At 48.4% G+C, this 71,294-nt stretch overlaps 1 protein-coding gene across 4 annotated transcripts; it reads left to right on the top strand.

The window, feature by feature from the left end:
- The first annotated feature begins 11,929 nt into the window (after window positions 1–11,929).
- On the top strand, window positions 11,930–65,330 carry LOC121272686 (BRD4-interacting chromatin-remodeling complex-associated protein-like). 4 transcript variants are annotated; one of them, XM_041179407.1, is made up of 16 exons: window positions 11,931–12,006; window positions 24,249–24,390; window positions 28,796–28,841; window positions 32,323–32,365; window positions 38,810–38,875; window positions 41,282–43,330; window positions 46,659–46,904; window positions 51,516–52,301; window positions 52,912–53,155; window positions 54,238–54,383; window positions 54,799–54,927; window positions 56,102–56,163; window positions 57,910–58,058; window positions 59,887–59,981; window positions 61,548–61,650; window positions 63,702–65,330. In XM_041179407.1, exons 2-16 carry the CDS (start codon window positions 24,372–24,374, stop codon window positions 64,871–64,873), a joined length of 5,355 nt encoding a protein of 1,784 aa, XP_041035341.1. In that variant the 5' UTR covers window positions 11,931–12,006; window positions 24,249–24,371; the 3' UTR covers window positions 64,874–65,330. The 4 variants fall into 4 exon arrangements, with proteins under 4 accessions (XP_041035342.1, XP_041035341.1, XP_041035340.1 ...); XM_041179406.1 differs by having other exon boundaries at window positions 11,932–12,006; window positions 51,513–52,301; XM_041179408.1 differs by lacking the exon at window positions 54,799–54,927 and having other exon boundaries at window positions 11,930–12,006; window positions 51,513–52,301.
- Window positions 65,331–71,294: the final 5,964 nt, after the last annotated feature.

The following is a 71,294-nucleotide window of genomic DNA, read 5'->3' as shown; positions in this document are numbered from 1 at the left end:
CTCTCTGGTGGATGATGCCACTCAGCCCACTGTGCTTTGGTCGAGCTATCCGGTTAATCCCTCACCCCTGCTCTTTCCTCAGAGAGCTGCAATTTCCTTTTCCTTTTCAACTATTTATTCAATATATTCAATTTATTATTTTTCAATCCCCCTTTTTTGAAAGTTACTATTGAATCTGCTCTCACCGCCCTTTCAGGCAGCGCTTTCCAGATCACATTTTTTTTAAACAGGAGGCTGCATTCGTTGATGCACTTCCTTATGTGGACTGGTGAGAAACCCGTATCCCGCTACTTAATCATACGTAAGGGTCATACGGACTCGAAACGTTAACTCTGTTTCTCTCTCCACAGACACTGCCAGACCTGCTGAGCTTTTCCAGCATTTTCTGTTTTTGTTTCAGATTTCCAGCATCCGCAGTATTTTTGCTTCTACCCCCACTATTCAATGGCATATTCTTTACAGCTTTGTGGTCCTGTAATTGATTAAATCCCTGGTAATCAAACCTGGCATCTGGTGGATGGTCTCAAGATTTACTTTCCGCCTGGAGCTGATTTTAAATAAACGCACTAATAGGATACACCCGAATGTTGGGGATACTGTGCATGTGTGAAGAAGCCTTCACGTCGACATAAGGAGATGCAGTATCTTTTTTTTTGTAAAAACTCCTCCGCTCCCCCCCCCCCCCAAGCCCTCTGGTTCTTTTTGTCCTTTCCCTTAAATTGCATTGAATTAAATGATGTTTACATCCCAGAAACGGGCCTGGTAGCCCTGGTGTTTGAGCTCCACGTCAGCTTCTTCCCACCCCCCCACTTGACCCAACCCCATCGGCAAACTCCTTTTCAGGGAGGGTGACGATGTCACTTCCGTTGTTTGGCGCTGGCACCTTGGACGATTTTGAACGCCCTTTTCCCTAAGCGGAAGAAAACCTGGAGTGCCCGATGTGAGTCGGATGAACCGTCGGTGGGTGGTGGTGCCTCTCGCCCGGTGTGAGAAGCTGTTGGATCAGGAAGGTTCCGGATTTTATCCGACTTGCTCTCTCAGTGGTTTGACCAGTTGCTCATGTGCGTTTGTTAATCTCAGTGCCCAATGCATGGGAGTCCGGCAACTAATATTGGGAAAAGTTGACACCGGATTAGACTTGTACAAACACCATCCATGAATTAGTCTTCCACGGTTTCCTATCCAGAGCTCGCATGAAAGTTGGCCACGTCTGTGACGAATCTGGGGCTCCTGTGTAATTACTGACGCGTTCCTGGACACCCCCTGCAAATACTGACACACTCCTGTGGAAACCCCCACCCCCCAAAAATATTGATGTAGTCCAGCACACATGCCCCTGCCCTACAATGCCAGAAATACTAACACCCTTGGACTGGGCCATTCCCCCCCATGTAAATACTGAGGTGCCAAGAAATCCCCTTGCAAATACTGACATTCCCTTGGACCTACCCACCCCCTCCTCTACCCCCAAACCCCAGTCAATACTGACACTCCCGGGGACTCCAATTTAAAAACATTTGATTTAACAAAAAACAGTTTGTGAGCTTAACAAATTCCTTTTAAGAATGAATGGGAGAAGGTTTAAAAAAAAAATTGGAAAGCTTGATTGAAGGTTTGAGAGTTAAACCTTTTTATTGAGCCTAATTTTAATAAGAGGCCTTTTGCATCAATTGCTGCTGGTCATTTTTAGTTAGAAAATTATCTCAACTCTGAATCCCATCACCTTCAGAATAGCTGTCAGATTTTTGTGAATGGCAGTGTTTTGATGAGCCAGCCTCCTTGCCTGTCTACAGTGTGAAGTCTGTTTTAGGCAGTAATTACATCTGAACAAGATTGCACTGACACGGCAGCTGGTTTTAGTTAGAACTGAAGCGCCGTGGAGGAGTGAAGCTGGAAAGAAGGAATGGGTTATTTGCATGATGCAGCTTGAGAGGGGTGAGCTGGGCCGAGCTCAGGGGCTGCTGTATATATAAACGTGGTGTTGTGTGAGCCTGGCACCTGATAGTCACACATCGCACCATGTGTCTGCTCCTGCTTGCAGCCCCACTGCTTCAGCTATTTAATCTCTCTGTTCTTTACAGATGTACTTTCCTCACACGTTGTCAGCCAGCACACTCTTGAGCCTTTGCCCGGGGGGTGGGTGGGGGAGAGCTCATGTCTCCCTCACACAGCATCGTTATTTACCCCGGCAGAGTTTAGGCCGATTAACCGCAAGGCATCACAAGACGGCTCCAGAACCAAAGGCGAACACACAAGGCACAGTTTTTCCAGTAGAGGTCACAAGATCAGGATCGGGATTGTTTTCTCCTTCCATAATTTTCCCCTTATTAACTTGTGACACTGAGGCCAGTCTGCAGTTCCTCAACTGCTGCCAAACTCCTCTTTCCTACCCAAGCTTCGTTTTTATTAAAAACAGTGGAGCACATTAATACAGACTGTTACTATAGTCCCTCGCTCGAGCAAGCGAGTTTCCCTCTGTGCCAGATGTGCGAATAGGTGGAGGAAAAATCTGGATAAATTAGTTCTTTTTTTTATTGAGAAAAGTTGTTTGTCTTGGTCGGGTTTCAGTCCTTTGGAATGTCGAACTTGCTAGATTGTTGACTAACCGTAGCAAGCAACCTCTGTCAATGAGTCTTACACCAGACTCAGACATGGGGGGTGAAGAAAATCCCCAGAGAGAGAGAGATTTGGGAACCATATCTCCACAGTAACTGTTCTTCACGCACACGTTCCACACTCACCCGCCCCCCCCCCCCCCCACATCATGTTGAAATTTACTCGTGCTGTGTCCCAAAGCCCTGTCACAGAATCAGATGGTGCAGAAGAGGCCCTTCGGCCCATCGCGTCTGTCAAATGGGCACCCAGCCTGTGGGGTCCACGAGTTCTCCTGACCCTTGGTTCCTGGAAGCCGCTGTTAGTGCGAACCTTAACCCTTTTTTTTCTACTGGGGGCTGTCCATGGATGGAGACCCTCGGGAGCTCTACAGCAACAGCTGGAATTTATATAGCGCCTTTAATGTAGAAAAGCACCCCACGGTGCTTTAGGAGCGTTACCAAAGTTTGACAGTGAACCACATAAAGAGATGTCAGGGCAGGAGTACCAAAAGCTTAGTCAAAGGGGGTAGGTTGTAAGCAGTTTTTTAAGAGGAGGGAAGAAAGCTGGGAAGGCTTTGGAAGGGAATTCCAGAGCTTCGGACCCAGGTAGCTGCAGCCCACGATATAGCCATGGAAATCAGAGCATGCACAAGAGTCCAGGAATGGAGGAGCCCAGAGATAATAAAGGGTCGAAGGGCTAGAGGAGGCACCAGCTCTGTTGGTGGTGTGGCAAAGCTCCTTGAGTTAGGGCACTATGACGTACTTCTCATTAGCATGCTTGGTGCCACAAAAATGGTGAGAGTTTGCCCCTATGAGAGTGTTAATGGCAGAAAGCAACAGCTCACTCATTGCTTCAAACAGTGTGTGTGTGTGTGTGTGTGTGTGTGTGTGTGTGTGTGTGTGTGTGTGTGTGTGTGTGTGTGTGTGTGTGTGTGTGTGTGTGTGTGTGTGTGTGTGTGTGTGTGTGTGTGTGTGTGTGTGTGTGTGTGTGTGTGTGTGTGTGTGTTAGTTTGTTGGATGAGCGCAGAATAGGGCTTGTCCACATTTCCCATCTTTCCTCTCGCCCCAGAGTGGAATAGCCTGGCATTCACTGCCAAGACTCTGGTTTGAACAGTGAAGGGTTGGGCACCATGAAATAGTGAATGCCTGTTGAGAGTGTAGCCCAGTGAGTTTCAACACCTAAAGGAAAGATGGACTTGGGGTGAAAAGGTGCGCTGGGCCCATTGAATGCTGAATGGCTCTGAGCTTGGCATGAGATTGCTGAGCAGGGCTTTGCCAGGTCTTAAATACTAAATCAGCGTGTCAAGTTACAAGTGCAAAATCCATTTGGCACCAAATAACCTTGTTTCTCTTGAAGTTGGTCCAGCGCGCTTGTGTTTATAAGCATAAGGACCTTTGTTTGTGAGAGGGCGGAGACTCGGGGCCCATGGAGTTCCCAAGTGCGTTTTGACAGGACGTTGAGTGCAGTCAGGAGCCACGGGCGATGGACTGATGAAATTGAGGCAATTTGGATGCAGCACTGAAAGAAAGAATAGTTGTGTAGCTGCTCAGCACCCTTGTGACAATTGTCAGCTGCATATTTAGTAAGGCCTCAAGCAAACTCTGTGTAATACCTGTCATGTTAGAAATGGAATCCATTCATTGCTTTTTTCTTTTAAATGGTTTATGTGCGATACAGATTGTGGTGTAAAATTCTGTAGCTCAGTGGGTAGCACTCTCACCACTGAGTCAGAAGGTTGTCGGTTCAAGTCCCACTCCAGAGACTTAAGTGTAAAATCAAGGCTAACTGTCACAGTGCAGTGCCGAGGGAGTGCTGCACGGTTGGACGTACCATCTTTCAGTGGCTGTAAAAGATTCCACAGCCGCTGTGTCAAAAATTTCTGCCTGATACACTGGCCAATATTTATCCCTTAATCAAAATCACTAAAACAGATTACGCATTGCTGTTTGTGGGAGTTTGCTGTGTGTACATTGGCTACCACGACCTCTACATTACCATAGCGACAATGCTTCAGCAACACTTTGTTGGCTATAAACACCTTTTGAGACATTCTAAGGCGTGAAAGGCGCCATAGAAATGCAAGTTTTTTTTCTCTCTATTTCAAAAAGTTTGAGTGCTGTTAAAGTTGTGGATGGATTGAATTGTCTGCCATAATTTCAATCCCTATCCCTAATCCGGCCAGTGATTTTCCAGGGGTTTACAGTTAAGTAGAAGTTATGATGGTTGTAACAAGCCAGAATCATGGGCAGGTGTGCCCAGGTGTGGGTGACCACAGCCCTATCAGGTGACATTAAAAAGCAACCAAAGCTGGCTTCACAGCATTTGAAAAAATTCTCATCCTTGGTTTCAAATCCCTCCATCGCCTCGCCTCTCCCTATCTCTTTAATCTTCTCCAGCTCCACAATCCCTGCCCTACTCCAACTGTGGCCAACATCCCTCATTTAATCATCGCCATTGGGTCCTAAACTCTGGAATTCGCTCCTTAAACCTCTCCGCCTCTCTCGTCTCCTTTTAAGACACTCCTTAAAATTTGCTCTTTGACCAAGACTTTGATCACCTGACCTAATGAGTCATTATGTAGTTCAGTGCCAGATTTTGTTTGATAGCCCTCCTGTGAAACGCCTTGTGATCTTGTGATGTCTTACCACACTAAAAGGTGCTACACAAATGCAAATTGTTGTTTAAAATGGGAAGTCTGAAGAGTTTGATATTCAAAGTTAACATAAGGAATCCCAGCATATCTCCAAATATGTTACAATGCTGCAGCCTCCCCATCTCGCTCTGTGAAAGTTCCCACTGCTCCGTGATGCTGTTCGTTGGGGATTCCAACTCCTTGCAGTGCCCCTCATTACAAATAGTTTCCAAGCACAAGGACTGCGTACTCTGTGCTCGTGAGTTAGAGTTGTGTGCGGCAGAGAAGGGAGGAGGGGAAATTGTACAAAAGCAAAGCAAAACACTGCAGGCGCTGGAAATCGGAAACAAAAGCAGAAAATGCTGAAAGAACTCAGCAGGTCTAACAGCATCTGTGGAAAGGAGTTAACATTTTGAGTCCGTGTGACTGGAATTGTATGCCTGTCGGCCCCTGCGCCCGCCTGTGGGCCCCTGCGACAAAATGGGCTTTGATGTAAGCTGCGTCGTCTACCAGAGACGGTGTTTATCACCGCGCGGGGGGCGGGGGGAGGGGGGGGGGCGGCTTAGTTGGTTTTCTTTTAAACATTCAAAAACCTGTGTATCCAGCAGAAAAGTTTTATCTGTTGAAATGACATTTTCTGGCGATCACCATCTTGTCACCTTAATTCTCAACTCCTAAATTTCCTTGAGAATTGTGAAACAGGTGTGGTGTCGTGACTGTGTGCAGGGCTCCTCCAGTTTCTCAATCCCCAGCCCCTGATGCCTGAATCATGCAGCTTGGCTCTTGATCTGCCAGAATCCCTCAGTGTTTAAGACGTGTCGGTCTGACTGTGAAGCTTGGCTCGACGTACTCTTCTTGTGGTTGTTCTACCATGTAATTTGCCTTTTGTTCCCATTCTCCTGCACCAGTGAGTAACTCGTGACTGAATACAGCTCCTATAGATATTGCCAAACCCTCAGGTGTTCTCCACTCTCAGAGATAAAAGCAAAGAACTGCAGATGCTGGAAATCCAAAACAAAAACAGAAACAAATACCTGGAAAAACTCAGCAGGTCCACAGCTCCTCACACCCCGCTTCCTGTAAGGACCCGATCCCATTCTCTTAGTTCCTTTGCCTCCATCGCATCTGTTCTGATGATGCCACAATCAAAAACAGTTCCTCTGACATGTCCTCCTTCTTCCTTGACCGAGGTTTTCCACCCACGGTGGTTGACAGGGCCCTCAACTGTGTCCGGCCCATCTCCCGCGCATCCACTCTCACACCTTCCTCTCCCTCCCAGGACCATGATAGGGTCCCCCTTGTCCTCACTTATCACCCCACCAGCCTCCGCATCCAAAGGATCATCCTCCGCCATTTCCGCCAACTCCAGCATGATGCCATCACCAAACACATCTTCCCATCACCTCCACCACCCCCACCCCCCGACGGCATTCCATAGGGATCATTCCCTCTGGGACACTCTGGTCCACTCCTCCATCACCCCCTACTCCTCAACCCCCTCCCATGGCACCTTCCCATGCAACCACAGAAGATGCAACACCTGCCCCTTCACTTCCCCTCTCCTCACCGTCCAAGGGCCCAAACACTCCTTTCAAGTGAAGCAGCATTTCACTTACACTTTCCTCAACCTAGTCTACTGCATTCGTTGCTCCCAATACGGTTTCCTCTACATTGGAGAGACCAAACACAGACTGGGTGACCACTTTGCAGAACACCTTTGGTCTGTCCGCAAGCATGACCCACACCTCCCTGTCACTTGCCATTTCAACATTCCACCCTGCTCTCATGCCCACATGTCTGTCCTTGGCTTGCTGCATTGTTCCAGTGAAGCTCAACGCAAACTGGAGGAACAGCACCTCATCTTCCGACTAGGCACTTTACAGCCTTCCGGACTGAATATTGAGTTTAACAATTTTAGATCATGAACTCTCTCCTCCATCCTGACCCCCTTTCCGTTTCTTCCCCCTCCTTTTTTTTTCCAATAATTTATATAGATTTTTCTTTTCCCACCTATTTCCATTATTTTTAAAAGTATTTTCACCCATTGTTTTATCTCTACCTTTTAGCCCTTTTAGTATTCCTTCACCCCACCCCCACTAGGGCTATCTGGACCTTGCTTGTCCTGCTTTCTACCCTTAATTAGCACATTCCTTTAGATAATATCACCACCTTCAACACCTCTTTGTCCTTTTATCTGTCACATCTTTTGGTTATCTCCACCTATCACTGGCTGCTTGTCCCAACAAACCCCCCCCCAATCCCTCCTTAAACCAGCTTATATTTCACCCCTTTCCAATTTTAATTAGTTCTGTCGAAGGGTCATGAGGACTCGAAACGTCAACGGTGCTCTTCTCCACCGATGCTGCCAGACCCGCTGAGCTTTTCCAGGTACTTCTGTTTCTGTTTTTGCTCTCCACTCTCCCTCAGCCGTGACGCGAGGTGAGATGGTAAACGTCGACTGTTTGGGACCAACAAATCCTCAGCGGACATAAAGATTTACGTTTTCCAAGAGTGACTCAAACCCGTGCTCTCCTGCCCAACATGCCATCATCCACCCTCCTTAAACTTATCCAAAATTCTGCTGCCCTGTATTCTAACTGAACCCCGTTAACCTATCACTGCTGTGCTCACTGAGCTACAATTGCTCGCTGACCTCCAGTGCCTCGATTTTTAAAATCCCATTCTTTGGACCTTAAACTTCCCAATGGCTCTGCCCTTCCCTATCTCCACCCCCCCCCCCCCCCATCCTCGGAGATCTCTGCGCTTCCCCAACTCTGGCCCCTTGAACATTCCCGCTTTTAATTGCGTCACTATTGGCGGCCATGCTTCCAGCTGCCTGGGTCCTAAGCTCGGGAATTTCCTCCCTAAGTCTCTCTGCCTCGCTCTCCTCCTTTTAAGATGCCCCTTCAAATTAACCCCTTGGACCAAGCTTTCAGTCATTTGTCCAAATGTCCCCTTCGGTGGGTTGGTGTAAATTTTCTCGTCTTGGGCAATGCTGCATTTCCTTGGGAAGTTAAAAATGCCACGTAAATGCAATCCTCGCTTCCCTCCAGTCCGCCATGCTGCAGCGTTCTTGGGTCTGGCTCTCGGATCGTGCAGTTTGGGATTAACTAATCGGTCACTGTAGAGTTAGCCTTTTATTTAGATTTCATTGATTCGTAGAGAAATTGGGATGAGAATCAAGATCTTAGGTTTGAGGGGGGAGTCTATGAAGTGGTTACTCGTAGAAGGAGCTCCTTGGGTTGCTCTTGCTCCTAGCTTGGACATTCTGTGTTTTAGTCGTGACACAACGAGGCAGTTCAAGTGGCCAAAATAATTCTCCATTCACATCCTCAAAATGCCTCCACCCACCCTATAGGATAAAGTGGCTTGGATTGTGTTTAAACAACAGCAACTTATATTAAGGTATGAAACACCCCAAGCTACTTCATGGGAGCATTATCAAACAAAATATGACACTCGACCACATAAGGAGATATTGGTTCAGACGAGAAAAAGCTTGGTCAAAGAGGTAGGTTTTGTTAAGTGTCTTGTGCAGGAAAGCAAGGTAACGAGACAGAGAGGCATAGGAGGATACTTGAGGTTCAGCCGCCTCTGGTGGAGCAATTAAAACCAGGGATGCTCAAGGCCAGAATTAGAAGGGTGCAGATGCCTTGGAGGACTGTAAGGCTGGAGGAAATTACAGAGGTAGTGAGAGGCGAGGCCCTGAAGGGTTTTAAAATCAAGGGTCAGAATTTTTTAAATCAAGATGTTGCTTGACTGGGAGCCCGTATAGGTCAGCGAGCACAGGGGTGATAGGGGAATGGGACTTGGTGCGGGTTAAGACATGGGCAGCAGAGTTTTGGATGACCTCAAGTTTACGGAGGGCAGACTGTGGGAGAGGGGAGGTGTTGTGGCACAGCGGATAGCGTCCTAACTCTGGGCCAGAACCTCTGGGTTCAAGTCCCATTTCAGGACTTGATGCCCTGGAAGGTTTATAATGTGGCCAAACAGGCTGATTATCAGGTGTAAATCCTTCCAATACAGGCTGGTGGCAGGTGGTAAGAGCTGGTCAGTCATATTGTGGAAGACAATGGCAAGCCACTGCAGTACTTTGCCAAGCATAATCGCGGACCAATCCAATTGAAGTCCACGGTTGCCACTGCCCTCTTAGGGCATGGCACATACAAACTTACATATGAATTAGGAGCAGGAGTAGGCCACTTGACCCCTCGACCCTGCTCCGCCATTCAATAAGATCATGGCTGATCTGAATGTAACCTCAACCCCACATTCCTGCTTATCCCTGATAACCTTTCACACCTCTTTGTTAATCAATAATCTATCTAGCTCTGCCTTAAATATATTCAATGACTCTGCTTCCACTTCCTTTTGAGGAAGAGAGTTCCAAAGACCCATAACCATATGAAAGAAAAAAATTCTCCTCATCTGTCTTAAATGAGCGAGCCCTTATTTTTAAACGGTGGCCCCTAGTTGTAGATTCTCCCACCAGAGGAAACATCCTTTCCACGTCGATCCTGTCAAGACCCCTCAGGATCTTAAAGGTTTCAATTGGGTACCTGGAGGAGGAGGAGGAGGGTGTGGGAGATCAGCCAGGAGTAGGTTGGAATATTTGAGTCTAGAGTTAACGATGGCATGAATGAGGGTTTCAGCAGCAGATGAGCTGAGACGGGTCAAAATTGGGCAGTGCCACTGAGGTGGAGGTAGGTGGTCTTAGTGATGGCATGAGTCGGAAGTTCATCCTGGGGTCAGATGTGACACCACGGTGGTGAACAGACTGGTTTAATCTCAGGCTGTTGCCCAGGAGAGAGATGAAGTCAGTAACTAGGGAACAAAGTTTGGACTGGGGACTAAAAGCGATATTCAATAGGAGGAAATTTTTGCCCATCCAGTGCAGGTGTCGGATAAGCAGTCTGGTAATCCAGCAACTGGGGAGGAATCAGGAGATGTTTCGAGGAAATAGTCTGTTGAGTTGTTTGGGCTTCCTTGCAATCCCTTGGTGCGCTGCTGTTTGGTGACTCAGTACAATTTCGTCATTCCTTATTCCCTTGTTTCACAGTCTGCACCACAGCCAAGTAATGCAATGTATCACAGTTGTGCATTGCTTTTCACCACTGTTACTTCCTGTTTCGACACAACTGTGGAAAATGGTTTGTCGCTGATGCATTCTGCATGCCAATGTCATATTATAACTGTGTAAGGGAGGGTGTGAGTGAGTGCGTGTGAGTGAGTGTGTGCACTTCCTGCCCAACTTCCTGTTATCATTTTTTGGACAAGCTTCAATAAAGAAGAAGAAACAAACCCACATTCTTATAGCGCCTTTCATAACCACCGGCTGTCTCGGCACTTTAATCACTTCATCTTTTAAATTGCGGTCCCTGTTGTAATATTATGCACGGCAAGACCCCACAAACAATGCAATGAGCTGTGGGGGTGTGGGTGTTGGCGGTGGGACGGGCAGTGGTGCGGGGCTGGCTGGTGTGGGGAAGCTTGCTGTGCACAGATTTGCTGCAAGGTTTCCGCCATTACAACATGGGGCTACACTCCAGGAAGTAACTTCATTGGCTGTGAGGCACTTTGGGACGTGCTGAGGCCAAGAAAGGCGCTACAGGAATGGAAGCCGTGTTTTAAACCGTCAGGCTGCTGGAGCGTTGCTGACGCTTGTCAAACAGCCCTGACAACTCCGAGCAAACCCTTGAGTGCAGAGTTTTGAACTTGTTGATTCTCGCAAATGTCTCAATCTGACGGTCTGACTCCTTAAAGGATAGGCCGATTCGGGACTTGAGTTTTTAATGATTTGAGCCTTTGATGTATTTGGTTATTTGCACTTTGCTGCACGAGATTGGAAAGTTAAGTTGCAGTTCTGTGGGCAGGGTGTTTGGTCTTATCCTGTTGCACTGTCGCTATCTCCACTGAAAAGTGATTGTCGCCAGTTTCAAAGTTGTGCAGAGAAGGTTGCCAGGTGACTGGTTTGCCTGTTCGCCATCTTGCTAATGGTTGAAGTAATTTCTGGCTCTGGATGCTGTTCTGAATAATCATTTGACCAATTTATCAGACGGGGTTAATCTGTTGTCCAAGTGTCTTAAGGGACCCTGGTGATGATCATCTTGTGAAGTGTGATTCCACAGTGGAAACCCTTCTTTGTAATCGCATTGAGGTGCACTGTCCCACATAATCTCAGCATACAAATCGCACTTAGTTTGCAGGAGCTGTGGCCTTGATGAATAGGATCTTGCTTTTGTTCACTAAAGTTTGTCAGGATTAAATAATCTGCTTTTCTGTAAACTTGTTGCTGAGTTCCACCTGTGAGCCTCTGATGGTGACTGCTCCACAGGGGGACCTCAACACCCTCTGACCACTCGTCAAACTTAGATATGACACCAAAACCTGCAGGAGAGAAGCTTTTGAATCAGCGCTGCAGAAATTTCTCATGAAAAGAGGACCAGCATTTCTGTAGCACCTTTCATGACCTCAGGATGTCCCAAAGTGCTTCACGGTCAATGAATTACTTTTGAAATGTTGTTACATAGTAAAATATGGCAGCAACATGATAATGACTAGATAATCTGTTTGGCGATGTTGATTGAGGGATAGTGGAGAGAACTCTCCTGCCACTCTTTCAATTAGTGCCTTGTTATCTTTTATGTCCACATGAAAGAGGGGACGGAGTTTCGGTTTAAAGCTTCATCTGGAAGATGTTACCTTCAAGAAGACTGCGATTCTCACTAGCATCAGGACTGTCAGTTTAGTCTCAGCTCAGGTCTCTGCAGCGGACTGAGGTAAACCAAATACCACAAGTCTTGGGTTTATAAATAACATTTTCTTCTTCCTCCTCCCCTCGCCTGAACAAGTTATGTTTTTTAAGTTTGAAAACTGTAGGAAGGGAATCACCTTGTGGGTTTCTGACTGTGAACCTGGGCATAACTTTAGCAGAATGTGTTTGGTTGTGAAACTGGTTTCTTTTTAGACTGGAATGTGCAGGTGCTGTGGTTTTTTTTAAGCACGTGGTTTCTGAAAGCCTGTGGCTATGTAACTAAGTTCCAGAAGTGCTTGAGTGTCTTTCCCTCAGCAGTGACTAATATAAGATTTCTGAACAAGCACATATTCAGATCTCTCAGCGTTTTATTGTGGAATTGGCTCTGAAGTTTTTTTTTTCACCCAAGAGGGTGGTGGGAGTCTGGAACTCGCTGCCTGAATGGGCGTTGGGAGTCTGGAGCTCTCGTAACATTTAAGAAGTATTCACTTGTGTTGCCATAGCCTCCAGGGCTATGGGCCAAGCGCTGGAAAATAGGATTAGTGTTGTCAGCTCTTTGTTGATCGGCATGGACATGATGGGCTGAATGACCTCCTTGTGTATTGTAAACATCCAGGAGTCTGAGCCTATGAAGTTGTGATCACAACCCCCCTGCGGCACTGTGTGAGACTGTCACCACTCTCTTAACCCCCATCGCTCCAGCTGCACCTCCTCGCTGACAGAGATGCTTAACCAGTATTTTGAGGCATCAGCTGTGGCCTAGTGGACAGTACACTCACCTGTGAGCCAAGAAGCTTCTGGGTTTTAAGTTCCACTCGCCAAGACTTGAACCCATAATCCAGGCTGACACCCCAGTGCCGCACGGAGGGAGTGCTGCACTGTCGGAGGTGCCGTCTTTCAGATGAGGTGTTAAATCCAAGGCTTTTCCTGGCCCCCCTCAGTCAGGTGCCCGTAAAAGATTTTGAAGAACAGCTGGAGGGCGCTCACTGGCGTCCTGGATGAACGTTTAGCCCTCAGTCAACATGAGTATTGTGTGCAGCTCCGGTCACTGCACAATAGGAAAGATGTGATTGCACTGGAGAGGGGGAGGGTGAGGGTGTTGCCTGGACTGGAGCGTTTTCGTCATGAGGAAAGGTTGGTAGGCTAGATTATTTTCTTTGGAAGAGAGGAGGCTGAGGAGAGACTGAGTTGAAGTGTATGAAATTGAGGGGCCTGGGTAGAATGGATAGGAAAGCTTTATTTCTCTTGGTTGAGGTGTTCACACTCTAAATCTATGCCCTCTGGTTGAGAGGAGGTTTAGAGAGGATTCAAGGGAGGGGTAGTGGGGATCTGGAACTCACTGCCTAAAAGGATGGTAGAGGCAGAAACCCTCAACATTTAACAAGCCCTTGGGTATCCCCTTGAAGTGCTGTAGCCTACAGGGCTGCAGGCCAACAACTGGAAAGTGAGGTTAGACTGGATGGTTCCTTGTCGGCAGGCACAGACTCAATGGGCCAAATGGCCTCCTTCCATGTTGTACGTTTCTATAACTGAAAAAACAGACCACCTGGTCACTTTTATGTCTTTGCTCAGATCCAAGCCTCGTTCCCTGTGCCACCTTCGGGGTAATAGAAGGCGGTACTCTGTGTGCCAAAGGGCTCCTGAAGCCCCTCCAGGTGGTGTTTTGTGGTCTAAAAACTCTTAAGAGGGGACGGGGTGGGAAGGGAGGTTCCCCGTGTGCTTTAAGCTTTAGAAACATGCATTTAACTGGCACAAAGGTTCTTGGAAAGAACTAAATTTTGCCGCAGGTTTACACAGGTCAGTCCATACAGCAGAGAGTGGCTACATATGAACAACATACGAGCAAAGAGCAGGAGTAGGGCCACTCTACCCTCGAGCCTGCTTCGCCATTTAATAAGATCATGGCTGATCTGATAGTAACATACGAACAAGGAGCAGGAGTAGGCATGTTCAGTTCTCCAATAGTTTGCACATGGGCATCTTGGAGATACGTTTTATGAATTGTTTAAAATGCCCGCAATTCCCAAGTTGACCACCTTGCTTGTAAAATTATGTTGCTGCAGATGGAACCTTGTGTAAATGGAGGTGGAATCTCAGGGGCCCCAGAATCTCCATTGCTTCCTGAGGGAGTGAAGGGACAGGGGCTCATTGTTTGTCACAATTGCTACCCAAAGCCAATTGTTCATCCTCTGCCATTTCCGCCAACTCCAGCATGATGCCACCACCAAACACATCTTCCCTTCACCCCCACCCCGGCGGCATTCCGCGGGGATCGTTCCCTCCAGGACACCCTGGTCCACTCCTCCATCACCCCCTACACCTCAACCCCCTCCCACGGCACCTTCCCATTCAACCGCAGAAGGTGCAACACCTGCCCCTTTACTTTCCCTCTCCTCACCGTCCAAGGGCCCAAACACTCCCATCAAGTGAAGCAGCATTTCACTTGCACTTCCCTCAATTTAGTCTACTGCATTCGCTGCTCCCAATGCAGTTTCCTTTACATTGGAGAGACCAAACGCAGACTGGGTGACCGTTTTGCAGAACACCTACGGTCTGTCCGCAAGCATGACCCAGACCTCCCTGTCACTTGCCATTTCAACACTCCACCCTATTCTCAAGCCCACATGTCCGTCTTTGGCCTGCTGCATTGTTCCAGTGAAGCTCAACGCAAACTGGAGGAATCTTCCGACTAGGCAATTTACAGCCTTCCGCACTTAATATTGAATTCAACAACTTTAGATCATGAACTCTTTCCTCCATCCCCAACCCCTTTCTGATCTCCCCCTTTTTTTCCCCAATAATTTATATAGATTTTTCTTTTCCCACCTGCTTCCATTATTTTTAAATATATTTCCATCCATTGTTTTATCTCTACCTTTTAGCCTTTTTAGATTCCTTCACCCTATACCACCCCTACTAGGGCTATCTGTACCTTGCTTGTCCTGCTTTCTACCCTTAATTAGCACATTCCTCAGTTAATATCACCACCTTCAACACCTCTTTGTCCTTTTGTCTGTGACATCTTTTGCTTATCTCCACCTATCACTGGCCCTCTATCCAGCTCTACTTGTCCCACCCACCCCTTAAACCAGCTTATATTTCACCTCTTCTATTTTTACTTAGTTCTGATGAAGAGTCATACAGACTCGAAACGTTAACCGTATCCCTCTCCGCAGATGCTGCCAGACCTGCTGAGTTTTTCCAGGTATTTTTGTTTTTGTTTTGGATTTCCAGCATCCGCAGTTTTTTGCTTTTATCCAATTGTTCACCAGTTGGTTCTCCAGCCACACTGCCCCCCCCCACCCCCAGGCCCGGAGTTTCAGTCTTTTCCAGATGAGTGGTGGGAGGCATTGGAGTGGCGGAGGGAGGGAGGGGAGGCTGTGCAGAGGGGGAAGAGGCCTGCAAATTTTCAGATACTCCCTAAGACTGATTTGTGCAGACGTTCCAACCCTCCTTCAGGAAACTTGACAATTGCTGAGACCTTCTGCTGGGACCACCCCCTTCGTCTTTCGAAATCCTCCCCCAGCGCCCCTGTTAACTCCTGAAAGACTGTCTTCGCTGCCCAGAATGAAGGGCAACCATCAGTTTCTGGAAACTGGCATTGTTACTGTTCATTAACAGAAATAACACATACTGAAAGAACAGGAAATCCCCCAGACCCTGCACCCGTTGTTCTCAGACGTATTGCAGTCTGTCAGAGGGCAATGTTGTGGTCCATGAAACCATGCCTTTACAGTTCTTGATACTTGCAATGTAATGGTCTGCTGATCCATCCGCCTCCATCCCAAGAGCCCAGAATGTCTGTGCAGTCGGGACCCAGGACCCTGTGCATGCTTGGCTCCTTGTCACTTGTCACCTCTATGGTGTGCAGATCATTACTCTTGTCCGGTACTGGATGCAGCAAGCATTTGTGTTGACTGTTAGAGTTCCTCCTTATTTTTATTATTAGCAAATCTAACCAGTGGTCAACGTTTTAAGTTTTGCTCCCTGGTTTTTAAAGTTCTTGTTGCTGTGTAAAGCTCTAATAATGTGAGGAGATGCTACCTTACACGAGGGTATGGTTCCACACACCCTGACTCTCACTGGGGTACGGGTCCCACACACACTGACTCTCACTGGGGCACGGGTCCCACACACACTGACTCTCACTGGGGCACGGGTCCCACACACACTGACTCTCACTGGGGCACGGGTCCCACACACACTGACTCTCACTGGGGCACGGGTCCCACACACGCTGACTCTCACCGGGGCACGGGTCCCACACACACACAGACTCTCTCACTGGGGCACGGGTCCCACACACACTGACTCTCTCACTGGGGCACGGGTCCCACACACACAGACTCTCTCACTGGGGCACGGGTTCCACACACACTGACTCTCTCACTGGGGTATGGGTCCCACACACACTGATTGACCTCCTGTCCCTAACCACTAACCTAACCTTCAAGTGTGAATATCAATGGGTGTCACTGCTGGGCTAATCTTTGCCCTAGGGCATCCACAAGCTCACTTTGCAGAGGAACCACCAAGGAGCAAGTCTGAGTCAGATCTGCTCATTGACCTGAGTTTAACATAGGGCTGCCAACACTCCTTTGCAATGGCGCACATTTTAGAAGGGCCTCACTTTACCATGAAAGAATAGTTGTAGAGAACATGCTTCTGTCTGGTGCATGGGCTGATTGGTGTCTCTTGTGTTGAACTGCAAATTGTAGTCATTTGTCACACTTCAGTGACTGCACTCTGGAATAGGCTGCTTCTGGTATCGTGCAGTGATGCCAATTATATTACTCGAAACTTCCAACTTTAAAATTCCTTATCTTGCCTCAACATCTCGAGGTTCTTCGGGGACAGTAAATTAAGTTCGAAGTTTGGAACTGTTGCCCACAGTACGACCCCAAGCCTGGCAAAGTTAGACCCATGAGCACTTGATCTGTGTTTTGGTATTGGTTGAGAGAGGAATGTTGCTCAGATTCCTGTTATTTGTTAAATGCTGTCACAAAGTCGTTTAACTATCACTGGGTATTCGGGGCCTGAGTTTATAACCTCGTCTAAAGCAGTGGTTCCCAAACCTTTTCATCTGTGTGACCACTTGAGTGGAGAAAGCGATGATGCAGACCAAACCCCATCTGTCCTACCGCACCTGCTTTCATTCGTCACCACAAAAAAAACTCATCAGAATTAATGGGGACTTATGGAAACTATAAATATCTTTGCTGCTTTTCATTAAATATAATAAAAAATTTATGTGCATTTTAAAAAATTAAATATCATAAATTGTCCATTCGTGACAGAAACAAAACTACAGCCATTTTCATATTATAAGCATTAACATTAGACGAGAACACGAAACATTCTAATATGTTATGAAATCACCACAGTAATCTTCTTCTGAGAAACTAATACTTATTTAAATCTACGTTGAATAAAATTGACAGTAAAGTAAATCTTACTCATAAAACTACTTTGTTGTTGCTCGTGTGAATAACGACTTATGGCCCGTAGACAGGAGCTGATCTGGTTGTGTGACATGTGAGTGGAGGCGATGAGGGTTCTGGCCTTGTCTCTTGTACAGCCTCAGCTCTGGTGTTGCGCGTCAGTGCCTTTCATTTTGGCCCAGTCCTCGGGCCACCTGGAGGACCCTTCCAGGCCAATCACACTTCTGAAGTATGGCACCTCTGACGATGTGGCACTCCCACGGGACTGCACCGAAGTGGGACTTGAATTTCAGAACCTTCTGATTCAGAAATAGGAGTGATGCAGCTGAGCTGCAGTTGGCACTGTAACTACATTCATTCAGCGGAAGCCCAAAACCAGAGACTGATTATTGCACTGAAAAACACCCATTGGGTCAAGGCCCTTTTTCTCTCTTTTGGCCCCCATGTTATATGTGTTGTGAGAATCAAGGAGCTGCTTTCAGCTCCGGTTTAACAGCTTTAAAATTCTCGGCACATCCCGAAGTGTTTCACAGCCAGTGGATAACTTCTGAAATTCAGCCATTGCTCTTTTGTTTGGCCAATTTATGCACAGCAAGATCCCAAAATCAGCTGTGAGCTAAATGATCAGTTAATCTGTTTTTTTTTCGGGTTGATGATCAGGAGAATATTGACACTGGGATTCTGGAAGAGCTCCCCTGCCCTTTTGGAGCTGTGAGATCTTGTTGACCAGGCAGACCTGCCTCAGATCAAGATATCGGAATGAAAAGATGTCACCTCCAATAGCGCAGCACTCATTCAGCATTGCACTGCGTTGTCAGTCTGGGTTATATGTTCAAGTGCTGCAGTGGGGCTTGAATCCATAATCTTCTGACTCAGGAATGTGGGTGGGAATCCCACCCATTGAGTTTAACTGACACTTTAGTTCAGATTACCCAAGGTGGGAGAGTGACACGCATGTGCTGGCCTCTCCCTTTGTTCCTTACCCCAACAGATGAATTGTACAGTTACATCTTCATAGGTTCGACTGTTAGATGGTTTCAGCATTGTAATCGCAGAGTTATCTCTCTCCCACAGTCCAACCATAAAATCTCCAAATGTAAAAAACACCCTTCAATACTCACCTTCAACATTCGGACCCTGGAACCTTTTACAGCACATACTGAGTGAGGGTCTTGGGTGAAATCTGGTGTCCATTCAGCTCCTCATGCAAGACTTGTGTCCGTGCAATGCCTCATCACATTTCTCAAACATCTCAAAACGTCTCAGGTCAAATTAATTACGTTGAAGTAACGATACTGACAAACCAGGGTGCTGTTTTCCCCAAAGACAGATTCCATAAACACACCAAAGCAGAAAGAAAGCCAGAAAGAAATTGTGTAAACTGCCAATCTCACTGTTTTTATTACCAAAACTGCTCTCCTGCTGCACTACCATATGTTTGTCAGGAAACATCTGTGCCTCTACCTTTAAGAGAGAGGTAGTGGTGTGGAGAGGTTTACGGAGGGAATTCCAGAGCTTGGGAACCAGAAGGAAATTGGGAATACACAAGGTGCCTGAATTGGGAGGAATGCAGAGAACGCCTAACTGTCAGGAAAGACTTATTTCTCTGTAAACCTCCTGGGATATGCCCAGCTAGACTTGACAAGAATAGTTGGCGGCCGTACATTTATAAAAAGCAAGGAAAGGGATGCTAAGCACTTAACTGAAGAAAGTGCACGATGCAGCAGGGAAAATGAGGCATAACTCTATGTGGGGGAAGTGAAATGTTCACACAAGGCCATATGGTTGGAGGGAGGTGACCTAAGCTTGAGTATTGTCTGTGAATGCTAAGGATCATTGCACTGAGAAATTTAGAGCTTACAGTGGACATAGATGGTGTGATAGTTTTTAAAAAGGACATCTGTTCAGCCAATCAATGTTATATCCATCAATTAGCCTTTCATTTGGATAGAATTGTACACAGCAGAAGGAGGTGGTATATAAGGAGGGTCACACTCGGGGTCTTTAATGGGTTCTCTATTGCTGTTCCTTCACTGTCGCTGGGTCAAAATCCTGGGGGAAAAAAAAACCCTCCCTAACAGCACTGTGGATGTACCTACACCACATGGACCGCCGCGGTTTATGAAGGCAGCTCACCACCACCTTCTCGAGGGCAATCAGGGCAATAAATGCTGGCCTAGCCAGCGACACTTGCATCCCATTCAAAGAGGCAGGTATCCAATTAATCCCACTTCCTTGCTCGTTCCCCACAGCACTGCAAATTTTCCTTTTAAAATACTTACCCAAATTCCTTTAGAAAGTTCCCATTGAGTTGACTTCCACTGCACTTTCAGGCAGCACGTCCTGGATCGTAAAAATTCGCTACGTTAAAAAAAAAATCTCATCGTCTCCTCTTTGGTCCCTTTGCACATTACCCTAAATTGTGTTCTTTGATTACTGACCCTCCTGCCAGTAGAAACACTTTCTCTTTAGTCACTCTCAGGACCCTCCATAGTTTTGAATGCTTCTATTAACTCTACCTTTAACCATGAAGAACAACCCCAACTTCTCTAGTCTGTCCATGTCACTGAAGTTCACTTTTAAATAGGGTGGGGGAGGGGAGATTAATAAAGTTTTTGAAAGGGAAGGCTTTCCCGTGACGCAGTTGGTAGCACACTCACCTCTTCGGTCACAGGGTTGCAGGTTCAAGACCCGCTCCAGGAATTGAGCACAAAAAAAAATCCACAGCCGCTCCCAGAGCAGCACTGAGGGGGTGCTGCACTCTTGGAGATGCCATCTTTCAGTTGAGACGTCATAGCCAAGGCCCCATCTGCCTTCTCAGGTGGGTGCAAAACAACTTATTTCGAAGAGCAACATAGGACTTCGAAGCAAGAGTTGGCCATTCATCCCTTTGAGCCTGCTCCACCATTCAATAAGACCATGGCTGATCTGGTTATATCTCAGCTCCACTTTGCCATCTGTCCCCATAACCCTTGGCCCCCTCATCTATCAAAAATCTATCTAACTCTGCCTTGAGCAAATGTAATGACCCTCTGCGAGAGAATTCCACATACCAATGACTCTTTGAGAGAGAGAGAGAATTTCTCCTCATCTCCGTCCAAACCGTTAGACCTCTTATTCTTAAACTGTATCCCTTGGTTCTAGTCTCTCCCACAAGAGGAAACATCACCCGCGCGCTCCCCCCAACCCATTATCCAACCTATCAAACACACTCAGGATTTTATATGTTTCAACCAGATCACCTTTCAATCTTCTAAACTCCACAATGCTGTTAGGAAGGGAGCTCCAGGATTTTGACCCAGCGACAGTGAAGGAACGGTAATATGAGCGGGGTTGCTTTGTCCTGGATGGTGTTGAGCTTCTTGAGTGTTGTAGGAGCTGCACTCATCCAGGCAAGTGGGGAGTATTCCATCACACTCCTGACTTGTGCCTTGCAGGTGTGTGTGTGTAGGGGTGTGTGTGTGTAGGGGTGTGTGTGTTTGTTTCTGAGTATGTTCCCATGCGTGTGTGTCTGTCTCTACATACGCATGTTTCTCTGTGTGCCTGGGTCTATGTGTGTTTCTATGTGCAAGGTGGAGTTCTCTCTGGTGTCCTGGGGCCAACATTTATCCCCAAACAACACCACTAAAGACTGCTGTTTGTGGGAGCTTGCTGTGCAAAAATGGCTGCCGTGTTTCATACAGTACAACAGTGTCTACACAGGACAAAAACAAAAATACCTGGAAGAACTCAGCAGGTCTGGCAGCATCTTCGGAGAGGAACACAGTTAACATTTCGAGTCCAAATGACTCTTCAACAGAACAGTTCTGTTGGAGGGTCATTCGGACTCGAAACATTAACTTTGCTCTTCTCCGCCGATGCTGCCAGACCTGCTGAGTTCTTCCAGGTATTTTTGTTTTTGTTTTGGATTTCCAGCATCCGCAGTTTTTTGCTTTTCTCTTAGTGTCTACGCAGGATTTGCTTCAATGGCTGTGAAGTGATTTGGGAAATTCTGTGGTTACGAAAGGCACTATATAAATGTAACTCTTTCACTCAGGTTGGCTGTGTGTTGTTTTTGGCTGGGTGCCTGAAATTCTTAGTTAGCAGCTTTTGTCTGTAAATAATATCTGTTGTAGGGATCATGAGGACATGTGCCTCGGTGACACAGAATTCCTAGTAGTGGGCCTTTGGACTAATGGGGGAGGGGGGAAGTTGCTATGCGGAGATTTACAGCACCGAGGGAGGCCTTTATTTCTGTTGGGAGAGTTTCCTCCTGCTCTTTCAGGCTAAATGTTCTTCACCATTCTCAACAAAAGATAAGCAGAAGCTGTAAACATCAAATTAATCATTGGATTCCATAAAATCTCTCAAACTAGTGACTGACAGCAGGGTACATGTGGCCAGTTTACCTGATGCAGTTGGGAGGCAGGTTAGAAATCTTACTTCACCTTGGCAAAAGAAAAAAAGTTGCATTTCTATAGCGCCTTTCACATGCTCAGGATGTCCCAAAGCGCCTTACAGCCAATGAAGTACTTTTGAAGTGTAGTCGATGGTGTGATGTCAGAAAACTGATTTGGGCTATTAGTTCCCCTGTGGTGTCAGGTTCGATTCCTGAGGGATACAGGTTTAAAAAGAAGCTGGTACGTGCACAGCAAGCTCCCACAAACAGCAAAATGGTGATGAGTAGATGATCCGTTTCAGGTGCTGGTTGAGAGAGAAGTTTGGTCCCAGGGCGCACAAGGGAGAACCCCCACCCCACCCCTCTCTGGTCTTCTTCACAGTCGTGCTGTGGGGGTTTTTTTGTTAACATCTGGAGGGAGAAGCCAGAGTCTTGGTTTAACATCTCATTGGAAAGGCAGCACCAATGACAGTGCAGCACTCCCTCAGTACGGCACTGGGAATGTCAGCCTGGTTTAAGGGATTCGAGTCTGGAGGAAATCCAGCCCCTACAGGTGAGGCGGAAGGCAACCCCTGTCTGTTGGCCATGGATCTCCATCCTGAAATGAGTTTGGAGAATCCCGGGGCAGCACAAATTGTCCTTAGTTGAGCATTAAGCTCACTCGGGGAGTCCGATGGATATATACCTGGTTTACAAAACTGAAATTTTGCACTAGTGCTGTGGTCGATGTTGATGCTTTTTTGGCGGTGGGGGGGGTGGGCAGTAGAGTGTGCAACTACCCCATTCCGCAAATGGGAAATATTCCATTTCCCACCAATAACATCCCCATGGCTTGCCGAGTGTGACATTTCCCAGAACAAATAGTTCAGGTGCTCTTCTGTGTTAATTCCACCCAGCTGCTAGTCTGTGATAAAGGACGTGTTCTGTAAACTTAAAGGACCAGACCCTTTCTTATTGTGGAAATACTATCTTAAAAAGCTTTTACTCTGTACAGTCTGCTCCAGGTGTTCTGGTCACTTTTCTTTTGGGAAAGAGGAGCTGATGAAATTGAAGTTTTCAGGATCATACTGTGGATTTATCAAAACTGATCTGGGCAAATAGTTCCCTGTGGTGTCAGGTTCAATTCCTGAGGGATACAGGTTTAAAAAGAAGGAATTCTGGAGGGTGATAATGAGGGACCTTTTACCTGCAGGGCAGTCATGTTACAGGATTAATTACCCCGAGGGCTATTGAAGCAGACAGTATGACTGGGTCCAACAGATTAAACTGTTGCACTTATGGACAATCTTGAGTCCTTTCTATCCGTCTGTAACTCTGTTTTTTTCCCTTAACTCTGTCTCCCTCTGCTCTGCGCTCTGTTCGCCTGGGTCTGATCCTGTATGTATCTCTCTCTCTCTCTGTCCCTCTCTTTCGCTGTCTCTCAGGCTTTGTTTGTCTGTCTCTTCTCCCTCTGTCTGTCTCTTCTCCCTCTGTCTGTCTCTTCTCCCTCTGCCTGTCTCTTCTCCCTCTGTCTGTCTCTTCTCCTTCTGCCTGTCTCTTCTCCCTCTGCCTGTCTCTTCTCCCTCTGTCTGTCTCTTCTCTCTCTGTCTGTCTCTTCTCTCTCTGTCTGTCTCTTCTCTCTCTGTCTGTCTCTTCTCTCTCTGTCTGTCTCTTCTCCCTCTGCCTGTCTCTTCTCCCTCTGTCTGTCTCTTCTCCCTCTGTCTGTCTCTTCTCCCTCTGTCTGTCTCTTCTCCCTCTGTCTGTCTCTTCTCCCTCTGTCTGTCTCTTCTCCCTCTGTCTGTCTCTTCTCCCTCTGTCTGTCTCTTCTCCCTCTGTCTGTCTCTTCTCTCTCTGTCTGTCTCTTCTCTCTCTGTCTGTCTCTTCTCTCTCTGTCTGTCTCTTCTCTCTCTGTCTGTCTCTTCTCCCTCTGCCTGTCTCTTCTCTCTCTCCCCCTCTCCCTGGCTCTGTATCTCTCTCCCTTGAAGCACCACCCAGTTCTGTAACACTGCTCAGATGAAGATTCTCAGTCCTGCCGAAGGTCAGGGAGAGGTGATGTGCGAATGGCTTGAGTGGTTTCTTAGCCCTAAGAAACCAACTCTTTTACTCTCTACATCAAATTATGCTGCATGAATTAAGTGCAGAAACTGGTGAACTCTCAATGTACCAGATCAGTTCCGTTAGCTATAATAACCAGAGCACTGCCTTAAGGTGTGTGTGGAATACTCCGAGGGATGACTAAACCATATAAAATGTTCCTTCCATAGTGTGTCACATAACAGATTCCAGGTCACAACTGAGATTAGTTTCAACAAAACTAAAAATGACATTGAGTTTCAGGGCAATGGTCCAAGCGTAAAAGGCATTTTTATATCGTCTGTCTATGTCTATCAGATTTGTTCTGGGAGGGAGGGGGGGTATATTTTTCTTCCTTCATCAACAGAAGAGTTTTAATAATGTATCTTTGTACAGGTAAAGCATTGCTCCCAACTGGTGCGTGACGTAATGTGGGTATTGTGCAGTCCCTGGCAGATTCTACGCTGGAATAGGGGACCGAGACACGACTAAAGTGCCAGGCGAGATTGCAGGATTTTTATGATGTCTGCTCGTGCAGGTAAATAGATGAGCTGCTCGGGAATGTGACACAGTCTCCAGAGGAACCCAGTGAGGAGCAGGCGGCTAGACGCTAAAGTGCAGTTTTCATTTTGCTCCTTTCCCCATCTTTTCCGATTTCCCCCTGCCCCCCCACCCCCCCACCTCTTCTCCTGAACCGTGGGGATAGCCTTTGGGTGTCTAATTTCTCCAGCGAGTGACCATTCCCTGTATGCGCACCCAGCTGAGGGAGGGAGAAGAGGCTATTCGACTTGGAGGGCTGCCCCATCCGCCCTGTCATCTGGCTGTGGCCTATGACGGGTGGCCGGACCTGCTGGACGTTGTGTCTAAGTTACGTTACTTAGGGGCTTTCTAACCCAGACCAGTCGGAGATTTGATATCTGACTTGGAAATTGTTGCTTAAAATCAGTGATGTCGGGAATGGAGCTTGCGCACTAACCAACGGCTGCAATTGCAGCAAACCCTCCCTCCCACAATACCATTCAAAAGGACAAATTAAACATCCTTTATTGCTCCCCCTTGCCCTTGCACTTGCGTAATGTTACAGGAGGTGGGGCGGGGGGGAGGTGGGGGGGGTGGTGGTGGATAGTGGCGGGGAGCGCTCTCATTCAGTGCCCTGTGGGTCAAGGAAAGCACAAACCAGACCTTATCGCAGAAAATCCCTCCATGGTCGGTCTCTAGTTCTCCTCGCTCCTGTCCTCCTCCCCACACACACACACACACACACACACACACACACACACACACACACACACACACACCCACCTTCTAGCAGCAACACCCACTGGTGCATCAGCCGGTGAAAGCCTGCAATTCCCAGCCCAAGTGGATGAAATTAAGTTTGTAAAAAAAAAACCGCTTGAGCTTCCCAGTGAGACGTCCGGTGTTCCTTTGTCCCTCCACTGCCAACCCTCTCCCAGCCACCATCGCCATCGTGTAAAAGCCGTACCTGTCAGAACCCCCTCTTGCATATGATCCTTTGATTTTAATTTTCTGCTGTGCCTGTGGGGTTGGCAGTAAGAAATGGAACACTTTCCATTTCAGACACGGACTGCCGTTCAAGAAGGCGGCTCACCGCCACCCCCTTCTCAAGGGCAACTAGGGATGGGCAATAAATCAGCGAAGCCCGCATCCCGCGTATGAATTTTTACAGAAAAAAGACACTGTGTCAGCACCAAACTAGCACATGATGCCGTTACCAAGTAAAGCTCCCTCCGTTCTGCTCCTTAATGGGTCTCAGGCCCCTGTATGTCCATAACGTGACATCTCATAATCCCCACCCCCGACACCAGCCACCCTGCGGCACCTGGAGTGAGATTGACGGCTGGTCTTGAGTTGGAGGCGGTTTCTGCGCTTGCCCCCAGTAGGATTTGGGGTGGTGGGGTTTGCGAATCCATGAGTTCGAATCCCGCCGTGGAAGGTCATGAAGTCGGGTTAGGCTAATCTCGAAGATGGTCGTGAAGGGCACCAGGTCGTCATGGCGACTAACCGTCCGTGACTATGCGGCTGGCACTCGGTGTGGGTTTTCATCGTAAATTGTTCGATATTGGGGGGGTGTGGGGTGATTAAAAAAAAAAACTGGCTCTAATTTCTCAGTAATAGGAGAAGGGCAAAAAATTCCCAGAGCAGATGAAGCCCCACGTGAGTCTGATTCTGAAGCTGGCGCAGTATGTTTACACCTGCGCACCTACAGCAATCCCCAGGCTGGCCAATATCCCGCTTACAATGCTGCCTGTACCCATTCCCACTCCTTCACTCCTGACAAGGCATGCCTAGTGTCACTTTAGGAAGGATGTTGAAGGCTTTAAGGGAGGTTGTAGAAAAGCATCAACGAGAACGGTGCCGGAATGACTTCCGTTAGGCGGATAGCTTGGAGGAGCTGAGGCTGTTCTCCTTGGGGGGGATGAGGAGGTCGAGAGGAGGTTTGTTGGAGGTGTTCAAAATCATGACGGGTCTGGAGAGAGTAGATGGGGAGAAACTGTTCCCATTGGCAGAAGGGTTGGGAGCCAGAGGACACCAGTTTTAAAGTGATTGACAAAGGAAGCAAAGGTGACACAAGGAAAAACTTTTCTAAGCAGCAAGTTATGTTCTAAAATGCACTACCTGCGAGTGTGGTGGAGGCAGATTCAATTGTGGCTTCAAAAAGAGAATTGGATAAGTACTTGAAGGGGAAATGGTTCTCAGGGAAAGGGTAGAGGACTGGGACTACCCAAGTTGCTCATGGGCTCAAAGGGCTGAATGGCCTCTATCTGTGCTGTAACTATCCTTTGAATCTACATTAATACTAACACTGATGCACTTTGGGATGTTTGACTTCAAAGGTAGAGCAACCTTTTTTAGTTTGTGGGAATTCATTCGGTTAATCTCTCTGGTAGCACAGGCAATGAGAGAGCTCAGTTCCCCAGCTAGCGACACAGTTCAGGATGCTCTCTCCGGACAGCCCAGTCAGACCTATAGCTGTACTACTGGGTGTGTTTCTCAATTCAGGTGGACAAACCATGAGAATTCCTGCACCCAAAACACTGCACTGGAATCATGGTCACAGCAGCTGAGCATCTTATAAACTGGTCCTGATTTACCAACGCTTGATAAATTTTTAATGCCAAGATGATTTAAATGTTAGAGTTGATATGGCTTTGCACATCCTTACTGAAATTTGCAGTTTTCACATGTACGCTTTGTAAACATAAGCTTGTCTAAAACTCTGTCCATATCCTGACTCGCACCGAGTCCTGTTCATCCATCTCCCCTTGTACTCACTGACCTCTGGGTCCGGTGACGCCTCGATTTAAAATTCACCACCTTGTTTTCAGATTGCACCTGTGGCCTCGCCCCTCCCTATCCCTGTTAGCCCCTCCAAGCCCTACAACCCTTTGAGATCTCTGCGCTCCTCCAAATCAGCATTCTTGCACATCTTTGACTTCAACCGCTCCACCATTGGCCAGCATGTTTTGTTTTTGCTGCCTGGGCTGTAAGCTTTGGGATTCCCTCCCTAAATCTCTCCAACTCGCTTTCCTCTTTTAAGACGTCCCTTAACATCTATCTCTCTCTGACCGAGCTTTTGCTTACCTTACGTGGCTCAGTGTCAGGTTTTGTCTGATGATGCTCCTGTGAAGTCCACTAGGATGCTCCATGTCACATGGGCTGCAGCGGCTCAAGAAAGTAGCTCACCACCATCCTGTCAAGGGCAACTAGGGATGGACAACATTAGGGATGGACGCCTACATCCCATGAATGAATAAAAAAAACAAATCAAGGTGCTAAATAACTTGTTGCTTTATATCTGCTTTCAAACCGGAGTAGTGCTTAAAAATATTGTTATTTAGAAAAGAACGGGATTAATTAAATCTCATTGGGATGAAATATGCCTCGCTACGTAACTTGTGTTGTGTTAAAGTCAGGTTCCACCATGATGCAGTTTGAAAGCTCCCTTATCTCCCTCGTCTACTTTACGTTCCCCATTTCAATGCAAGACTGCACTGATTGTGTTTGGCTTGTTTGCTGGCTTGGGGGCGATGGTTTTCTGAGGAGCGCAGGGTACCTCAGTTGGCACAACAGGTTACTGGCAAAAGGCAAATGTCGGGGCCACTCAGTCCTAATTGTTGGTGGCCAACTCCCTTTGCAAAATGGGTGAGACGGGGTATCGGTAACCGTTTTGAGTCTTGGGCCTCGGCATTTTCTCAGTGAGTGCAAAGGAAAAATAACTTCTTTTTAAAAATGGCTCTGTCAAGGGCATTGGGACTTTTCACCAGTTTGAGCAGCTTCCTGGCATTGACGGCAATTTCAGACGTTGGCCCCCAGTCTCAGTTTTACATTGGATGTAATCAACGAGTGACGGAAGAAGCTAGCATCTTGTCAGAAACTTGACACTGCTCCATACTTGAGATTAACACAAGATTTCTTGTTTCTTCTACAGTTAACCATAGGTTAGAACATGAGGGTCAGCCGTGGCTCAGTGGGTAGCATTCTCATCTCTGAGGCAGAAAGCTGTGGGTTCGAGACCCACTCCAGAGACCTGAGCACAAAAAAATCTAGGCTGACACTCTCCCAGTGCAGTGTTGAGGAAGTGCTGCATTGTCGGAGGCGTCGATTTTTGGATGGGACATAAAAGGTCCCAGGCCACTATTTGCAGATGGGCAAGAGAGTCCTGGGCACTATTTATCCCTCAACCAACATCACTAAAGCACTGATAACCTGGTCACTGTGACGTTGCTGTTTGTGGGAGCTTGCTGTGCACATGTTGGCTGCTGCGTTTCTTGCATTACAGCGTTGACTACACTTCGAAAGCACTTCATTGGCTTAAAGCACTTTGGGCCATGCTGAGGTTGTGAAAGGTGCTTTAGAAAGGCAAGTCTTTCTGCTTTTTAAAAATTGGACGACAGTAATTGAGTGTTTTGTTTTTACAGTTGAAATGGATGATGAAGATGGACGTTGTCTGCTAGATGTAATTTGGTACGTACCTTGCCAAAATATAGTAAAATAAAACGTAGATACCAACCACTGTTCGCTTTCATTTCCTACCTACCTCTTTTTGATACCACATCCAATTCACGTGCGGTACTTCTGTCTCTTTCCAAAATGAGGATGTATTACTTGTGTTCTGCTGGTGTGACCGAATTTCTGTAGGACCATTTTTGTCTAAAAGAGAGAAATGAAAAGGTGGTAAATAAGTTTCTAGATGTAACTTGGAGCAATGTTGGAACTGGAGCTGGGAAGCTCTCTCTCTCTCTCTCCCCCTCTCTCCCTGGCAACGTTCAGTTCAATCCCTCCCATCAAGCATACCGTAACCAATTTATTCTGCAAGAGCTTTGGCTCTGGAGTATTGGTAAGCTATCCAACTGCAGAGGCATCGGAGAGGCATGATTGTGCTTCAGCGGGCATTGCAATACAACACAGTAGAAAGTGGGAACTTTGATGTGATTCCACACACACACACACACCTCCCCACAGCTAACACAGAATTAAAGTCCTTTCCACTACCCTAATGTAGCAAAAAATACAGGGACTGAACAGGGGACCCACTCTGCTCACAGCTGGAGGCTTCTAATCTGCACCATCACAGGAACCAACAGTTGGAGGCTTCTGATCAGATAAAGCAAGGAAATGGGTCAAGTATATATTACATTTTTTTTTGAAAAGTGTGTAATCTCTGTGATGAAGAGTGGATGATGATTAATTAATGCAGGCAAGGAATAATCCTTCAGTAAATGTGCAGTCCTGCCTTTCGGAGTCTGACTGAAGGTTTGCCTTCACTAATTGCACACAGCAGAATGAAATAGTAGGCGTGACTTCAAGTCTCCTGTTGGTCTACATTCAAGCTCCACTTTTATTCTTCATTGCTCTTAGTGTTCAAGTGGAAAGGTTTTTTAAACCCCGGGTCTAACTGGCTTATTGAAGAATTGACCAAAAGCATGTGCATTTTCTGTTTATAATTCTTTTTGCTTTTGTTATTTGAGGATGTGAGTTTGTACTGGGAGGTGAAATATTTTGGGGCACCTAATCAAGCTTACATACTCTCCCAAGGCAGGTACAGCACGGGGTTAGATACAGAGTAATGGTCCCTCTACACCATCCCCATCAAACACTCCCAGGACAGGTACAGCATGGGGTTAGATAGAGAGTAAAGCTCCCTCTACACTGTCCCCATCAAACACTCCCAGGACAGGTACAGCACGGGGTTAGATACAGAGTAAAGCTCCCTCTACACTGTCCCCATCAAACACTCCCAGGACAGGTACAGCACGGGGTTAGATACAGAGTAATGGTCCCTCTACACCATCCCCATCAAACACTCCCAGGACAGGTACAGCATGGGGTTAGATAGAGAGTAAAGCTCTCTCTACACTGTCCCCATCAAACACTCCCAGGACAGGGACAGCATGGGGTTAGATACAGAGTAAAGCTCCCTCTACACTGTCCCCATCAAACACTCCCAGGGTAGGTACAGCACGGGGTTAGATACAGAGTAAAGCTCCCTCTACACTGTCCCCATCAAACACTCCCAGGACAGGTACAACACTGGATTAGCTACAGAGTAAAGCTCCCTCTACACCATCCCCATCAAACACTCCCAGGGCAGGTACAGCACGGGGTTAGATACAGAGTAAAGCTCTCTCTACACTGTCCCCATCAAACACTCCCAGGACAGGTACAGCACGGGGTTAGATACAGAGTAAAGCTCTCTCTACACTGTCCCCATCAAACACTCCCAGGACAGGTACAGCACGGGGTTAGATACAGAGTAAATCTTCCTCTACACCGTCCCCATCAAACACTCCCAGGACAGGTACAGCACGGGGTTAGATACAGAGTAAATCTCCCTCTACACCGTCCCCATCAAACACTCCCAGGACAGGTACAGCACGGGGTTAGATACAGAGTAAATCTCCCTCTACACCGTCCCCATCAAACACTCCCAGGACAGGTACAGCACGGGGTTAGATACAGAGTAAATCTCCCTCTACACCGTCCCCATCAAACACTCCCAGGACAGGTACAGCACGGGGTTAGATACAGAGTAAATCTTCCTCTACACCGTCCCCATCAAACACTCCCAGGACAGGTACAGCACGGGGTTAGATACAGAGTAAATCTCCCTCTACACCGTCCCCATCAAACACTCCCAGGACAGGTACAGCACGGGGTTAGATACAGAGTAAATCTCCCTCTACACCGTCCCCATCAAACACTCCCAGGACAGGTACAGCACGGGGTTAGATACAGAGTTGAGCTCCCTTTACACTGTCCCCATCAAACACTCCCAGGACAGGTACAGCACGGGGTTAGATACAGAGTAAAGCTCCCTCTACACTGTCCCCATCAAACACTCCTGGGACAGGTACAGCACAGAGTTAGGTACAGAGTTCTGCTCCCTCCAAAGTACCCTGTTAATGTATATGAGCTCAGCATTCAGAAATGTCCTCTGGTGGTTCAGTGTGGCATTGCAGGTTTCTCACTGAGTTCAGTTATGTTGCATTGCTGTAACCAGGGAATGGTCATTGCTGCACATCCCCATTTGATGATGGACACTTGTGGACAGCACGAGGAGGAGGCTTTCATTGCTGGATGTATTCAAATGCACGGTGTGAGGTGAAAGACATCGATCCTCTCACCCTAGATTTTGCTTTCGCGTCTAGATGATCTGTTCAGATTACAGCCACCCAGCCTGTGTGCAGAATGGGTTTGCATTCTTGTTTTAAAAGAGTCCTGTCCAGGAACGGGATCAGGCAGGCTGACTGGATTTTTTTCCGCTCTTTTCTTTCCTGGTGATTCTATGCGCTGGGAGCTCTGGCCTGTAAATCCTCTGATAACTGAGACAGGCTGTTTTATTTACAACAAGATACTCAACAAGCCAGAGTAAAGTTGCAGTAGTGGACTCCTCCCCGAGCTCATTTAACTCCTCGTGAACACTGTCATACTCACTGTGTGTTTCCATTGTTTACCTTTCTTTACTGTCCTTACTCTTGTTTTACATACAGTCTGACTAATTCCAAGAAAACACGATTTCCTGATACATTCGCGGCTTTTTCTAATTCTTCCCCCACCAACTCCGTTTTTAAGAGGCAAGATTTGCCTTCAGTGCAACCCTCTTTATTTCTGCTGCTAAACTAACCTTGTGAACGGTTCTATTTTTGTTGTGGGTTTTTTTTTTTGCCCCTGACACGTTAATGTTTCAGGGCCACACTTGTTGGGTTAAATAATTTTCGGTTCCTTTCACAGAGCAAATAAGTGAAAGGTCATCAACCTGAAACGTTAACTCTGTTTCTCTCTCCACGGAGGCTGAGTATTTTCTGTTTTTATTTCCGCTTTCCGGCGTCTGCAGTATTTTGCCTCTGTTCGCACTAGCCTATTCCAATCACTTGTAGCTTTCTGTGGTTATCTGATGTTATTCAAAAACACAGCTGTTCATGAAATGTGCATCTTTCCCTTCCAGTGACCCTCAGGCCCTGAATGACTTCCTGCATGGTTCAGACCAGGTGAGTTTAATTTCCCGCAGTACCAAGGTTAGAATTGTGCTTCTGCTTGTTGTGGTTTCTTTTGCTCGCTGGGAGAGTCCTACTTTGTGTTTTTGACGGGGAGCGGGGGTGGGGGGGGAGTTGCTTCAGAAACTTGCAGTACGAAAGAGGGCCATTCAGCCTGTCACATCTGTGCCAGCCCTTTGAAAGAGCTGCCCCATGTCGTCTAGCACGCCAGCTTCTTTTCCCGAACTCTGCGAGCTAGCTCCCTTCAAGCAGAAACAAAAATAGCTGGAAAAACTCAGCAGGCCTGACAGCATCGGCGGGGAGAAAGACAGAGTTAACTGTTTCGAGTCCGGGTGACTCTTCACCAGGATGATGAACAGTCGTACGGACTTGAAACGTTAACTGTATTCCTGTCCGTAGATGCTGTCAGGCCTGCTGAGTTTTTCCAGCTATTTTTGTTTTTGCTTCAGATTTCCAGCATCCGCAGTATTTTGCTTTTATATTAGTTCTCTTTAAGCCCTTGCCCAAAGGCCATTTAAAAGTTCCTATGGAATGCGATTACTGCAGCCTTTCAGGTAGTGATTTCCAAACCTTAACAACCTTCTCCTCCCCTCTAGCTCTTTTGCCAACTACTTTAAATCTATGAACTCTGATTACTGACCCATTTCCAGTGGAAACAGTTTCACTGTTTCTCTCTCCACAGATGCTGTCAGGTCAGATGCTGTCCAGCACTTTCTGTTTTTCTTTCAGATTTCCAGCATCCACAGTATTTTGCTTTTATCAAAGCATGTGTTTACATCTGTTTCCATACCATCACTACAGAATCACAGAATCTCACAGTGCAGAAGAGGCCCTTCGGCCCATCGTGTCTGCACCATAACGTGAGAAACACCTGACCTACCTACCTAATCCCATTTGCCAGCACTTGGCCCATAGCCTTGAATGTTATGACGTGCCAAATGCTCACCCAGGTACTTTTTAAAGAATGTGAGGCAACCCGCCTCCACCACCCTCCCAGGCAGTGCGTTCCAGACCGTCGCCACCCTCTGGGTAAAAAAGTTTTTCCTCACATCCCCCCTAAACCTCCTGCCCCTCACCTTGAACTTATGCCCCCTCGTAACTGACCCTTCAATGAAGGGGAACAGCTGCTCCCTATCCACCCTGTCCATGCCCCTCATAATCTTGTACACCTCGATCAGGTCACCCCTCAGTCTTCTCTGCTCCAACGAAAACAACCTCTCTTCATAACTTAAATGTTTCATCCCAGGCAACATCCTGGTGAATCTCCTCTGCACCCCCTCCAGTGCAATCACATCCTTCCTATAATGTGGTGACCAGAACTGCACACAGTACTCCAGCTGTGGCCTCACCAAGGTTCTATACAACCTTGACCTCCCTACTTTTGTAACCTATGTCTCGATTGATAAAGGCAAGTGTCCCGTATGCCTTTTTCACCATCTCACTAACATGCCCCTCCGCCTTCAGAGATCTATGGACACACATGCCAAGGTCCCTTTGTTCCTCAGAACTTCCTAGTGCCACGCCATTCATTGAATACTTCCTTGTCAAATTACTCCTTCCAAAGTGTATCACCTCACACTTTTCAGGGTTAAATTCCATCTGCCACTTATCTGCCCATTTGACCATCCCGTCTATATCTTCCTGTAGCCCAAGACACTCAACCTCACTGTTAACCACCTGGCCAATCTTTGTGTCATCCGCAAACTTACTAATCCTACCCCCCCACCCCACATAGTCATCTATGTCATTTATATCAATGACAAACAGTAGGGGACCCAGCACAGATCCCTGTGGTACGCCACTGGACACTGGCTTCCAGTCACTAAAGCAGCCTTCTGTCATCACCCTCTGTCTCCTACAACTAATCCAATTTTGAATCCACCTTATCAAATTACCCTGTATCCCATGTGCATTTACCTTCTTTATAAGTCTCCCATGTGGGACCTTGTCAAAGGCTTTGCTGAAATCCATATAAACTACATCAACTGCACTCCCCTCATCTACACACCTGGTCACCTCCTCAAAAACTTCAATCAAATTTGTTAGGCATGACCTCCCTCTGACAAAGCCATGCTGACTATCCCTGATCAAACCTTGCCTCTCCAAGTGGAGATAGATTCTCTCCTTCAGAACTTTCACCAATAGTTTCCCTACCACTGACGTGAGACTCACTGGTCTGTAAGTCCCTGGCTTATCTCTACAACCCTTCTTAAATAGCGGAACCACATTAGCTGTTCTCCAGTCCTCTGGCACCTCCCCCATGGCCAGAAAGGAATTAAAGATTTGGGTCAGAGCCCCTGCGATCTCCTCCCTTGCCTCCCTCAGCAGTCTGGGACACATATCATCCAGACCTGGAGATATGTCCACTTTTAAGCCTGCCAACACCTCCAATACCTTGTCACTCCCTATATCAATTTGCTCAGGAACCTCGCAGTCTCTCTCCCCAAGTTCCATACCTTCATCCTCATTTTCTTGGGTGAAGACGGATGTGAAATATTTGTTCAAAACTCTACTGATGTCCTCTGGCTCCACCCATAGATTTCCCCCTTGGTCCTTAATGGGCCCTAAGCTTTCCCTGGTTATCCTCTTCCCATTGATATAGTTATAGAATATCTTGGGATTTTCCCCACTTGTATCAGCCAGAGCTTCCTCATATTCCCCCTTTGCTCTCCTAATCGCTTTCTTAAGCTCCACCCTGCACTTTCTGTACTCCACTAATGCCTCTGCTGATTTGCTTCCCTTGTATCTGCTAAAAGTTTTTCTTTTCCTTCTCATCATATCCTGAATATTTCTGGTCATCCATGGTTCTTTGGGCTTGTTACTCTTTCCTATCGCCCTAGAGGGAACATGTTGAGTCTGTACCCTCCCTATTTCCTTTTTGTACGTCCCCCCCCCCCAACTGCTCCTCTATAGATTTCCCCACAAGTAGCTATTCCCAGTCTATCTTGGCCAGATTCTGCTTTATTTTACTAAAATCCACTCTCCCCCAATCCAAAACATTTTTTTGCAGCTTGTCTATTTCTTTGTCCACAACAAGCTTAAACTGTACCATGTTGTGGTCGCTATCACTAAAATGCTCCCCCACCACCACCTCAGCCACCTGTCCGGCTTCATTCCCCAGAATTAGGTCCAGCAATGCGCCGTCCCTTGTTGGACCCTCTACATATTGACCTAAAAAGTTCTCCTGTACACATTTCAAGAAATCCACTCCATCCAAGCCCTTAACACTATGTCTATCCCAATTAATGTTGGGAAAGTTGAAATCACCTAATATAATTACCCTATTATTGTTTTTACACACCTCCGCAAATTGGGCTCCTCAAGTTCCCGCTGACTATCTGGGGGTCTATAATAAACACCTAACAATGTGGCTGCCCCTTTTTTATTCTTAAGCTCTACCCACAAAGCTTCATTCAATGCCCCCTCCAAGATATCATCTCTCCTTACTGCAATAACTGACTCCTTAACTAATAATGCAACGCCTCCTCCTTTTTTACCCCCCTCCCCTGTCTCGCCTGAAGATTCTATATCCTGGAACTAGCCTGTCACCAGAGGCTTGAGGGGCACCAGTCCATTTCAAACATGGCTAACCACCTCTTACCACCTGCCACAGGCATGTCCTGAACACACCTTCAGTGGCCATCGAGTCCTGGAGTGGGATTTGAACCCAGAGCTGTTGGCCCAGTGGCAGGGAAGCTACCCACAAGACCACTGCGGAAACAGTTTCTCCCCACTTGCTCCAGCAATCCCTCATCATTTTGAACACCTCTGTTAAATCAACTCTTAACTTTCGCTGCTCTAAGGAGAACCATCTCAGCTTCTCCAAGCTCTCCACATAACTGAACCCCTGCATCCCTGGTATCACTGTGGTAAACCTCCTCTCCACCCTCTCCAGAGCCTTGACATTCCTCCTAAAGCGTGGTACCGAGAATGGAAGACCATACTGCTTGTTGCACCAATGCCTCCCGGCTCCCACTGATGCTCCAGAGCGGATGGATATTCTTGCTGATGCCCTGCAATGTCTGCTCTCCTGGCCTGTAGGCAATTCCCACGCCTGCTTGTTTCAGAATTTCTGCTTTATCCCCAACAGATACAAAAACCCAGTTCACAACTTTACAGAGCACCAAAGCTGCCCCTAAATTACGGTTCCATGATTCTTGTTGCCAAAATTAATTACCTTCATAAGAATTAGGAGGAGGCCATCGACCTTTGTATAACCTCGGCATGCCCAACCCTGGAGCATCACACGCAGCTGCATCCCATTCTACGATGTAATTCCTCCATCACGATGATTTCTGAACAGGTTTTGAATGTGAGCGAGAGGACAGGGGGGGTGAGTGCAGCCCTGAGTATCTGCTTGGCAGAGGGAGCCTTAAGTGAAAGGCAAGGCGATCCTGGTCTACTCCAAAGCACCTCCCTTTGCTCAATTACCCACAATGTGGGTTGAAGATCCTAAGCTATTCCCCAGCTGAGATGAGTCAGTTTCTGTATTGGAACCACAGGCATGGATCACTCTGTCCTCTGTTGCTGCAAGGCATAACTTTTATAACTCCTGCTTGTCAGCAGTTTAAAAACTGAGGTCTCTGACAACCCTGTAAAGGATATCTCCACCTTCTTCAAGTTAAACTCCTGGTTTCAGAAGGACCTGTATTTTTGTTTACAACCCCTATTGTTACAAATGTGAGATGTAATAAATCATTGTGTTTTGGGACTGTCTCTATAATTTAGGGTAAGGTGGAGGATGAAGGGGGTCATGTGACCTGTGCCAAATTCTGCCCGACAGCAAGCTCATGTGCTTAGCTGGTGAAGGCTAAAAGGGGGCCCAGTTTGTTTTACTGGGAAGAAGGTGCAAGATATTCACACTTCTAAACAATGACCCGAGCAGCTGGGCTGACGGTGGATAGACTGTTAGTCTCTAAGTCCCAGGGAGGTGTTAGGGATGTCAGGCATTGTAAATGGTTATACTTTAAAATGTCTGTTTAATCCCAAGATAGAATGGAGTTGCGGGTGTGGGATAGTCTAGAGGATAGCTAATCAGCATTCCTACCTGAATACGAGCCCATGTGATTCACGTTGCCGTGGAGATGGGCTTTGTGAGGGGAAGAGCCAATAGGAGGCCATTGTAGGATCGGATTGCAGATTCGGCTAAATATGGGGCTCAATCTGCAAGAATCAGAGCGAGAGAAAGAATCAGCCAAGAGATAGAGGCAGCAAGTTTCTGCTGTTCACCACACAGGATGTGGGTGGGTCCTTGTGCTCGGATTGAAGCGACTAAGGCTGTGAGGGCTTAAACAACGCTGGAAGATTCGCCCAGCTTTGGCTAGAAAGATGGCTCTGGGATTAGGAGTTATCCGGTGGGGAAAAAGAGAAGGAGCTAAGGATCACTTTGGACTGGTTCCACAAGAATAGAATGCCTACTTATGGGGCAGAGTGAAGTACAGTAAAATCCTGCTGTTCGTGGGGGTTCCATTCCCGCGAAACCTTGCAAATGGCAAAAAAATCGTGAACGATGACCAAGTTTTTCAACGGGATTCAGTTAGTTAAGTTCCCAGCAATGTGAGGGCAGCATTGTTTTGTGCAGTTATTGTACAGCAAATTGTGGTACCTGTATGCGAAAGACAGGGGGAGCCTCCGAGCAATACAGGACGTTGAAAATTTTTAAAAGGGACGATCCTTATTTAAGAAAAAAATGAATCGTCTCAAGGCCGGCAGACAAAATTGGTGAATGTTTCAAAATTGAACACAGCTGTGATTGCAGCTCTGGACCGAGAGATTCGACATTTCCAGATCAATCTCTCCGCTCCGGCTGCACTTCAGCTGCAACCATTACAGGCACCACTTCTCACCCCAGTTGGAAAGATGCCTTTAAAAAAAAAGAGAATTTAAATGTCCAAGGCCACGACTAATGGGAGGAATCTGCTTCCTGAGACTTCGACACGACCTCCGTTAAAACATGTCGAGGTCTCTGCCCCATCATGGCTAGGGCCTCCTCAGGAAAAGAATAGAGAGAGGGGGGAAAAAAATGGGGATAAGTGAACATTACTCACACAATAGGCGATGCCGGTGTACAAAGGCTTTAGCATGGGTACGCGAATATACAAACAAAGAAATCGCAAAAGGCTGGACTTTACTGTATAACCATGGAAGGAGATTTTCAATCATTTTAAATCTTAAATGGGCTTAAGAGCATAAATTGCACACTGAGGTAGCGTTTAGTCACTGTAGCTTTTAGCTTGTTATTACAGTAAAAGTCTCAAAACGTGAAATCTTGTGTGATCCTTCCAGCCATTCACTGAAAGTTCAAATTTCTTTTTAAAAGTTATCAGTCTCTGGTGGGATTGTAATCCTTCTTACCTTCTTATCCATGTGTTAGCAATAACGCAGCCAATAGTTGATGCTTCGTTCTCTTCGTAAACGTGTTTTTAATTTATTGAATAGCTCGATGGCGATGATCTCCTTGATACGACAGCTGATCCTGCCAGCGCCTTCTTCACTGATGCATCTGTAAGTGTTTACTTTAATTCTCCTCCTCTGTCACTCAGGCCTCAAAGAATGTTAAATTGATGCAGTACGAAATGTATTGAATCAAGGCTCAATGCAGATGAAAGTTAAAGACTTTACAAGGAATTTGCTTAACTCTCAGCGGCATTAAAACCTTGATCTTCGAAGGAAATTTATTGTCATTTTTCTTTCACTTGTGTTTTTATGGAATGTGGGTGTCGCTGGCAAGTCCAGCATCTGTTGCCCATCCCTAATTACCCTTGAACTGAGTGTCTTGCTCAGCCGTGTCAGAGGGCAGTTAAGAGTCAACCACATGGCTGTGGGTCTGGATTCACATGTAGGCCAGACTGGGTAAGGACGGCAGATTTCCTTCCCTAAAGGGGCATTAATGAAACGAGATATATATTTTTTTAAATGATAATCAATTATAGTACTGAGACTAGCTTTCAATTCCAGATTTCTTCATTGAATTTAAATTCCATCTGCTGCCATAGTGGGATTTGAACCAGTGTCCCCACAGTATTTGGTATCTTTGGTAAGCAAGGGGGGGGTGATAGGTTGTCGGGGACAGGTGGAATGTGGATTTGAGGTTACTATCAGATCGGGCATGATCGTATTAAATGCCGGAGCAGGCTCAAGGGGCTGAATGGCCTACTCCTGCTCCTTGTTTGTATTTGGCTGGGCCTCTGGATTACCAGTGACATTATCATTATGCCACTATCTCCCCATTTCATACCTCATCCCCTGAACACTTCCAATACCTCTGTCTTGACCTCTGTCAGGTCATTCCCTCAACCCTCTTTTTTTTTTAATATAGCCAAAAGGGCCCCAGCTTGTTCAGCCTTTCCCAATACAGGTGTAGCCTCTCAAAACCGGCAACCTCTGGACCCAGCCCATGTTGGGTTTCAAATCTTGCCGGCTTGCGGGTCACACAGGTCCGGCCAAGGGCCGCTTGGAACCCTCGGAGCTCGGGAAAAGACAGGCGGGCGAAGCCGACAGCTCATCGGCTTGCCACCCAGGAAATGCGGCAGTCAACCAGGCCGGCAAGGCTGCTCCTCAAATAACCATGAAAACTCACGCATGGCGGCTTAAACAAAAAAAGGGTGGTTTTCAGACATCGCCGGCTTTCGGGTAGCTGGATTTGAGACACCGTACCTGTAGTTACAGCTTTATATACTCGCTCTGGTTTTTTTTCCCCGCCCTCTTGACTCGGGGGTGGGCTCCATCAGAGTGATGCCAGGATTTTGAAGGAGAGCGATATAACCCTTAGCCATTACAGGGAGTCCGTATTTTGCTTACCTGGTTGGACAGGTGTCACCATCACAATCCAACAAGATCCGGTTTGTAAGAGATCTGACTATGCAGAGGCCCCAGCAGTGTGTGTCCACTTGGCTCAGTGGGTAGCACTGCTCAATCAGAAAGTTATAGGTTCAAGCCCCTTCCTCTGACTAGTGCTCACCATCTAAGCTGGTGAAGCCACACTGTGCTGCATTGCCGATGGAACCCCATTTTGGATTAGATATTAAACACAGGCCCTTGTGGGAGATGAGTGGGGGAGGTTCTCCCAGGGGCCCTGGGCAACATTTTTCCCCCAGTCGACACCATCAAAAGCAGAGTAGCTGGTTATTCATCCCGCTGCTCCTTGAGTAGAATAATTGTCATGTTTGTCGAAATCACAAGTTACTGCATTTGAGCGAAACCATTGGGCGAAGGGATACAGCACAGAAGGTGGCCATTCAGCCCATCGTGCCTGTGTTGGCTCTTCGAAAGAGCTGTCCAATTAGTCCCACTCCCCTACTCTTCCCCATAATCCTGCAAGTGCTTCCTTTTCAAATGTTTCCTTTTATCCAATTCCCCTTTTGAAAGTTACTATTGAATTTTCTCCCATCACCCTTTCAGGCAGCACCTTCCAAATCACAGCAACTCGCTGCATAAAAACTCTCCTCATCGCCTGTCTGGTTCCTTTCCCAATTTGTCTTAAATCTGCCTCTTCTGATTACTCATCTTCAGTCCAATGGAAACAGCTTCTCCCTACCTAATATCAAAATCCTTCATGAGTTTGAACACCTCTACTCAATCTTCCCTTAACCTTCTCTGCTGTAAGGAGAACAATTTCAGCTTCAGCCTCTACACACACCTGAAGTCCTTGGTACCATTCTAATAAATCTGTCCCTTCAGTAATGCTTTTCCTAAAGAGTGGTGTCCGGAACTGGATATTTTGGTATGAAGGTTGCTATGGAAATATGTTTGTATTTCATATTCCATTGCTATTCGATTCACATTCCAAATAACGTGATTCAATCAAGTTTCAGCTACTGCTGACTTTGTTACTTTGACCCTTTCATCTGTTAATTATTGTGGACTGGAGAATCTAATTAAGAGTTGCTAATATATTGAATCTTTTTTCAGCTTAATGTACAGGATACGACTGTTAATCATTTGAACAGTGGACAGACTCAGAATCCCTCTAGCGCGGTTGATCTCGATTTCCTGGAAGATGATATCCTTGGTCCGTCTCCCGGTTCCAACTTGCAGAACTCCGATCAACCATGTGACATCTTGCAGCAGAGCTTACAAGAGGCCAACATCACAGAGCAATCACTAGAAGAGGATGCTGACCTGGACATTGCCTCTCTCCACTTCCCTTCCCTACAGCCGGTATCGCAGGCAGCTGACGCCTCCCAGCTTTTTTCTACCAGCGCTGATTTGATTGGGTTACAGCAGCAGCCCACGGTCCTTGCCCAACAGACTCTGATCCAGCAACAGACCATTGGCGGCCAAGTAGTGAACAAGGCCATTAACGTCCAGCCCTTTTTGCAGCAAGTGGGATTGGGTAACGTGACATTGCAGCCGGTCTCGAACCTCCAGGGGCTGCCAAATGGAAGCCCATCTGGGGCCTTAGGCATTGGACAGATCCAAGTGGTTGGGCAGTTGTCGAATCAATCAGTCATGACCATCAACCAGCCAACTCAACAAATCATCACGAAGGCTGGACAGCCCACCCAGGTGACCACTGTGCCTGTTGGTAGCTACATATCATCGCCCGCCTCGGACCAGCAGCAAGTGGCCTTGAACTCTGCTGGGGTCTCCCCGCCCAACACGGGACTCGTGCTCCAGAAGAATGCTGCCCCCGGGGCGTTGAACGGAAACTCCCTTTTCGCCGGTACCTCCATCGCCCAGGCAAACCAGTCGCTGGCGGTCAGACCCACCATGAGCAACCCGTTGATGCAGGCTCCGCTGTCCGCTCAAAACGTCATCATCCAGAGGACCCCGACCCCGATCCAGCCAAAGCCAACGGGAGGGGTCATCCAGCACAAACTCTTTCAGATTAGCTCGAAGCCATTTGCCTCTGCCAACACTGCACTGACCATCCAGAACGAGGCGTCCCTGCAGCAGCAGCAACAGCAACAGCAGCAGCAACAGCAGCAGCAGCAGCAAAAGGCCCAGCAGAATGTGACCTTCATGACGGGGAAGCCGGTACAAAACGTGGTGTTCTCAGCCTCTGGGGCTGGTTTCCCCCAGACCATCTCCTCCAGTGTTTTCAAACAGCATCAGGCACAGCAGCAAGCCCTGGGGAAGTCCCTGAGCCTTCACCTCCAAGGCGGCAGCATCGTCATCCAGCCACAGCACGTGCAGCAGGCTATGCTTCAGAGTCAGAACCAGTTCCTCCTCCAAGGGCAGCTGTCTGCCGCCTCGGCTGTCCCTCTCTCCCAGCAGCTGTCTGCCCTGCAGGCGAACGTTGGTGGGCAGATACTGACCGCCCAGTCTGCGGGCGGGCAGGCACCAGCGACTCACATCATTGCCAGTCAGGGTCCGGCCGGCCAGCTGATTGCCAATCCGACCTTGCCCGCTCAGATCTTGACCAATCAGAACATTGCCGGCCAGCTGAACTTGAGCCAGGTCATAGCGGCCCAGAATGCCCACGGAGCAACCCACATCTTGTCCGCTCCCATACAGCTGCAGCCTGGCCCCGTGGGGCAACCGGCGGTCTTCCAGATGCCCGTGTCCTTGGCCAACAGCCTGAACCCTCAGACTTCAGCATCGGTCCAGGCGACGCTGGCCGGCGGAGCCATCAGCCAACAGAGCCAGTCGGCCGTCATCCAGGGGGTGACGCTCCCCAGCCAGGTCACCATGCTCAACAGCGGGGAGGGTCTGGGACAGGCAGTGAGCATCCAGCAGTCAGCCAGCAACGCCCAGGGCTCCAGCGTCATTCAGCCGCAAGCGGGGCCCGGCCCCGGCCTGATGGCTCTCGGTAACGGCCAGCCCTCCTTGCTGACCGTCCAGACGGCCGCTGCCTCTCCGACTCAGCCCTCACAGCAACACCCTGTCCAGCAGCAGATACCCTCCGCCTCGCAGCCCAGCAACAGCATGGTGCAGACACCCGGCAAAATTATAATCAGCCAACAGGGGCCTGCAGCAGCCGTCAGCCAAGATGCAGCCGACATGTTCTTCCAGCAGGTAAGGTTAAACTTCGGTATTTCAGCGCAGTTCATTAAATACTTCCTTCCCTCTCTCTTCCCCCCCCCACCCCCCGGCAGTTCCCAAACCTCCCTCCTCCCGTCAGTCACTGGGATGCAAGTTCCCACACTCTGCAGTGCCGCGTCCCAAGTGATGTGATGTCAGGCTGTCCGACTGTGCAAGGCGTCGCAGCCCTGTCCGCTTCCCGCCAGCAGCAATCGCAGCTGCCTCGCTGGAATCGCACCCAGGAGCCCCGCCAGGATGTGTTGTCGAGCTCCTGCCGCCGATCCGGCTGAGAGCAGCTAGCGGCGCAGGCTGGAGGTCAAACCCAGGGGCTTGGCTTCTCTGCGGCCGAGTGTCAAGACGAAGCCACGCGTTTATCAGCCCGGCCTGTGCAGCGGCTGGTGGATAGAATGTTAATCAGGCTCTGTTTGACACCGTATCGCTCTTGTGGGGCGGTTGGGTTGGGGGGGGGTGGGGGTGGTGGTGGTGGTGGTGGTGGGGGTTGGGGGGGGTGGATTGGGGAGGGGTGAACACCCTCCATCCCAACCCCTGAGCAGCAACAATTGTGCCAGGGCCATAGGAATTGGAGGCAGCCACTCGACCTTACAAGCCTGTTCCGGCAGTCCATTAGGTCATGGCTGTAACGGGGAACTGAGTAAAGACAGCCCAAAGTAAGCCACTGGGCCAAGGCACACGGAAATTAGTCTTAATAGCAGCTTGTGGTTCTGTGATTACTCTTACAGGAGGTTGTTTGGGCCTTTCTGCTCAGGGACGGACAAGAGATCTGCAGCACGCGTTTCATTTCGGCTATAGCTTCATGGTCGTGTGCACCTCTGTCTCGCTGCCCCCCCACCCCCACCCCTCCCCCACCTCTCCTGCTCTGCTGGCCCCCTCACAATGTGTTGCACGTCAGCCCCTCATCCCTGTCACTTGACTCATGGGGGGGCGGGGCGGTGGGGGAGGTGGGGTGGTGGCGGGTGCTGACAAACCCACACAAAGTCACGGGGATAGTTTGGGGAAGGCTTAAACCAAAGTTATGCGGCTTCTCCAGCCTCCTCTCCTGACTCACGCTGATGTACTGCAGCAATTGCCAGTGCCTCACCCCTGTGGGTATGGCTGGCATCAGGTCCGAATCTGAGCCTGAGTTTTGTCAGCGCTTTGCCTTGGGGGAATCACTGGATAATGAGCAGGATCAGCAACTTGGGTTGGCCCTCTATCAATCTCGGTTGCTTTGTTCTGGACTCCCCCTCCCTCCTCCCCAGACGGAGGATAAAGTTTCTATTTACAACTTAAATCTCTTAATACCCCAACTGGATCACCCCTCAGCGATCAAAATTTGAGCAAGGCAAGTTTATAAAACGTTATTTATAATTTAACCCTTCAGGCCCCAGTACCGTTCTGGTGAGTCTGCATCCTGCTCCTTCCGAGGGCTAATATACCTTCCCTGAGATGCGCTGTCCAGAACTGAACACGGTGACTCCCGAGCGGGGTCGGTCCAAGGCTCCAAACATCTGAAGCATCACCTCCTGTCCTTTCTGTCCCAGCCTCCTTGAAATGAAGGCCAACATTTCGTCAGCCCAGGAATGCACTCCCAGGCACTTTTTGGTTTCGGACACTGTTCAATTCCCGGTACACCAACAGTTGATGCTGGCTACACCGTCGACCTTCCCAGAACTGACTAGGATCAGAGCTCCTTCATCCTCCCACCACCACCCATCCCTAAAATCAATCCAGGGCACCCCCCCCCAGGCAATATGCCGACGGAGAGCTTTGTGGCAGCAGGCACCAGAAACCTCCGGGGGCGGGGGGGGGGGGCCGGCGCATGGTAAGGTGGCGCCAGGGGGAACAGCCGCCTTCTGCACCTGTGCCCGCAGAGCTGTGCAGGGTGGGTAAGAGGGAGCAGGTGGGAATGGCACGCTGCAGATAGTAGGTTCACTCATAGGAACGCAAACTTTGGAAACGAATAGAAAGCCGACCGAAAGAGGCAGACACGGGGCAGCTGGTGTGTCTAATGACGGAGCAGCGGGTGTGTTAACCTGCCCACCACCACCACCACCACCACCACCCCCACCCCCCCCCCCCCCCCCCCCCCCCCCCCCCCCCCGGTGTGGACTGATGCTTGCGTTACAACAACAACTTAAATTTATATAGCTCCTTTAAACGTCCCGAGATGCCCCTCGAGTGAGTGCCAAACAAAATTCCACACCGCGCCCTATGAGGGAGATATTAGGGCAGGTGATCAAAAGAGCTGGGTTTTAAGGAGGGTGGTAAAGGAGGAAGGAGAGGCAGAGAGGCTTAGGGAGCAGATTCCAGAGCTTAGGGCCCAGACAGCTGAAGGCATGGCTGCCAATGGTGGAGTGATTTTCCATGGGATGAGCATTTGTTGCCCATCCCCAATTGCCCTTGAACTGAGTGACTTGCTCGGCCATTTCAGAGGGCAGTTAAGAGTCAACCACATTGCTGTGGGCCTGGAGTCACGTGTAGGCCAGAGCGGGTAAGGACAGCAGATTCCCCTCCCTGAAGGACCATGTACGAAATGGGTTTTTACAGCAATCGATGATAGTTTCATGGTCACCGTTACTGAGATGAGCTTTAAACTCCAGAGTTAATTTAAGTTCCACCAGCCGTGGTGGGATTTGAACCCATCTTGACCCCGGAGAACGGGGATCCCCAATCCTGTTCCTGGAGAGCCCCAGCCCAGAGGGTTTTATAGGTCACCATTTAAATCACCAATTTAAGATTTCGATCAATTTCATTGTGATCGGCGATTGGTTAATTAAGTAATTTAAAGGCTATTTGGGACCAAAATCGGATTGAGAGCACCTGTAATTTCAGCCGTCAAGGAGCAGAGCTCAGTTAATTGAACAGATTCCTCGCTCCATCGATCACTAACTGACAGGTATTCCCAGTCTTTAGAAACCGGTGACGAACTGGAGGAGTGCTCGCCAGGACCTGGGTTAGAGACCCCTGCCCTAGAGCATTAGCCCGGGTCTCTGGGTTACTGGTCCAGTAACATTACCACGATGTCACCCTCTTTCCCCCCCCCACCACCAAACCCTCTGGAGGATGGGGGAATGTGAAAGAAGCCAGAGCAGGAGGAGCGCGCAGGTCCAGAGAGGCATGTGCCCAGCTCCTTGACGAGTGGCGCCGAACCTGTGTTTTCTCCGCGCTGTGTTTTATAATTTTACGTCACCTTGGTGGTGGGGGGTGGTGGGTAGTGTGCTTTGCAGTGTTTCTATTATTATTTTTTGTGACCCCGGTTTCGGAAGTTCAGCTCTGGCTGACGGTGCCGCGTGTGCTGATGACTTTGTCTTGAACGTTGCAGCAAGAACAGAAACAGCAGCAGCTTTACCAGGCGGCCCTGAAACTCCAGCAGGAAAAGGGCCTGAACCAGCCATCCCCTCACAGCTTAGCGCCGACTGCCACCACTAGCAGTGTCCCCGCCTCGGTTATCGTCAGCAGTAGCGTGGGGCTGGCACCGGCCACGCCCGCGGAACATGCGGACTCCAAAGGACAAACGGTGTTGCCCTCGCTGCCAAATGCTCCGTTCCAGCAGATAAGGGCTGGCCAGGTAGTCCCGACACAACCCGCCCTCCTCCCAATCTCTCAACTCTCTGACGCTTCTACTAACACAGCTCTTGCTTTGAGTTTGACGGGTTCTAGTCAGCGCTATCTGCACAAAACACCCACGATAATCTTCGGCAAAAACCTTTTTTTAATGGTGATCGGTCGTTGAGCCCCAGTGGGAGCATTGTGCCCCGTTTCTGAGCACCGCGCAGTGGGAGGTTTGGCGAGGCCTGGAGGAGATCTATAACCATCGTACCGGGGATGAGGGACGAACGGGGAGATACTGGAGAAGCTGGGGCTGTTCTCTGAGAAGTGATGGATAAGAGGAAGTTTAATAGAGGTTTTCGAAAGTCACGAAGGTTGTAGAGAGGGTGAATTGCTTCCAGTGGCAGGAGGGTTTGTAATCAGAGGGTCACAGCGCTTTAAGGTAACTGGCAAAAGAGACTGAGGGAAATGTGGAGATTATTTTTTTATACAGCGAATTCTTGTGATCTGGAGTATGCAGTCTCAGAGCAGTGGAAGCAGATTCAGTAGTGACTTTCAACACAGAATTCAAAAAATACTTGGAAAAGGAACAGTTTTTCGCAGGGCAGTGCGGAAAGAGCAGGAGAGTGAGATCCATTGGATTTTGTTTCAAAGAACCAGGACAGTCACTGTGGGCCGAGTGGCCTCCAACAGGTCTGTATCATTCCATGAAATGGAAATGAAATTGAGACTCTAAATGTTGCTGTGGGAAATGGAACTGTCACCTTTGGAGAAGAATGAGATCTATTCGTGAGATTGGTACTGAAGCAGATTTGATGGGGGAAGCTGTATTCTGTATCTAACCCCGTGCTGTAACTGCCCTGGGAGTGTTTGATGGGGACAGTGTAGAGGGAGCTTCACTCTGTATCTAACCCTGTGCTGTACCTGTCCTAGGAGTGTTTGATGGGGACAGTGTAGAGGGAGCTTCACTCTGTATCTAACCCTGTGCTGTACCGGCCCTAGGAGTGTTTGATGGGGAGAGTGTAGACGGAGCTTTACTCTGTATCTAACCCCGTGCTGTACCGGCCCTAGGAGTGTTTGATGGGGACAGTGTAGAGGGAGCTTTACTCTGTATCTAACCCCGTGCTGTACCTGCCCTGGGAGTGTTTGATGGGGACAGTGTAGAGGGAGCTTTACTCTGTATCTAACCCCGTGCTGTACCGGCCCTAGGAGTGTTTGATGGGGACAGTGTAGAGGGAGCTTTACTCTGTATCTAACCGCGCTGTACCTGCCCTGGGAGTGTTTGATGGGGATAGTGTAGAGGGAGCTTCACTCTGTATCTAACCCCGTTCTGTACCTGCCCTGGGAGTGTTTGATGGGGATAGTGTAGAGGGAGATTTACTCTGTATCTAACCCCATGCTGTACCTGCCCTGGGAGTGTTTGATGGGGACAGTGTAGAGGGAACTTTACTCTGTATCTAACCCCGTGCTGTACCTGTCCTGGGAGTGTTTGATGGGGACAGTGTAGAGGGAGATTTACTCTGTATCTAACCCCGTGCTGTACCTGTCCTGGGAGTGTTTGATGGGGACAGTGTAGAGGGAACTTACTCTGTATCTAGCCCCGTGCTGTACCTGTCCTGGGAGTGTTTGATGGGGACAGTGTAGAGGGAGATTTACTCTGTATCTAACCCCGTGCTGTACCTGTCCTGGGAGTGTTTGATGGGGACAGTGTAGACGGAGCTTTACTCTGTATCTAACCCCGTGCTGTACCTGTCCTGGGAGTGTTTGATGGGGACAGTGTAGAGGGCGCTTTACTCTGTATCTAACCCCGTGCTGTACCTGTCCTGGGAGTGTTTGATGGGGACAGTGTAGAGGGAGCTTTACTCAGTATCTAACCCCGTTCTGTACCTGCCCTGGGAGTGTTTGATGGGGACAGTGTAGAGGGAGATTTACTCTGTATCTAACCCCGTGCTGTACCTGTCCTGGGAGTGTTTGATGGCGACAGTGTAGAGGGAGCTTCACTCTGTATCTAACCCTGTGCTGTACCTGTCCTGGGAGTGTTTGATGGGGATAGTGTAGAGGGAGCTTCACTCTGTATCTAACCCTGTGCTGTACCTGTCCTGGGAGTGTTTGGTGGCGACAGTGTAGAGGGAGCTTTACTCTGTATCTAACCCTGTGCTGTACCTGTCCTGGGAGTGTTTGATGGGGACAGTGTAGAGGGAGATTTACTCTGTATCTAACCCCATGCTGTACCTGTCCTGGGAGTGTTTGATGGGGACAGTGTAGAGGGAGATTTACTCTGTATCTAACCCCATGCTGTACCTGTCCTGGGAGTGTTTGATAATGACAGTGTAGAGGAGGCTTTACTCTGTATCCAACCCCGTGATGTACCTGTCCTGGGAGTGTTTGATGTGGATGGTGTAGACGGAGCTTTACTCTGTATCTAACCCCTTGCTGTACCTGTCCTGGGATTGTTTGATGGGGACAGTGTAGAGGGAGCTTTACTCTGTATCTAACCCCATGCTGTACCTGTCCTGGGATTGTTTGATGGGGACGGTGTAGAGGGAGCTTTACTCTGTATCTAACCCCGTGCTGTACCTGTCCTGGGAGAGTTTGACAGGGACAGTGTAGAGGGAGCTTTACTCAGTATCTAACCCCGTGCTGTACCTGTCCTGGGAGAGTTTGACGGGGACAATGTAGAGGAAGCTTTACTCAGTATCTAACCCCGTGCTGTACCTGTCCTGGGAGAGTTTGACGGGGACAGTGTAGAGGGAGCTTTACTCAGTATCTAACCCCGTGCAGTACCTGTCCTGGGAGTGAGCTGCAGGGGCAGCACCAAGACTTTCTCTCGAGACTTACCCCAAATTTTGAAAATAAAAAAAATCAAAGAATTAATTGTAATAACAGGAAAAGTTCATCTCACTTTACTTCGGTTGTGAGGCCCTGAGGTGGGAATGCTTGAGTTTAAAAAGATGCAGGCCATCTGGATATGCTGTTAAGATGAGATGAGGAGGGTGGGAGGAGGCTTGTGTGGAGCATAAACACCAGCCCTGACCATTGAACCAAATGACTTGTTTCTGTGCTGTAAATTCTAAACAAATTGGTGGTAATTTGAGCGATAAGATCAATCTATGAGCTTCCGTCCCAGGTTTGGTAGTTTTACACAAGCTGTTGCATAGGCAGACAGGGTGCTGAATTTTAAGCAGGAAGTCGCTTGCTCTGCTCTTAAGTCTCAGATTGCTTGGGGGTTGAGTCTTGATTGCCAAACATACTGAGGTGTCTCAGTCTCATTCCAGCTTGATTTGTTTAAATGTGCAGCTAGCAATCCTGACTGACCCCTGTCAAAGCTTGTGTGTATACGTGGCCTGTAACAGACTGGTGTACTTCACCCTCTCCAAATGGGCTTTCTTCACTTGCCCTTCCTTCTGGCTCAGAGCTGCTGTTTACTGTTCCTTCCACCTTGTCTCCTTTTAACTTTTAACTTTTAACGTTCACTTATATCAGAGGAAGATTCTGTGTGTGTGTCTGTGTGTGTGTGTGTGTGTGTATCTGATTTACACAGCGGCACTGAGAGATCATTGCTTAATCAGAGTGTGCAAATGGGCCACATGATGCTGGAATGTCAGAAGAATGTTGTTTACTCCCCAAATCTGCAGAGTGTACTGGGGTGAAATCAGTTTAGGATTTTAGGAAAAATGTGAAAGGTACTTGAGATGGTGCAGTGGAGATTTACCAGAATGGTTCCAGGCGGGGTGTATTTTAGCTACAAGCTTTCATTGGAGCAACTGAAGTTGTAATTTTTAAAGCAAAGGCACTGAGGGGGGATTTGCTAGAGATAGGAGTGTTTGATGGGGACAGTGTAGAGGGAGCTTTACTCTGTATCTAACCCTGTGCTGTACCTGTCCTGGGAGTGTTTGATGGGGACAGTGTAGAGGGAGCTTTACTCTGTATCTAACCTCGTGCTGTACCTGTCCTGGGAGTGTTTGATGGGGACAGTGTAGAGGGAGCTTTACTCTGTATCTAACCCCGTGCTGTACCTGTCCTGGGAGCGTTTGATGGGGACAGTGTAGAGGGACCTTCACTCTGTATCTAACCCCATGTTGTACCTGTCCTGGGAGCGTTTGTTGGGGACAGTGTAGAGGGACCTTCACTCTGCATCTAACCCCGTGCTGTACCTGTCCTGTGAGTGTTTGATGGGGACAGTGTAGAGGAAGATTTGCCCTGTATCTAATGCCATGCAGTACCTGTCCTGGGAATGTATAATGATTTGTGTGTGTGTGTGTGTGTGTGAAATTGAGCCTACTTTATTCTCTGCACCAACATTCCTCACCTTGATCAGTCCGTGAATATGTGCAGTGCCTTTACTTCTGTTGATAAAGAAAGTATCCAATATTATTGTATTTCACAGTGGCTGCATCATTAAGTGAAGCATCGGGTGTAGTTGTGGATGCTGTGAATAAGTGTGAGGATGGAATTTTGAACATGGCATCTTTTTGCATCAAAATAGCAATCTGTTTTTCTGTACAGTCCAGTCAATAAATTATTTCATCCTGAAGGGACTAGCAACTGCATCACAATGAAATCCTGTAGGTATCAAGTTTTGTTGTGTGAAATTTCGAGAGGTTCTACTTTTATTTGGTTCATTCAGCAGACGGCCACTGGGCAGCAGAAGACAGCCTTGCAGCAGCTCCCGGTTGCTTCACAGTCGCCTCTACCTCAAACGCCACAGAGCGACAGCCAACTCCACCTTCAGCAGATGCAGTCGCCCCACCAGATGCAATCTCCGCATCAGATGCAGTCGCCCCACCAGTCTCGTCCCCCTTCCCAGCCACAGCCTCTGTCCAGACCACCCTCCCGCCCTCAGTCCCGGCCGTCCTCGCAGCCCCAGGTGTTGTCCAGACCACCCTCCGAGCCCCTTTCCCGCTCCTGCACTCCATCTCAGCTGCCCCTGCAGCCCCTGTACGTGATTCAGACGCAGGTCCAATCCTCCCCACACGGAACGCCTCAGGGTCAGCACCCGATGAGGCCACCGTCACAGCCCCACGTACAGATTCAGTTCCAGAACCCTTCGCAGCCTGAGCCCCAGCCTCAAGCCCAGCTGACGTCCCCCACCCAGATACACCTCCAGGTCCAGCCCACCCCTCAGGTCCAGAGCCAGACTGAGGTGCAGACCCCGTCTCGCCTCTTGCACCCGTCCACGGCCCCTTCCCAAGTGACGGGCGAGCACCACCCAACGCAGTCTCAGGCGCCGCATGTGCAGCTTCAGCTGCACTGCCAATCCCAGTCACAGGCCCCCCTGCAACCCGTCTACCAGACGCTGCACCTCACGGCGGAACAGCAGCACAAGTTTCAGATGGTGACGAGCCAACTTCAGTCCATGTCTTCGATTCCCAACCCCAGCGACCAGCAGAAAACCATCATGGAGAAGCTGCAGCAGGTGAGCACAGGGAGGGGTCTGGACGTTGAAGGAGCGGGACTACACTGGGACTGAAATGGGTTGGGGGGGGTGCGGGGATTGGGTAAATAGAGGGGTGATGATTGGGGGTGCTGGTGCATTTGGCCTCTGTAAATGTTGGAGAAAATGAAGGCTGAGGAAGATAAGCAGGTTTTCCTGCATTTATCTGGCCCTTTCAATGTAACAAGACGTCTAAACGTTTCACAGGAACTATAACCTGGACTTTTTATTTTCTTTTGCCTCTTGACCATTCTCCACCTTCCTTTTCTTTTGCCTTCTACCTTGAAGATATTGACTCCCTGTTGGGGCAATGTCTTGTGGACACTGGTTCACCTGCCACTCCTGCACCCTCCCTGGTATCTACCTTCCCCTCCACCCCACCACACCCGCAATCCCACCGTACCTCCCCCCTACCCCTTCCTGCTGTGCTGAATCTGCCGATAGTGGGAGGTGGGATCTAACTCGGGCTAACTCGGATCTGTCGGGCCGAGTGACCTGTTTATTTCTTCCCTGTAAATTCTGTGCGATTACGTGAGAGTTGGTGCAGACTGACACAGAACCAGAGACATGGCAATGCGTTCTATTTCCACAGATGCAGCATAACATCATTCTACAAGCCAAGCAGTCTGCAGCTAACCAGACTGCGCCTGGATTCGGCCCGCTGAGCAGTCAGGCGCCCACAATGTTGATCAGTAATCAGGTGCAGTCCCCTAATGTACCAGCCCAGGTACATACCACCTCAGCCAGTATGAAGTCCCAGCCTCATGGGGGAGGTCAGGCAGCTCTGGCAACGCTTCTGCAACAGACATCCGTCCTTGTGAAGACATCTTCAGCAGGTATGGAGGGTGGGGAGAGGAGGAGGAGGAGAGGGGAAAGGGTTGCGGGGGGGAATACTTTGGCAAAGAGATTGAGTGCAGCCTTTCTCGACCTTTGATTGTTCTGTGTAGCTTCCTCCATTTTCTGCCTGAATTGAACAATGTTAAGGTTTTGTGAAGCAAGTGATGTGTATCTCATAATAGAACTTGGATTTATATAGCGCCTTTCAAAGCATTGGGGCGTCCCAGAGGCATAGTGGCATTGTCACTGAACTACTGTTGCAGAGACCCAGGGTAATTCTCTGGGGAGCCGGGTTCGAATCCTACCACGGCAGATGGTCAAATTTAAATTCAGTAAAATCTGGAATTAAAAGCCTAATGATGACCATCATTAACCATTGCCAATTGTTGTAAAAACCCACCTGGGTCACTAATGTCCTTTAGGGAAGGAAATCTGCCATCCTTACCTGGTCTGGCCTACATGTGACTCCAGACCCACAGCAATGTGGCTAATGCCCTCTGAACATGGGCAGTTAGGGATGGGCCAAAATGCTGGCCTAGCCAGTGACACCACATCCCAAGAAGGAATAAAAGGAAAGTTCTTTAAAGTCAATGAAGTTCTTTTGTTGTCCCTGTTGAGACTCAGCAACGTCCTGCAAGTAGCAGAGAGATAATGAATAGATAACGTGTTTTATTGATATTGGTTTGAGGAATTAATATTGCCCGGGACACTGGAGAGAACACCCCCCCACCGCTCTTCTACAAATAACTAATACCATAGGATCTTTGACGTCCACCTGAGAGGGTGAATGAGGGCCTTGGTTTAACATCTCAGCTGAAAGATGGCACCACTGACCGTGTAGCACTCCTTCGGTACTGAACTGGGAGTGACAAACCTGGAGTGGGATTTGAACCCAGAGAAGTAGTTCCCCAGTGTTACCGATGCAGGCTGTGTTTCTTGGTGTTTAATTGTATCATTTGGTAGAGCAGTCTGTGTGAGCACAGTGGACTGAGGTTGATATTGCTTCAGTCTTTAATGCCTTTGTGAATCGCTTCACTAATTTGTTCCTATAGCTCATTAAACATTGTCCCACTCATCACAGCAGGTACCACAACCACGACAAGGTCCCCAGACAGCAAAGTCATCTCGGGGGCAGTACCTGGAGGCAACTGCCACTTGCAGCAGGGAACAGCGGTCCCCATACAGATGAAGCCTCTCTCACAGCACCAGATTCAGCCAGCCCTGCAGGTAGATGTTGCAAACGTTTGTGTTTAGGGTAATAAACTCGCTTTCGCGTCACATCTTGAAAAGTTCCAAAGCACTTGGCATGATTCATTTCCTTTGATGCGCGGTGACTGGTTTGTAAATGAAGATTGCCAGCTGTGAAAGGGAGAACTGGTTTGATGTCTGAGGGGGCCATATTGCTCAGGTGAACTCGCTGCTCCAAGGAACCTTCAGTACCTACCAAAGTTGGACCTCGGTTTAATATCTCAACTGAAGGGTGGCACCTCTGGCGATGCAGCACTTGCTCTGCCTGTGCATTTTTACAGAATTGTAGTGTTATATTCTCTGTCTCTCACTCCTTTACCCCAAACGTTCCTAACCCCCACAGTGTGTGAGGCATTGACCTACTGATGCGTTAATTATTCTTGGTTTTTCACAGACTAAACCTGGAGTAATCAGTTCGATTTCAGGCCTAAATATGAACTTGACCAAAGGACCAATCCAGATCCAGCTGCTTGGTAAAGGACTGACACAGTTAATGCCAGCAACCCCTGTTCAAGCACACCAGGTACATAGGAGGAATGGGGAAATGGCTGATTTGCTTGGCAGGATGGGAACTTGCTCCCAACAGTGCTTGCTGTCCCCAGCAGTGGAACCAACCTCTTGGGTTGTGGTAAACGCTACCTCCTTTTATATTATGGGCTGTATCTACAACAGCAAAAGGAAGGGAGTCCGTCGGTACCTAATTTGTTGTTTTTTCATTCTTTCATGGGATGTGGGTCTCGCTTCCAAGGCCGGTATTTGCTGCCCATACCTAATTGCCCTTGAGAAGGTGGTGGTGAGCCACCTTCTTGAACCACTGCAGTCCATGTGATGTAGGTACACCCACAGTGCTGTTAGGGAGAAAGTTCCAGGATTTTGAGCCAGCGACAGTCAAGGAACAGTGATATATTCCCAAGTTAGGACAGTGTGTGACTTGAAGGGGAACTTGCAGATGGTGGTGTTCCCATGCATCTGTTGCCCTAGTTCTCCTAGGTGGTAGCGGTCATGGGTTTGGAAGGTGCTGTCGAAAGAGTCTTGGTGAATTCCTGCAGTGCAGCTTTTAGATGGTACACACACTGCTGCTACTGTGCTTCGGTGGTGGAGGGAGTGAATGTTTGTGCATGGAATGCTAATCAAGTGGGGCTGCTTTCTTCTGGATGGTGTCGAGCTTCTTGAGTATTGTTGGAGCTGCACTCATCCAGGCAAGACATATGCTGTGTGGAGTGTGTTGAGAGGAACAGGTGACTTTGGACCTATGGTTCCCAAAGTTCTTCATCACTGGGGGTTTTCCTCACCACCTGTCTGAGTCTGTTGTAGACCCATTGACAGAGGTAGGTTGCTGTGATTAGCCAACAACTGAATTATCATCAAAATCCTGGAGCTCCCTCCCTAACAGCACTGTGGGTGTACCTCCACCACATGGACTGCAGTGGTTCAAGAAGGCAGCTCACCACCACCTTCTCAAGGGCAACTAGGGATGGGGAACAAATGCTGGCCTGGCTAGTGATGCCCACATCCTATGAAAGAATAAAAACACAGGATGTTGACCATTTTGTTTTAAAATTGCTGCTGCCATTGTAAGATGACGTTCGATATTTCCCTTTGATCTCCCTCGGTTTTTCAGCACCAGCTTTCCTTTGTATTGGTTATTGGAAATATTCCCATATTCAATGTCTCCTTCTCCTGATAATGTTTCACAGATGGACAATAAGTTGGGAGGATTGAAGGCGCCAGTGTCCCTGAAACCGACAAAGGAAGCTGTGTAAGTGACTTTTTCGGCAACAATTGTTGAATTAATCTGCAGAAATTGCTAAATCCCTCCCTGTTCCGCCTTTGATCACTATGGTTCTAGAATTCCCCCTAAACCCTTATCATTCCCCGTAAACCCTCATCATCTCCACTTCCCTATCTTATAGACACCAGCAAGAAATTAGGAAAGCTAATAGAATGTTATCGTTTATTGCGAGGGGAATTGAATACAAAAGTAGGGAGGTTATGCTTCAGTTATACAGGGCACTGGTGAGACCACATCTGGAGTACTGTGTACAGTACTGGTCTCCTTATTTAAGGAAGGATGTAAATGTGTTAGAAGCAGTTCGGAGAAGGTGGGTTGTCTTATGAGGAAAGGCTGGATAGATTAGGCTTGTATCCACTGGAATTTAGGAGATTAAGAGGCAACCTGATTGAAATCTTTAAGATCTTGACAGGTGGCTGTGGAGAGAATGTTTCCTCTTGTGGGAGAATCTAGGACTGGGGGTCACTGTTTAAAAATAAGGGGTCACTCATTTAAGACAGAGATAAGGAGAAATTTTTTTCTGAGGGTTTCGAACTCTCTTCCTCAAAAATCAATGGAAGCAGAGCCTTTGAATATTTTTAAGGCAGAGCTAGATAGATTCTTGACTGAGAAGGGGGTGAAAGGTTATCGGGGGTAGGTGGGAATGTGGGGTTGAGGTGACAATCAGATCAGCCGTGATCTTATTGAATGAGGAAGCAGGCTCGAGGGGCTGAGTGGCCTCCTCCTGCCCCTAGTTTGTATGTTGGTAAATAAATGTAAGTTCTTATATAAAGCTCTTGTTAGACCCTCGGAGTTCTGTGTTGGTTTCTGAAAGCAGATATCGGTCTTGGAGGGGGTACAGCGCAGATTCCCCAGACTGATACCAGGGCTCTAAAAGGGTCGCATAAACCAGGCTGCATTCCCTTGAATATAGAAGATTAAGAGATGATCAAACTGAAGAGGTGACAATAATTGAAGGAGCTGATTGGTTACACAGAGGGAAGCCATTCCCCCTGGGCAGTGAAGAACAAAGGGGCAAAATCTTCAGATCCAAGCCAGGCTGTGAGGGGTGATGTCAGGGAGCATTTTTCACACAAAGGGGGATGGAAAACTGGAACTCCCTCCCCCCCCCCAAAAAAAGCTGTTGATGCTGGGGATCAATTAAAACATTTCAAATCTCAGATTGAGAGGTTTTTGTTGGATAAGGGAAAAATAAAAACCCGAGGAAACTGAGGTGGGTGAATGGAGTGAAGATGCAGATCAGCCATGATCTAACTGAATGGTGCAGTAGGCTTGAGGGGCTGAATGGCCTCCTCCTGTTCCTACGTTGTTGCTGTTGTAATTTACACCGTTCTGCAGCCGGTACGTGAAATTTAAGGTTCAGAAAGAGGCCTTTTAATCCAGCTGCTCTGTGCTGGTGTGTTTGTGCTGCAAACGAGCTGCTTCTCCCACCTGTCACCACCCCCCACCCCCGCCCCCCCCCGCCGTCCCTTTCTCCCTCGCGTGTATCCAGCTTCCCCTAAATGTATCTATACCATCCAACTCAACCACACCTTGCGGTGGCGAGTTCCACATTCTCCCCACTCTCTCTGGGCGGAGAAGTTGCTCCTGAATTCCCGATTGTCTTGGATTGATGAGCTCTAGTTTTGGGCTGTTCTGTAACTGGAGAATTCCTAGAGGTATTTGCAGCGCCCCCTCCCCATCTAAAGCAGCGTGTCTCTGCCCCAATTTCAGGATACTGGACAGCCTCCACAAGCATCAGGACGCAGTGCTACACCCAGACTACAAGTCCTGTTTCCGGTCATATGAAGACATGGTCCACAGGCTGCTGCCGTATCACCTTTACCAGGGGACACTGCCGTCTGTCGAGGAGCACAGCAAAGGTGAGCTCTGCTGGGGGTGGTTGGGGGGGGGGGTGGTGGGGGGGTGGGGCGGGGTTTGCTTACAAATGTTCATTCCCAAACCTCCCACCCGCCCTTTCCACAGCACTGCTCTGTCGCATCACTGTGCTTTGTCCTGTGCTGCAACCTGCCTGCTGTCTACGATCACTCCCTCGGGTGCACAGTTGTGCTCCATGGAACTCCCCTGGCATTGCCTTGTTCCATCCCTAGCGCACGGTTCACAGAATCCTGTGTGTAAACCTTTCCTCGTTGCACACAGCTCCTGCGTGCAGCGGTTGTTCAGCACCAGTCCGTAGACAGCACAGTGGAACTAACTTTACGGTGGTCTTGGCTGAAGTTCATACATGCAGAATTTTAGGCTGCATTTATTCCGAGACTGGTAGAGACATGGGGTGGTTGCCTTTCCTCAATGCATCGGCATTTCTTATCACCCTGTAGAGCATAAATACAAACTTATAAATAATTGTTGAAGTGTGTTGCAAAAGCAGAAAATGCTGGAAAAACTCAGCAGGTCTGACAGCATCTGTGGAGAGAGAAACAAAGTTAATGTTTTGAGTCCGTATGACTCTTCTTCAGAGGGTTGTTGAAGTATGTTGTCCAGTTCAAAGTGAGTTTTTTTTCATTCGTGGGCTATGGGCGGTGCTGGCTCGTCCAGCATTTATTGCGCGTCCTTAATTGCCCCTTGAGAAGGTGGTGGGTGAGCTGCCTTCTTGAACCGCTGCAGCCCATGTGGTGTAGGTACACCCGCAGTGCTGTTAGGAAGGGGGTTCCAGGATTTTGACCCAGTGACAGTGAAGGAACGGTGATGTATTTCCAAATCAGGATGGTGAGTGGCTTGGAGGGGAACTAGCAGATGTTGGTGTTCCCATGTGTCTGCTTCCCTTGCCCTTCTAGGTGGTAGTGGTCGTGGGTTTGGAAGGTGCTGTCGAAGGAGCCTTGGTTAATTCCTGCAGTGCATCTTGTAGGTGGTACACACACTGCTGCTACTGTGTGTTGGTGGTAGAGGGAGTGAATGGAATGGGATTAAAGAATCTCCCAGCTTTCCCTGTCTTGTCCCAGTTGTTGGTGTATGGGCATGAATGAAAAACAAAGTTTCTGGGTAATACAGAGCGGGTCTGGAAGAGGACAGGCCAGTTAACATGTAAACTCATCCTCTAACCTTTTACAATGAAGGGTCAAAAGAGTTTGAGTAAATGATGTGTCAAGTGGCAGGAGGTCAGCAACTAGAGGACAGCAATTTAAGATAACTGGCAAAAGAAGCAGACGGAGATGAGAAATGTTTTTACACAGCAAGTTGTTGTGATCTGGAATGCGTTGCCTGAAAGGCCAGTGAGAGCAGATTCAACAGCAACTCTCAAAAGGGGGGAGTTGGATAAATACTAGAAAGGGAAAAAAGTTCAGGGCTTTGGGCAAAAGCACGGGAGTGGGAATAATTAGCTCTTTCAAAGAGCTGGCACGGACACGATGGGCTGAACTGCCTCCTGGTGGTGGTGTGATTTTGAAAGTCCCACTCAGAACACCAGCCAGTTCCACTCTTCCACTTTCAGATGTTGACAGCCCTCTGTGCGACTCCAGAAAATTCCATTTATTGTGTTTTATCACAATGGCCAGGTTTCCCCTTTTCCACTGAACAAAAAAAAAACCCTTTGCTGAGAGTTCCACTGTATTGCACTGGGATATCGGAGGGGATTTGCACCATCTTTTACATATTTAGATCTAATCTCCCTTTCCTCCCGGGTGCTTTTGTTAATTTTAAAAATATGCGTTTCATAATTGAAATATAAAGCAGCAAAATCTTTCTCTGTTTCAGTGGATGAAGAATTTGAGGCTGTATCGACACAGCTATTAAAACGGACCCAGGCTATGCTGAATAAATACAGAATGCTGCTGTTCGAGGAAGCTAGGGTAACAATCTCTGCTTCTGTTTTCTGTCCCTGACGCGAGACATCTGATATGGGATCTTTGCTTACTGTTGCTGGGGAAGGGGATGGGAGGAGACTGGGTGCCACATTTGATTTCAGCACTGATCTTTCAGCCTCCTGCAGCTGCATTACAACCTGGGCCAGACTAATTACATTGACATCAACTCCCCGGGCGACACTGGGGTGACGTGGGTCCAGGTCAGTGTCAGTCTGGTTCCACGTTGCAGTAGCGCAAAGCTGCCGCGGTGAGGGGTTCCACTGGCACTCTCACTTGGGTTGGGGCAGGCGGGGAGGGACCTGCAGAATGGTGTTAAGGGCGTATGGATGAGTTATTTGGCCACCTCCTTGAGGTTGCAGCTGGAGGAAGCAAGCCCATGAGGAGCCTGGAGATCCCAGCTCTGCAGCGAGTCTGCGCTGTGCCTTGAGACGGCTCGATAGGCCTCGAAACCCACAAATCACCAGGTGGGAAATAATACTTTGTCCCCAGTGCCCTGAGGGAGGGGGATTTGTGAGTCATTGATGAGCTGAGCACAAAGGAGTCATTGATAAATTGGAAACAGTCCAACACGTTGCCTATTTCAATATGAGGACAACAAAAACAGACCAGCACCAGAGGCCTAGCAGCTTGACCACAGAGCTGTGTAAGACTAGGGAATTGATCAGCAAAGGTAAACAGTTGCCTGTAGATTATTTGCCAGGAAACAAGCAGCCAATATCGATTCATAAAGCCAAGATCTTGCGTTAACTTTTGTGAGATCTGTGGCATCCCAGTTGAACTGTGCTCTGCCGAGACCACAAAGGCCCATCTGTGTGAGGGACTCCCTCTCCTGCAATGGGCTCTCGAGGGCTTAGAGGATGGTTAGCTCACGCCGTTTCTAATCTGGTTTGTCCGTTAGGGGCAACATTCTCTGAATAGTTAAATCCAGGTAACCCGCTGCTTGTGCACTTGCTGTGCTTAATCGATGGCAGCTTTAAAAAGGTGGATTTCAGGCCGCTGTGTTTTATTTAAATACCTTTTATTTCAAAGACCCCTTATGTATGTCTGTCCCCCCCCCGCACCTTCGCCTCCACCCCACCCCACCCGCCCTCGTCTCTGTTTCCGCCCCCCTCCCCAGACTCACCCCCACCCCCAGGCCTCTCCTCCCACCACCCCCCTTCCCCCCCAACCACTCCTCCGCCTGCCTCGCTCCCACCGCAAGCACTTTGTGATCAGCATCATCCAGGTCTGACAGGGAGCTGAGTTGCTTCAGGTGCCATGTGGCTGGAGTTTTACAGATGGGCAGCGCCACACTTCCGCCCCCCCCCCCCCCCTTCATATGGGACCAGGGGTGGTGATAGAGAATTTTAAAGCTCTCAGCATGAGGTTAGTTTCTGTTGGCAATTTTAGTGAAGACTGTTGCCATGACAGCGGTGGACAAAAGTAAGGGATGTTTGGACTATTTCACGTAACGAGGGTTTCAGTCTGTAAATTACACTTCACTCTGATCGTGGGAGAGGAAATTGCTGGTTTGGATTCAACAATGAAGTGGGTGTCTTTCTGACTCTACAGAGACTGAGTCCGTCTGCTGAGATGGTGATGATTGACAGGATGTTCATTCAGGAAGAGAAGACGTCCCTAACCATCGACAAGCAGCTCGCAAAAGAGAAACCGGGTAAGGCTGGAGCCGGCTACCAAGCTCTCAGGGCAGGACTCGCTCCTTTCACGGTTCTGATAAAGGGTGTGAGGTCGACCGGAGACCTTCCCAATCCGACCTGACCCCTCAGTGAAGATCCCATCTGGCTGTGTTAAACTGTCCGGAAATTTCCTGACCGTGCCGGGCTCTTTGGGCCGGGTGTGTGCAGGAGGTTTGCTGTGAAGTTGAGAACTGGGAGAGATTCAGATGGTCCATGATCCTCTGGTCAACTCCATCTGGTTCTCAGTATGGACAAAGACAGGAGACGTGTGCGCTGCAGAAGGCTGGAAACTGTCTCTGTTTGCACCAGCGGAGGCTCCAGTACCCGTGTGCAGAGTGAAATAGAATCACGGGGCAGGATTTAATGTGGCATGTTTGGTGGCAGGCGCGACTTAACCAGGCAGGAGGATGGTGGGTAGGGATCCTGCTGCCTTCGCACCTCCACCCGGTTTAAGTCCATGGAGGAAAGGCCCATGGATGCCCAACCTACCCTGCTGCCAATTGAGGCCTTTAAGTGGGCAATTAACCCAGCAGGTGGGCGGGGGCTTCACCATGTGTGGACCACGACAGCCAGACGTTTGCGTGTGCGCTCCCAGTGGGGAAGTCATTCGTCCAAAGCCACAGAGTACCTGATTGAGGTACCTGGCACTGGGAAGTTGGTGCGGGGGTTGGCGGGGGGAGCTACCCACCGCCTGTCCTTGCTGCCTCCCCTGCGATTTCCCCCCCACCCCACCCCACCCAGCCGCCATCACTCGCATGTGGCCTGGGGTCCAGCGGCCATCCTAGACCTCGGGTAGGTGCCGTACCAACAGAGCAGCCACCACCTCCCTGGTAACGCTGGCATTCAATAGAGTTGCTGGCCTCTGGTTGATTGGCAGCTCTCGGTGGGCGGGGCTTCTACCCCCTGGGGCCTTTGATCCTAGGGAAGGCCCAACACTGTCCAGGTAAGCGCTTGATTGGGGAAAGACCTGCCACATTAAGGGCCAAAGGAGGCTCCTCTTAGCCGGCTTTTGAGCTGGTGGACGGGACCCCCGTCAACTCCTCTAAATCCACCCCATAAAGTCTAACAGCACAGACGGTGGCCATTCAGCCCATCGTGTCTGATGGCTGTATGAAAGTGCCATCCAATTAGTCCCACTTTCCCTGCTCTTTCTCCATGACACCTGCAATTTCATTTCCTTATGTAAAATCCCTTTTGAAAGTTATTATTGAATCTGCTGCCACCACAGTCCCTAGCAGCACATTCCAAACCGTCATAACCGGCTTTTAAAAAAAATTCTCCTCAAATCAATCAATTATTGAAAATGTCTGAAAAGCTGAACTTGGAAGCTTACACAGGTGATGAGTCAACTCAAACCCTGCATTACGCACAGAATAAATTGCTTAGTTACCAGATCAAAAATAAGAACAGTTCCTTTTGCCCCGATTACCCAGTCCGGTGGAAACACATAACAGATGTGTCAGAATCTGTAAACTTGGCATTAACGAGGTGGTAACACCAACAACGATTCATACTTATATAGCATCTTTGACTTTGTAAAACATCCCAGGGTGTTTCACAGGAGAGCGGGTAGACAAAATTTAACACTGATCTACACTGGGAGATATTAGGACAGGTGACCAAAAGCTTGCTTAAAGAGGTAGATTTTAAGGAGTGTCTTAAAGGAGGAGAGAGCGAGCGAGACAGTGAGGCTTAGGAAGGGACCTCCAGATCTTCGAACTCATGCATCAGAGGGCACAGCCGCCAATGGCGGAGAGATTAAAATCATTAAATGTTCAAACTAGAGGAGCCACAGATATCTTGGAGAGTTGTGGGACTGGAGGAGATTACAGAGATCGGTGGGGGAGGCGGTGGGGTGTGGGGGGGCGGGGGTGGGGGGTGAGGCCTTGGCGGGATTTGAAAACGAGGAAAGGAAATTTAAGATTGATGCAGGAGAAGAAGAGTGAATGATGGAGGGGGAAGAAAGTATAAAACAAAATGTTTTCAAATTTAATTTATTGTTCTTTTTCCCCCCCCACCCCCACTGCAGACGAATATGTGGCATCTTCCTCCAGATCCCATAGCCTCGCTACCTCTTCTCCATCCCCCTCCTGTAACACTTCAACAGCTTCACTCGAAACCCCTCGAGTTCCCTCAACTCAAACCGCCACACAGGTCCACCCAACGAAATTGGTCATCAAGCACTCGGGAGGCTCCCCTTCTGTCTCGTGGGCAAGGGACGGTGACGATGAGACTCTCCACACACGAAGCCGGCCGCCTCCCATGAAGACGTATGAGGCGCGGAGCAGGATTGGCTTGAAGCTGAAGATCAAGCAGGAGGCAGGCCTCAGCAAGGTGGTTCACAACACGGCCCTTGACCCAGTCCATCAGTCCGTCACCACGAGCTCCGTCATTAAGAGCACAGAATGTCCGGTGGTGACCAGCATCGGCCAGATGAACGGAACTCTTGATCATGCGACGCTGTCTCCAGCAGAGAACAAATCGCCTCGTAGTGCCAACTATTGTAAGCTGCCACCTCGCAAGACGTATCGGGACAATGTGCAGTCACTTTCAGCTGATAGAACTGCCATGAACCCATCTCAGGGTGGGCCTGTTAGGGAGGAGGACAGCAGGAGGGAAGCAGTGTCCAAGTGTGAGGAAACTTCCAAAAGTGTCATAGCCACTTGCAAATCTGCGGAGAGTCCGAAGGTGAGAACTGGAAGAGGCAGGGCTGGGGAAAGTGCAAAGGTCTCGAACTTCACTAGGAAGGCTCGAACCCACACGGACCCCCTGCCTCCCAAATCTGAGGAGCCTCCTGGTGGGAGAGCCGACGATGGCGCTGGCGGACTCATGAAGGAGCTGTCGGACGTTGAGGATGAGTTAATGCATGGCGTCATCAAAGCAGACCCCCCAGATGGGTCCTGGGAACTGACGCTCCCACCTGCCAAGCGGAGCAAGTCGGAGTCGTTCGACATGGACAATGCCAGTTTCTCCAGTGACAGTCCTCAGGATGACACATTGAATGAGCATTTGCAGAGTGCTATTGACAGTATCCTGAACTTAAGACAGCCACAGTCCGTGTCAGTAGCTCAAAACCCAGTGTCGTCCCTGTACAATTCCTCAGAAATGAACTCTTCACCCTTTTCCCCCACTCCCCACTCAGACAGCTATCTTGCACCCAATCACAACGGAGGCCTTGGAGCTAGAACTTACACTAGATGACTCAGTCTGTCCGACTCGTATTTTTTCCCAATGTTGGTACAATGGCTGTGCTGTAGAACCACCACACAGCTCATTAAAGAGATGGTATCCCTTTATGTGAACCTACCATTGTGGTATTTTATAAACATCGCATCCAAAAACGATCTTGCTCAATGCGTTCTTGAGGCTTTTAACATTAGTGAAAGATGCAGTGATAACCCTCCCAGTGTAACCTGTGATGAGATTGCCGACTCTCACGTTGGAGCTTGTAACTTTTTATGACAGGTTGGACGGCAGGGTCACAGGGTCAGAGAAGGCACAATACAACTTGCCTTTTGGGGCCCTGTGTCCTTGCTCTAGTTAAGGGTAAAGGGTGAAGCAACCTAAAGGTGTGGAACATGAGAGTTGGTTCGTGATAAATTCAAATGGCTAACTAGATGATTGACCAATGTACCTTAACCAAAAAAAAAAAAACAAATCCACATAAACATGGTTTTTGAGTCTTCCTTGGAGTGTGCACAGCCCTTTCCGATTGTGAGAACATTCATTAACGTTAATGGAGTCAGAAGTGCCAGTACTTGTGTGAAATGGGTTCTCCTCCTTCCTATGGGGCCTTTCCTTTCTCCAGTTTCCACCCTGGGGGGACAGAATTCAGTTGTGACTCTCTTGGCACCCCCTTGTCCCCCACTCCACCACCCCCCCCCCCGCCAAGTGCCATATTGGCCCTTCTCGTCAGCTAAGGTGGAGGCAGTGATATCAAGCTGGCATCCGTGAAATGGGCGCCAATGAGCATTGATCACACTGCAACCACCTTCGATGTTTGGGCCATCGCCCAGGATTCAGCGTCTTGCTCGGTACAGCTGCTGAGCTGAAATCTCCTGTTTTAGCGTCATTCTTTTTTTTAAATCGTCTAGAGTGTCCTCCAGCTCCAGCCTTGCTTAAATTCTCAGTTCTTTCTTAAATCCCCCACTCCTCCTTCAATCTTGGAAGGACGGTTTAGTGAAATAACCTTTGGTATTGGCGTTGATGGTTGCAGGGTGTAGGGACCCGATTATACTTTTTTCTTGGAGCACGCACACAGTTTGTTTAATTCTGTGGCACCCCCCACCCCACCCCACCCCCCCTTAAATTTCTTTGCCTGGCCATTTTGGGCACAGAATTTAAAGGGATCCAAAATGTGGGTGGCCCGCAGAAGTGCTCTTGGTATGCTATGCAGCTCGGAGGGCTTGTTGTTAGGGACTCTCTCGAACCCTTGTCTTTAAGAGATACCCTTGCTACCTTACCAGGGTTGCCAGCTCTCGATGGACGAATTCCTGGAGGTTTCATTGGGGAAGTTCATGCCTCAGCCTGCCTTGGCATTGGCTGCCTGACTTGTCCATCCTCTCAGTCTCATCCCAAACACTCCTACTGGTCACCTGATGCATCCCTCCTTCCAGTTTACCACCTCCCCCACACCCCCCACCCCCCAACTAACTGGGACCCAATTAAATGGTTCTTGGTTGTCAGCCAGTCTGGCACATGCCCTCCCAATCTCTAAAACATTAACAACCAGTAAGTGAAAGTGTTCAAAGCAAATGGGGAGGGTTGGGTGGGGTGGAGGGGGGGTGAGTGGCGGTGGTTGGGAGATTATAACGCCTGTGATATTTTTTATTTTCCTTCCTGGGTTGTTCCCAGCAGTCTCCTGAAGATTAACCTGGAGATTCCTGGAGGGTTGGCCGCCGTAAACCTCACTCCTCCTTTGAAAGCTATAACGAAGCTAGCTTGACCAAAAAGATCCTTGGGGGGAACAGCCGGTGGGGAGGTTTTGGAAGTTACAGCCATGACTGTCGCTCCTGGCCACCGGCTGCAACTTTGGAACAAACCGCAGGCGTACCCCGGCGTTCCCTAGTCGGAAAAGGTTTATTTCGGTTTCGACCACCCTGCACCCGGGTGCATAGCCAGGCACTCCCTCAGGGTTGGTGGGGGGGGTGTGAATTCCACCAACTCGCATTTTCCTTCACCCGCCAGAAAGAGATTACTAAAGGCAAATCGAGAGAAAATGAAAGATGAGCTGGGAAGTTGGGTGAGGGTAAATTAAAATATTTAGATATATATTTATATTTACGAATTCTGTTCATTATAGTTATTCGCAGGAATAGGGCAGCTCGTGGGTTGTTTAATAATTTTTTTTTTTTTGAGTTGAAATTGGTCAGTTTACATTGTTCAGCCTGCGGGTGTTTCAGCCTCAGGAGTACAGCCGGGCTAGGATGGGAAAATTCCGGGATCTGGGCCACTGCTGGCCCACGATTGGAGTTTTTTTTTTGCAATCCTAAGTTGTTGGGGTGATGGTAAAACGCAGCTTTACCGGAAGAAATCGTACTCCCTGATTCCACTGAAGTGAGCTGGGCCCGGGGTGGGTGGGGGGTGTTGGTTGGCATCAGTGGCGCGGGGGGGGTTGGTGGGGGGTTGGGGGGGGGAGGAGACGTCGATAAACACCCGCGCACTCTCCGGCCGGGGTTTTCTGGCCCCATTGCGGGTGGGACCACACTGGCTTGCGGCGGGACCGGAAGATCCCCGGCGGTGGGCGGGCGCGGTAAGTCCCGCCCTCTGTTTCTGTGCGTCCCGGGTTGTGTTTCCTGTGCACGCGCGTGTGTGTGCGAGAGAGAAATCCGCTTTTATTTTTATTATTTTTATTTCTTGCTTTTTTATTTGTTCCTGGGTGTGGGCTAGGCCAGCATTTGTTGCCCATCCCTAATTGCCCTTGAGAGCTGCGTGGTTTAGAAGGACGCAGTTAGTAAAATTTGTTACACCCCACCGTAGGGAGGTTGACAAAGGAAAGCAATTGCAGTCTACACCAATACCTTTTGATTTATTTTTTAATACGCAGGATTCTGCAGCTCTTTGCATTGAGAGTAATGGTGAGAAGCAACAGGGCAGAATTAGACACTGTGTCTCCGTGTGTGAGAGTGAGAGAGACCCAGTGACAGGCGTGTACCCCGGCAGCTCACCTGTACTGTACAAGGTACTTCTGTGTCGGAATGTGAAAGTTAACTTGACATATTCCTTTCCCTTTTATATCATAAACCCCAGGAGCCCTAATGATGTTGCTCCCCCTCACCCCATCCCCACACAAGCTCCCCAAAAGTGATCAACAACCCTTACGCGACATTTCAAGTATTTTTTTAAAAATGCTTTGTTAGCACTGGAAAGAGGAGCAGGCATTTTTACACATAATTAAATGGTTTCTGCTGCCGGATGTTGGGACAGTTTCTGCAGATGGGCACAGTTCTAAAGCGCACGGGGGGGATCCTTATATTCAGCTTCCTACATGAACATCATTAATCCATGAATTAATTTCAGCATAAGTATTGATCAAGAGATTGACCAACCCCTGAATTCCACAGTCCCTTTCAAACGATGCTGCTTAGATTTATTGCAGCTTTTTTTTTTGCTGTACACTCTGAGACTTTACGCTGGAGGAGTGGCCAGTTCAGGTGCAGAATTGTGTGTCTGTCTGTATGTTTGTATCTTTTCCCCTGTCTGTTTGTGTTTCTCCCTCTCCCCCTTCCTCCCCCACCTCTCTCTCTTTCTCTCTCTGGCCTCCCCCCTCCACATTCCCATCTGCATCACACTGTCCCTCCCTATGGGGCCGCTTTGCAAATTCTGAATTATGGGCTCTCTTTTTAAATATGCTTGGAGTATGGAGTGTGATGACGTATAAACTTTTAAAGCCCATAAATGGGGATGGCCCAATTATCACCACGAGTAAGGTATTAAAATTCAGCATCGGCTCTGTAGGTGTTCAGTTTGTATCGTGCGGTTTAAAGAAATGTAATTGGAGCAAAGAATTTTGAAGGTTAATGATGATTTTTTTTTCATATAAGGCTGGTTTCAGAATGAACTATTAGTAGATGGGGTTCCTTGCCAAGGAGGGAGGCATTGGAGTCCAGTTGGGACAATATAAATGTTTGATCGAATCTTTATGCTTTTCAGTATTCTCTTCAAAATCAATTTTCAATGAGGGAGGAACATCGAGTGATTGGAACTCGTGAACACCCATTTCTTGAAAGGACCATTGTGAATGTTAATGATTTATTTTTGCACTTGCGGGCGGGTTTCGCTCCATTCTGATCTGTGCCAATTCTGAACATATCTCAAATCCCTGTCCCTTTTTTTTTAAAAAAAAGCAAAAACTCTCCAAATTATGTTCCATTTTTCTACTAGAATAATATGAAATTTTGCATTTTGTGTTGCCACTTTGTGTTTTAAATGTATGTAAATGGCTGTGATTCCAGGCAGACCTGTCTTCTAGTGATAGAGAAATCACATTAACAAACTTATAAACCTCATTGTGAACTCTGATCTTTTTAAACAGTAACGGTATTCTTGTTTTGTTTATCTCTCTCTCTGTTGCTCCAGTGCTCCTTCTCTGGAAAGCTAGACAGCGCGTGTCCTGTTATTTGACTGCAGCGTGCTTCATGTGAACCTGGTCCTGCTCATGTTTGACTTTCCGTTGGGGAAGTACAGTGACATGGACCTAGGGCCCTGTGGTTCAGAGCCCCCCTCAGAGTAAAATAAGGCAGGTGTCCGATCACCACAGAGTCAAGTATTTTAACCGAAGCTGCGGTCTCTGCGTTGGCTCCATTGAGGTTTCCCGATGGCCAGTCCAGTAAGGGTTTATGTCACTCAGGTGTGGAGTTAGCTGATTTCAGCAGGATTGACAGGGAATGAATGAGGCTGTCAGCCTCGGCATTCCCCAGTTAGGGAGAGATGAGAAAACCAGCCTTTCCCAATCATCACTGTCCAGCAATGCCTGCTTGTACTGGAAAGTAGGGTCGCCCCTGACTGGGACACTCCATCTCTGACCCTCACCATCAAGAAAAGTTTGTGAATAGCTCAGGTGAGACAGCTTCAGGGGGTTGTAGTGGAACCTGTATCCCAGTAAGCGGTAACCTGTTTTCCAGGTTTCGGGGTGATGGGGGTGGGGTGAGTTGTGTGAGAGAAACATAAGCTGCAGGGTCGCCATTGCTGAATATATTCTACATTTCTAATTACTAGCTAAAGATATATCTACTGCAGTTACAAAACGTCACCCTCACTTGAGGGTGTTTAGCAACTGCAAACAACATCACTTGGCCCAAACTGATAGTGAATTGGTGCAGAATGGGAGTGATGCTGGTTTCTAAATCTCTTTCCAGGCATTGCTGACCTCTCACCCACTCCTGACATCCCACAGCCACTGACCTTCCATCTTGTTGAACCACAGTCTGCAAATTGGATTTTTTGTGACCCCTATCAAGTTGGATCAGTTGGTAAATAATTTACCATTTGCATTTTGATGTAGATTATTTCCCAGTTTAAGCACAGATTTGTCAGTCATTAGACAGCTCCCCAGAAGTCAGAATGCTGCACCTATTCTATGTTTTTCTTTTAAAAAATTTTCTTTCCCTCCCTCCATTTCTCTCTTCAGTGTGTCTTTCCTCCCATTTGCTTGTTGTTTGTTCCTCTGTTTCTAATTCCCCTTTCCTTCCACCATGAGCAATTTCTTCTTTCTCCCTCTTTCCCTGTTTATCCTCACTCTCACCTTTTATCTGTTTCCACTCCTCCACACTGTGTGCCATTAATGAAAAATGATGTGCCAGTTATTGTCAGAGTTCAGTCATTTCCATTTTTTTGAAACTTGAATTTGTTGTTGCCTTAACTAAATTGGACTGGTTACTGTAGTGATACTCTACCTAACCCTGTACCTGCCCTGGGCGTGTTTGATGGAGACAGTGTAGAGGGAGCTTTACTCTGTATTTAACTCCGTGCTGTACCTGCCCTGGGAGTGTTTGATGGGGACGGTGTAGAGAGAGCTTTACTCTGTATCTAACCCTGTGCTGTACCTGTCCTGGGAGTGTTTGATGGGGACAGTGTAGAGGGAGCTTTACTCTGTGTCTAACCCCGTGCTGTACCTGTCCTGGGAGTGTTTGATGGGGACAGTGTAGAGGGAGATTTACTCTGTATCTAACCCCGTGCTGTACCTGTCCTGGGAGTGTTTGATGGGGACAGTGTAGAGGGAGCTTTACTCTGTATCTAACCCTGTGCTGTACCTGTCCTGGGAGTGTTTGATGGGGACGGTGTAGAGGGAGCTTTACTCTGTATCTAACCCCGTGCTGTACCTGCCCTGGGAGTGTTTGATGGGGACAGTGTAGAGGGAGCTTTACTCAGTATCTAACCCCGTGCTGTACCTGTCCTGGGAGTGTTTGATGGGGACGGTGTAGAGGGAGCTTTACTCTGTATCTAACCCCGTGCTGTACCTGCCCTGGGAGTGTTTGATGGGGACAGTGTAGAGGGAGCTTTACTCAGTATCTAACCCCGTGCTGTACCTGTCCTGGGAGTGTTTGATGGGGACAGTGTAGAGGAAGCTTTACTCTGTATCTAACCCCGTGCTGTACCTGTCCTGGGAGTGTTTGATGGGGAC

This window comes from Carcharodon carcharias, chromosome 34 (genome assembly GCF_017639515.1).
Source record: "Carcharodon carcharias isolate sCarCar2 chromosome 34, sCarCar2.pri, whole genome shotgun sequence".
NCBI lineage: Eukaryota > Metazoa > Chordata > Chondrichthyes > Lamniformes > Lamnidae > Carcharodon > Carcharodon carcharias.
The sequence above is the reverse complement of the archived record's forward strand: the minus strand, read 5'-3'. Positions and strand labels throughout refer to the sequence as shown.

Coding starts and splice junctions, on each gene's coding strand:
- LOC121272686 (XM_041179406.1), top strand. Junction 38,876..41,281: donor CCTTCTTCACTGATGCATCT/GTAAGTGTTTAC, acceptor ATCTTTTTTCAG/CTTAATGTACAGGATACGAC. Junction 43,331..46,658: donor CCGACATGTTCTTCCAGCAG/GTAAGGTTAAAC, acceptor TGAACGTTGCAG/CAAGAACAGAAACAGCAGCA.